Genomic DNA, 71,561 nt, shown 5'->3' with positions numbered 1-71,561 from the left:
TTGAATGAATCAACTTAAAATCCATTGTAGATGTTAAACTGACCCAAGACGTCTGAGGGGGGAAAAAATCTTCCTGGTGTTGAAACACAATCCGATTTGCAGTTTCCATCTTGCACAATGTAAACTGGTAAAACTGATTTCTCTGACAGGACAAAGAAGCATCTGTAAGCATCTGTAAGCATCATTGGAGTGATGGAGTCTGAGGGTTATGGGATGCTCTGCTGGAGCCATGGCCTATATCAGTCAGGGTAACTTGGGTAAATCATACAGAGTTGGGTTGCTACACAGGTGCATATACAGGTATATTTTAAACAATATATTTATTGCTAGTACACGACTCTATTTATAAAATGCCCGTACACATCACGTAAACACACACACACACACACACACACACACACACACACACACACACACACACACACACACACACACACACACACACACACACACACACACACACACACACACACACACACACACACACACACACACATGATATCAAATATCTTTATAATTCATAACAGATTAACAGACAACAGACCTGGGAAAAACTGAATCCATCCTCTTCGGATCAAATAGTAAACTCAGCAAGGCAGATGTCTTCTTGGTTAGAGTGGGTGACAATATTATCACACGAAAAGATGAAATTACCTACCTAGGTTCCATCCTGGAGGCCAATCTTTCCGGTGATAAAATGGCCACCAACGTAATCAAAAAAGTCAATCAAAGAACAAGATTCCTTTACAGGATCTCCTCACTGGTCAGCAAAAACACCTTGAAGACCTTAACAGGAGCCCTCGTACAAGGTTTCTTTGACTATGCATCCACCTCTTGGTACCACAGCACCTCAAAGGCCCTTAAAACAAGGCTCCAGACCTCCCAAAACAAACTGGTCAGGCTCCTACTTGGCCTCACCCTGCCCACTTTGACAGGCTGGGATGGCTTAGGGTCGACGACAGAGTACAGCATCTTGCAATGGGTCTGGTCCACAAGATTCGATACACCACCAAGATACCCATGTACCTGTCTAAATACTTCCTTAATGTAAACGAAGTCCACACCCACAACACCAGAGGGAGTGCAACAAACCATGTACAACCCAGATTCGGCACAAACAAGGGACTAAATTCTTTTCGCTCCTATGCCACCAAAATGTGGAACGCCCTACCAATAGTCATTAAGACATGTGAATCCCTTGACTCCTTCAAAACCACTCTCAAAGGGCACCTACGGATGGCTGCAATTCGAAACTGGCCTCTGTAAAATCTGAATCCCCCCCCCCATTTTCCCTCACTGTATATTGTATCTTTTCCCTTTTTTGCTTCCCATATGATGAATTCCTGTTCTGTACTTTAGCTACATAGAAATGTCTATTTGTATGTCTCTAAATGTCTGTATGTCTTTAAATGTTTTGATGAATTGAACAATGTGGACCCTGTTGTAAACAAGTGTAATGCTTAATTGGGTCGTCCACTCACAGTTGACAGTCTGTTTATTGAGTTTGTGCTTAAAATGTACTGTAAATTCTACAAACTGTTAATAAATATTTTAATCAATCAATCAAAAAACAAACATATAGACTTTCAACTCTCACCAACAGAGGGCGTTAATGCGATTCTATGACTACATGCCGGTTTGAGTACTTCAGCACACAAACAAAGAAGAAAAAGTAAACTGCAACATGGCGACTCCCATGCACAGAATCATAGCTCGGAGGCAGGCGTAAGTCTATTTTAAATAAAGTCTCCGTTTTTAGCCTTGCGGTGATTGTACGATGTTAATTGATTAATCCAGTGTTCAGTGATGATGGCAATTAGCTTGATATGTTATTGTTGTACGAGATATCATTCATTTCAGCAGCGTTAACTAATGCTTACGATGTCTTCACGTTAGCCTCTATTCATACAGTATGAGCTAGCTTAACGTCGGAACATCACGCACTTTAATACCGGTATATATATTTTATTGTATACGACGAAATAATTGTATGATATGGCAAAGTCTGCACTCGAACTAATATAGTCCACACACAAAAATCTGCATGGGCAGAAACGAATTAGTATCAGATTTATCCAGCAGAGAAAGATAAGACATTTTTAAAATATAGATAATAAGCTTGCCAGGTGCAACTAAGCCACTGACTCCAAATTATTGGAATTATCTATATTAAAATGTGGGGCATACAGGGGACCCCGGCCCTCACTCTTTGAGGCCCCATGTTGGATTATTTTAGGGGCCTGGAATGATTTAACCCCTTCTCATTAGGGTAAGATAAAGATGGCGCAGGTAAAAGACAGAGCACAGCAACTTGCAATGAGCCTGGTCTACAAGATACACTACGCCTCATTTATATACATGTAGCTGTCTTAAGTACTTCACACTTCAGCCCCCTGACTGTTTGAGGCCCCATGTTGAATTTTTAGTGCCGCTGAATAGATTGGAAAGTTAAATATGTATTAAAAAAGGTAAGACGTTTAGGGATATAAGGGATAAGGCACTGATGAAAACAGGACTGTTAAAGCCATAGATATTAAAAAATAAATAAATAGATGCCTCATTGGCCGGTGCAGTTCGTTGGAGCCATGTGTGTTAACGGGAGGGTGGGACAATTTACACTCTGGGGCGGAAGTGTTGCCGGAAGTGCGGAAGGCACGCTACGCCCCGCTGCCACTCGAGTGACTAGACTACTTGTTGCCAGTCACAGCGCATCTTTTCCGGGACATCCGTTCTGTGACGCACTCGGAAGCTTCTGTGAAGCACCAACGCTGAAGCTTGACCTCTCTTCTCTTGAGAGCATTCGCCCCAGAGCCGAAAGAGGTGTCTACCTTTCTAAAGTCTATTCATACTCCAGTTTTAGGTGATAAGGTGACCACCGAAACAGAGAGATGTGTTTGGGTGAGCGGTGAGTCACTTACCACCGTGGCGTGGCGCCAAGTTGTAGTTTTCGGTGGTCACCTTATCACCTAAAACTGGAGTATGAAAATGCCTTTAGTCCCAAGCTGTTCCCTAGCATTGGGTCTTCTAAATGTAAATCTTCCAGCAGCTGTCAACATAAAATCTTTTGCATTGATAAAAGTTACATGAAATTACTTTTTTGTATGTGTTACAGAGAGGCCAACAAACAAAATGTGAGGTGCCAGAAGTGTTTGGAATTTGGTCACTGGACCTACGAGTGCACAGGAAAGAGGAAATATCTTCACAGGCCGTCAAGAACAACTGAGATGAAAAAGAGACTCAAAGAAAATGAGAACACACCGAACAATCTGACTGGGTAGGTTGTCTTTTTGAGTCAACCTAAGTATAGTCTCTATAATCAGAGATCTCCACATAATGATACGTTTGGTGAAATCTAACTTCATTCAATGAATTGGATCAAACTGGTGGATTCAGGAATTAAAAACAAAACGACTTCATTGCATACAGAACCAATGCAAAGATTTTGCTACGCTATTTAAAAAAGAAAATAAAGTGTGTCTGTTTGTGTGTGTTCAATTAAATACATTAGACATTATTTAACTTTTGCACCCCTAAGATATCTGAAGTTTTTATTCATTATGCTGCTGGATCTAGCTGTAGTTCAGTAAGACTGCTTGAAATGAAGAATGCCTACATTGATTGAATTGAACGTCTGCAAAAGGAAGGAGTAGTTATTCTTTATCCCTCTAGATGGCGACAATAACATATAACAAATTCACTTCCACCATGAGCGCTTCACTTTACCAGTGTTATTGTGTTGTAAAACTGTTTGTCTCTATTGATCAACAAAAAGTGTAATGAACAGTTTTCTTTGTCTGTTTGCAGACCAGGTACAGAAGGCGCTAGCAGTGAGAAGAAATTAAAGAAGAAGTAAGTAATAAATGCAGTGACCAGGGTGTTTTGACTGTATAGTGATATTTTAGGTAGAGAGATTCTGTTTCTATGGAATAAAACAGTGGGAAATTCTTACATGATGTCATCCAACCCTAAAAGCATCACACAGGTGAGCAGCATTTGGACTGAATAGCCACAGTATCATTTCACGGCTGTCAATGTCATATGTCAGGATATACAGTATCTTACAGGATGTATGTAATGGCAGGAGGAGCATCTTTGAACCGTGCCCGAGTATGATTGCCCCTCCCCCAGTGGTTAGCTAGCACATTAGTTTAGTGCTGTATGGATCTGCTATCTAACATGGCTAGTACGTAGTCACTGTGCCCACTAGGTCACTTCATAACCCACAGTTTTGTGGGTGGGCAAATTTCGGTACTGTTGAGACTTGAGTCAAGACAATTACTGGCCATTATGAGTCCATTCACACGTCGGTGTATTTAGCCATCTGCAGAGTCACCGCGGTTGTCCTCTGTGGACAACACTATTTGAAATAACTGCCCTCACTCCCAGGTCTAAAGAGTCCAGCAGCGGTAGCAGCGACTCAGACAGCTCGTCCTCTGACTCGTCATCTGACAGCAGTGACTCCTCCAGCTCCTCCTCGGATGACAGCAGCAGCGACAGCGAGGACAGTTCCTCTTCCTCCTCGTCCTCATCTTCCTCTTCCTCAGGAAGCTCAGACTCAGGAAGCAGCAGTGACTCTGACGAAGGGCCACCAAAGAAGAAGAAAAAGAAGAAATAGATTAGTAGTGATTTATCTGTGAGGTTTGCCTTTTCATAATTTTTAGGTGTCCACTCCGATACAAGTTTTTGTTAATGGTAACCTTTTAGAGATGTGTGTGGAGCTGTATAAATGGACGGATATAAGATGGTACATTTGCTTTGTTGATAACTGTTGTTTGGCAGGGATAATGCAGTTGCTTCTTATTGGTCAGATTGATCGTTGTATATTTTGTTTTCACATCTCTGGTTTCTCACCTGCATATTAACATGATAGTTTATGCATTTTTTTGGACATCTCTTTTGACCCTTTTCATATTGAATTTGTTCAATTTGTACATTTTTAGCCAAACTTTCTCTGTATAATGGACAGTAAGGCATTAAAAAGAGTTTTTAAGAGATTTTAATTGACATGCATTTCATTCAGGTTATTGTTTAATAATTGTTGTAGTTCAAATGTTTCCCACCAAGGCCCCTGTGTACTTATTTTGTTTTCATACCAAAAGTGAACAGTTTTGTTATTTGTTACATTTTACCAATCGGCACATCAGATTAACCCCCACTGTAGATTAATTTGAAAATAAAGTAGTTATCAGATTTGAGTCTCATGATTTAAGTAGACCACCCTGAAGATTGTATTGTAAGGATCAATATTAATTTAACAGCCAATCAGTTTACCAAAGACAAATTGTTTTTAAGATACCGTAGTCAATATTAGCTTGAACGTCAACCACAACATTGTATCTCTATTTAGTTTCCACATAATGTGATACCACCATATTACAAAGGAAATTGTTCAGGGGATAGGACATATTAGATTTTTATACAATCCATTCCTCAATTTTACCCTTTTAGTGTCCTTTGAAATACATAAAAATGTATTGATTTAGACCTACAGTACATTAGTCAAACATTTATGGGTGGTTAACTTGTACTCATGGGAACACAGAAATTAAGTGGAGATTCTATCTCTTAAATGAATCTGCATCATGCACAATTCAGTCACTGTGCAGTGTGCATACATTTTGGTTTCCTAGGAAAATTAAAGCCCCTGTAGAAGACACAACCAGCCTGCCTTGCATGAACATGTGTTCGGCAGTGAGTTTGCCAGGAATGAGAGTATCACTAAATGACTGGATTGAATTACATTATCACTGCATTAACAAAAATAGATGTAGCCTGTCTGCACTACTCAATATGATTTTCATGGAACATCTTGTGGTTTTAAGCTAATCATCTACAATGATAGCCTACAGGTTGTTTTGAGGTAAAGTCTAGATGGAACGTTTTGAACCCCTGTAAATTATGTTGTTAAAGACTTATATTGTGTAGAGTGTGACATCATGGTTTTCTTGGTTAGCCTTTTCTAATCTTTTTACACTACTACAAAGAACAAATAAGACAAGTTATGTGTTGTGTTATCTTCTTTCCTTTTAATACTACTGTTTTATCTGCACTCTGCAGCTATCTTTAATAGCAGGGCGTCCCTGCACAAATAAAGGTTTGGTTTTTGTATATTAATTGTACAATTGTTTGTAGGCTACCTGCCGCAGGTGTTTCAGTCAAATGTTGTATTCCACAATCGCTTTCCAGTTTTCCAGGATACACATACAAACATATGTATAACGTATTCCTTAATATTACATATTTGTAATCTAACTATTACTAAATTAACCTCTTTAAGAATGTCAGCCTGTGGGGAAGTGTAAAACATTAAGGTATATATATATATATATATATATACATAATTACATATATATATATACCTTAATATATATATATATAAAAAAATACTATATATATATATATATATATATATATATATATATATATATATATATATATATATTATATATATGCGCCACACTACCTGGAAATGGCCTGTGTAACAAGCGCAGAGACTGGATTCTATTTATTTGTAGCAATCGGTGCTCAGATCCGCTCTAGAGCCCTCCTACTATATCCTGCAATTTGCATGCATGCACACACATAAGTGGCACGCACCGTTTCCGTATCCGCTCTGTAGCCATGCAGGCCCGGATCAAGCAACCTGTAAAGCGAAATGAAATGGAAATGAAAAGGCTCAGACGAGATCAGTCCGCTGTGTGTAAATAGCAGATTTACAAGCTCACCTATGGGGCTTCGAGCGCTGCTGCCTCCTGCGGTCGGGTCACGTCACGTGACAGCGTGTTGACGTCACATCTCAGCTGCTCCATCCATCCACCACAGTGTTGTAGTGCTGTGTGGAGAGTGGACCTGCTGCTAGCTAACTATGGCTAGTAGTCTCCCTGCCCACTAGTCACTTCTCTCTTCTTTTAACAAGAACTGGGCTTGGAAGAAAAACAAAAAAATAAAACAACGATGGACAAAAACGACTGCCAGTCTTCCACTCGACGCGCGGTCATATTTACAGAGAGAGGATGACGTGCTTGTGCGCGTGTTCCCGTTGATTTAGACTAGAGCTGGTTGTTATAGCCGTTTCATTGTTGAGGTCTATTTTAGTGTGTCAAAGTGGAACTAGAAAAGACAAAGAGAAAAGGGGCTTTAGAATGCTTTGGGCCTAAAAACAAGACCTCACAGGTAAGACTGGTCGCCCTTTACCTGGAATATAATAATGCTACATGTTTATAAATGTCCAACGTGTGTTTTTGAGGGTGATGTTAAATTTGTATTGTGACTTATTAGTGGGTTTGTTGCTTTGGCTAGCCCGTTAGCCTAGCCAGGTGCTACTACTAGCTGACGTTAACATTGATATACACAGGTTAGCTCTTTAGCTTAGCATATTAGCTCGTCTGCTTGCTCAAACTTGCTGATCGAATAAAAAATAAATACAAATACAAAACGTCAGATGACAGGAGAATGTGTGAAATCGACACTAGAGGTTAAGGATGCGTTCATGTGACATGTTCTTTGTGCCGTGTGTTTTTATGTGTCAGTGTGTAGCATCGTTTATTATCCTACAGCTGGTGACGTCTAATGTTTTGTTCTGGTTCTGTCTGTGATGCTCTCTGGACCAACTAGAAGTTACTGTGTTTAAAAACAACAACAACAACACAGCACAGTCGCTGATCCAGATGCAAAATAAACAAGAGGATAGCCCCCACTACTATGACAAAATAAATAATATCAGCTGAAACATTGTTTTTAAATATCGAGCTGAGTTTAGCTCTATCATGATAGGATTATCTCTGGGCTTGATAACGGTATTAGCCTGTATTTTGGGCTGGATTTTGTTTGTGTGTGTGTGTGTGTGTGTGTGTGTGTGTGTGTGTGTGTGTGTATATATATATATATATATATATATATATATATTGCAGTGTGTGTGTCATGTATGTGTCAATATGTGTGTAAAATATTGACATACAAACAATGAAAGGTGTCAAATTAAATTAAAACAACCAATCTATGGCCCTCTTGTCGCTAAAAAGGCATTACAATGCTATTCCTTACACATTTAAGTCCATTATCCTACAAAGGCCATTTAAGGAATGTTTCCCAATGGCAAACCACAAACTTTCTCGTCCACTATCCTGTTTTCCTGCATGATTTTATTACCTTGCCGTCAGTGCTACGTTTTACTTACTTGGTATTAGACCTCAATACCTAAATACCTGTCCTGAGAAAACCCCTTCCAAAGGAAGAAATGTGATAGCTATAGCTTATGGCAAAAGGGCAGCTAATAAGCTTTTCCAGGAAGCCATTTTACATGTAGCAGGGGGAAGGGCCAATGAATACTAGGCTACATCTGAAGACACAAACCTAACTTATAGAAGTCAAGTAATTTCACAGAGACATGTGATGCTTCCTTCAGCTTTGTCACATGGACAGCATGGTGTTATTATTTATCTGCTGAAGCAGAGTGCCCACAACAACATAGCCTCCGAGCTGGCTGAGAATTTTAGGGTTTTATTCTACACTGCTCACAGCAGAACGTGTGTGTGTGTGTGTGTGTGTGTCAAGTCCTCAACATTTCCTGTTTAGATTTTGCTCTGTTGCTCTGGTCTAACCATTTCCTCTGCAGCCAGACAGGTCACAAAAGAATGTTCTCTCTAGATATGTCAGGAAGACTCTGTGCAGAGGGAGATGTTTGCTTGTCACCTTTTGTCAGTTGGCGCATCATCATCTGTTCTTTGTATGTAGGGGAAGTACAGTATTGTTTTGGCATAAAATGCAGTACGTCAAATTATGACAACAGTCCTAACTGCAAAATATTTGTCACGTTTTCTTTTTTGTGCAGTCCCTGACCTAAGCTGTCTTCGAGCCTGAAATCCTTCTTTGAGACGCAACCTTCATGACAGAAGTGGATTTTAATAAGTGAAATCTGCCACTCAACCTGGTGCATTTCATGGAAGGTACAGCTCCTCTCCTTTTTTTTATACACCGCTATATTACTGCAACCTCGCTTTGTAATAACATTCTTTTCTACCCAGCTCAGGTTTAGTGGTCTCCTTAACTTAAGACTATAAGCTAGGCTAATTGTTCACAATACATCTTGTTTGTGTCATAAAAGAGTGGGTTTGTGACGAGCCAGTAGCTTGAGGTTTCTCCCACAGTCGGCTTAATTAGCTCAAATCTAATCAGACTGCTGTGTCTTGTTATTTCTTCTCCTCCTAGTTTGGTGCTGTTGCTCGCACAGCAGAAAAAAAACATACTACGTACGTGCTGTGTTCTGGCTTCAAACATAACGGTTTGCTTAAAAGCGACGGTGTCATGATTTTCAATCTTATCCCAGTGTATTTGTTGTGTTGCCGATGTTTCATTTGCAGTCACCCATAAAACTGAGGTGGTTCTGTGTGTCTTTGAAATACCACTGTTGTTGCGCTGAAACATTTGACAGATTTGACCACGGTGACATCATTGGAGTAAAATCTGAACGTGACAACTAAAAACCTTACTTCAGCTGCTACCTTTGGTAGCTGTCAGTTGTTGTGACATTGTCCTGGTTTGCTGTGATTATGGCATACATTGTGCTTGATAAAATCAGGTGTATGGAATGGTAGCCATAGACCTTTATGGCATGCTGATGTTTGCACACAAAATACATCATGGCAATTGTAGAAACACTGAGAAAGGCAGAAACAGACCGATAGTCTAATATTCTGTCCATATGGATTCTTGTAAATATTGTTTTTAGGGGTATAACAGTTAACTAATCATTACTAATCAATCCTTCTTTTGGTCATGTCATAAGTGAAAATAACCCATATATAAGCTCAATGAGAGTTTTCTAAATGTTTGCATTACACCGTTGTGTAAGTGTAACCAAGTATATAATAATGTTTATAGATTACTGTGTGTGTGTGTGTGTGTGTATATATATATATATATATATATATAAATAAATAAACGTGATTCATCTAAAAAGTCATCAATATAATAATGGCTACGAAAATAATCGACATGCCCTAATTGTACACTATAATACTATGAATTGGCTACAATGCGATAATGTCCCGTAAGTATCAGCCAACACAAGCTCAAACTATATGATATTAACAACATTACTATTATTATTTAATTTCATATTTTTACGCCCTAGATACTGTAGATATTGCTATGTCACAAGTTCACAACGCCCCTTTGGTAGCAATAACACTGATCCAGCAAGATTAATGGTAATAAACGTTATATTAATAGCACTTCTCAAAACAAAGCATCTACAGGTGATAAAGAAAATTCAAGCCACTAAAAGGCAGATAAAGACGATAGGCACTGCGAGCTTGTGCATCTGCTATTTAAAAAAATATATTATATTAAGAAAGTTGGAGAACTACTGATTTTTAGAATCGGCCTCAGGTCTTAATGGGTCTCTGTACATGAGAAATATACATTTTTGCCGTGTTTGTGCAGATGAAACTTGATAAACTGCTTGGTTATTGGGGTGAGGGGGGTGTATTCAAAGTTCCAGAATAGCAGCCTATAGGTTAGTATGTTTCTTTTTATAGCCTCATGGAGGGCAGCATATTCCACTGATCCCAAATATAGCCCCAACTGTTCGTAACTGAGCAACTATCTTATGACTAATGTATGGAAAATTCTCACCGTACGATACAAAACTCCCATGATGTTGCTAACAGGATTCACATTAGCTTAAAGCTGTCTCATATAGGGTATCATTGTGACTATTTAAAGGCCTGTGTCTAATCAGATTATATGGACAGGGTTATTGCACATAGTGCAGTAGTGCAGAAGAACACAAAACCCTGACTATTATGTACTGTGCTATGATAATGCTAATGTTTATTGGTATACTTACTGTACAGTTGGAATGTGTAATTTAAAATCTTGAGAATATATATTTATGTGTGCATTGAGCCACAGTGGTCGGCTGTGGGCGTATGGTCTTGGTTTGTGTTTCCCACAAATGTTAACCGCGTAGCATTCCTAGTCTGAATAGGTGTACATTCTGCCAAAATAGATGAACAATTGCAGAAAATACGCTTATAGTTTTGGTGTTGTAGGCCAGAGGACCAAGTAGACACCTGTGTTTCAGCATTATTCCTTTGATTCCAACTAACCTGATAAACATTATTTTGTGATTCAAGCAGAAGCCATTATATTTTTTACTTACCGGTAAAGTATAAACAATATTATCTAAATAATATATAATTATCTTATTTTTCAAATACTTATGTTGGGAACATGCATGGCTAATAAACAGATTATGATTGTGTAGTTTATTGTTAATTCAGTAGTTTGCTTCTCTGTAATAGGCGGACATAACTATATTAATTGAGAATAAAGGTTAGGTCTTCAACTCAAATATACACAAGCGACATCTTAGGGATGTAATTTAGTCGTTTTTTGTGACTCTTACTGGAATGTTCTTTTCTGTACAGAAGTTCACACAATCAGAATCACATTTTTCCCAATTTGGTCCCCATTCCCCACAATTCTCCTCTCACTGCCTCGTATGGTTTAGTCTGGGGAGGATGTAGACAACCACATGTCTCCTCCTAGATGTGATGTCGCAAGCCACTTCTTTCCAGCAGACAGTGAATCAACAATCAATTTTGTTGTTACATTACTGGTGTACAGGTGTACAGAAGTGTGTGAGCTGGGAGAATAATATATAACATTAAAGAAGCATGTCAAATAGAACATGAGAAAAAAACATTTAGATATTTACATATACACATAGCAGTGCAGAGTTTCACTGGGAGGAAGCATGCACAGGAACAACATGTGTTCATTACTTCCTTCCCATTTCCGCACTCTGCTGTACCCTGAATAACCTGTAGGAGTTGTTAGTGTAGCGACTAGCGACAGAGATCCCCTCCCCAACAAGCTTCCAGGCCAGTTCTGTTCATTGGATTGCTTGGATTGCCTGAGCGAGTAGGAGGTACCAGTAACCCCTAGTCTCCTCAAAACAGTGGTGGGCAGGAATTCGACCCCATGTCAGATTGTCAGTTAACTCGGAATTGTTCCAACATTTTGCAGGGGAACATGGGCCATTTTCTTTGGAACGTAGCACTAGTCTACAGTGAATTTCAGTCAAGGATTGGTCAAGAACAAACATTCACTTTTCACTTGGAGTAGTTTGTTCCAAATGTCCCATTGGGATTGACATGAATGAATATGTTCTAATAATTGAGGATGGTAGTTCTTGAATTAATTTTAATAACGTGTTACCACATGAAGAACAGGAACCTTATTGGATCCTGATTGGTGGATGTTAACAGTACTCCCCTCTCCTGATTCAGATAATGCAGGCCTGCTGAGTGGAGGCATTCCACAGGGTGTGTTAATTCAAATGCTGCAGCCTTGTCTGAATGGAAGGATTTAAGCAGCTGTCCAGGCAAGGGGGGTCAATCAAGAATACAATCCACTTGTGATATGTTAATAACCAGAGCTCATCTCATGCTAGTTGTAACTGGTGACACCTTGCATTGTGTCTTTGGAAGAATGGAAGCTGAATGGCCCATGATCTCTCTTTGGAGTTGGTCTCGGTTTATTCGTCGTCCTGATTAGAGAAGACATCTGTCCATGAACTCCCCTCTCTCCAAGAAAGGAAGTAAAAAGGGATGAGGTAGAAGTGTGTCAGGAATATTATTGGGGAACAGAAGGAGGAGGGATAAAGACGTTTTTTACCAATGGTTGACTGTATCGTACCCACCAACCCTGGTGACTTCATCAGTTCGGTACCAGCAGCAACCATATTGACACATAATGATATAATACAAGTTAAACATAATATACAAATGACACTGTTGCATTTAAACTCCAATCTAAACAGTTGTGTTGATACTTTTAATCACAAAACTACAATATATATCTATGCTGAATGACGTAAGATAAATAAATTGTTATTGACAAAATAGATAGGATTTCGTCTTTTTATGGAGGAAAAATACAGGGAAAAAAATACATATTGGCCAAAACGTAACGTGCATTTGCTTCATATATATCGGGGGTAGAGCAGCCAGATGGGAACCATGAGGTGTTCCCAATTCGACCATGGGCTCCCCCAGAGTTAGTGTCAAAGTGTCCTTGCGCACTAATGCTTACTTATTACAATACCAATTCTGTCTACAAGCTGTGTCTCAGAGGTGGACTGTGGATGTTTCAAAAATGTTCACGTCTACTGATGACATCAGCTATGGTCGTTTCAACTTTCAAGCAAGACTTTCAACTTTTCTTTTATGTTATTGATGTAATAACAATAAAGGGCTTCTAACAGAGCATTCTAACATTCACCACTCAAAACAAGAGGCAGTAGTGGCTCAGGAGGTAGAGCAGCTTCTTGGGAAGCCGCAGGTTCCTAGTTCGATCCCGGGTTCCCCGGCCTAGTTAGTGTCCTTGGGTCACCAACTTGCATCGTTCCAAGTAGGCCAGTGCCTAACGGGAACCGCTCTCTTTATAAATGCACAATTTAAAAATGTGTTTAATGTTCCTTTAACCATAGCCTTGAAATGGAGCTATGGGAGGATTGAACTATCGGAGGATTGAACTATGGGAGGATTGACATACATATATAGATAAGATCAATCTGGCCTAATGCCTCAGACCAGTACCTGTTCTTTATTGGCATCCCTCCTTGTGCCAACATAAATCATGCAGGTGGTTTTTGAACCAACACAACCTCTGGAATGCCTTCACTCAGCAGCTTTGTATCCTGTGAATCACTGAAGCCAGAGCTGTCCACCAATTAAGGCCTAGTATTGTGGCAGTTTTGCACGCGAGTGCTCATTCTTTAAATTCTTTCAAGAAAATGCCCTCTTAACTCCACTGATTTGAAAACAACACCGTGAAACATAATGTGTAATATGAGTGTAGTTGCCTTACATAAATGTAGTTGCCTTTGTTGCTGATCAGGTTATTTGGGGCATTTCCATGTCCTATTACATTAGCCTGTTACATCAGCCTAGGTTGAGACTTGAGAGTGGAGTGGCTCATGAAAGGAAGGTGTGTTGTCATTTTAACTCAGCATTGGGGTTTTGTTTTCGTTGGGACTTGTCAGATTTCCGCTTGACGATGCAATAGCAGATTATTCTTCTTTAAAATAAAAATGTCTCAGTGTTTTCATTATCAGAGACCGGTACTGCAAAAAGAAAAAGGAAAAAAAAGATATTGGTACTGTATTGGATGATCTTAAGATGTCAAGTGATTTAACCACATGAACCCTAGCGTCCATATTCTGGGGGTGAAAATAGCAGCTCTACAACCACTGCAATGTGTTGTGAACTTGTAGATCTGCATAAGGGGGAAAAAAGGAGATCATGTGAAGAGCCCTGGGGGATCTGGTTAACCAAGTATAAACATTAGTTTTGTGTTTTTTCTTACAGAGAGAACATATTTATTTTGTACTTTATGAAAGTTGACATTTTGAAATTCAGATGGTGTGAAAGGAAGGGGAGACTCCAAGCTAGGAAAGTAATCATATATTTTTTACACGCTTATTCTTTTTAAAGGACCACTTCACCTCTTTTCAACCTATCTTCATATAATAGGTCCTCACTAATAATCAGGATAAAATGGCACAATTTATTTTCTACTCTGTCTGTGTCTCATAGGAGGGCTATGGGCAGTTCAGAAACCCATCCACCAGTGACATCGTTGGGCAGATTTCTTTTAAACAAGATGTTTTTACAAAAAATTTGAATGTTTGTATTATCGTGAGAACAATGGCTTTTCAGGACTAGAAAGCCTGCCGTTTCTATTGGCTTGGATTCCCCATCGATGATGTCACTGGTGGACGGGTTTCTGAACTGCCCACAGCCCACCTATGAGACATAGAGTAGTGGTGGCATTTTATCATGATTATTAGTGAGGACCAATTATATGAAGATAGGTTGAAAAGTGGTGAAGTGGTCCTTTTAAAATAGCCTCTAAACATCCTTAAAAGATGGGTGTTAATTTCTTTTCATTTGCTGCTTCCTTTCGTTTTAGCTATTTTTGACAGGGGCATTCGAGCTAGTGGCTAAATATGTAATTTTGTACGAAATTCTAGGGTAATTTCTTTATTATTATTTACTATATTCCTACTAGACCCCAGGGAATTACATCTGGAAACAAAAGACTGCGGGTCTATTGAATGTGAAGGGAGAGGTGACAATCTGATGATTGAGCCAACAATAAAGAAATCGCCATCGTCATTTTTTGTAAATACATATTTAGCCACTTGTTACCCCCCTGTCAGAAATGGCTAAAATCACTAAAACGAAAGAAAGCAGCAAATGGGGAAAAAAATAAATCTGTTTTACTTTCTCTAATAACCTAAAACATGAACCTTGTTTGAAAAAAAACCTAAAATTGTCCTATAAACAACTTCTATTTAGATGGCACACCCTCCTCAGGCCTATAATGAGCAATCTCTTTGCGGGCCTTTTAAAGTGGAATACAGGCATCTTGCAATAACACATTGTCTGTGTGTGGCATCACATGGCTGATGTAAATGTCTCCTGTTTGTTAACAACCTGTAGTCGTATGTTTCCTCCCATTATTTTGCCCTGTTGGACAATATGTTGCAATGTCTCTTTAAAATACTCCAGTGGTGTTGTGCCCTGTGCTCGGGGCATAGTGGGGGAGGGAGGATGTTGACGGTAAGACCGGCCCTGGTTGGCTGGGCCATCCTGAGGGCAGTGACATCACAAGGAGGAGAGGCTCCACGGTATAAAATAACATCTCCTTTTATGGAATGAGGCGGACCATTCCATTTTTAGTGAGAGGTGATATCGGTTCATCCCGGTCTCTCCCCCCCACCCTCCCCTGTGTAAGCAGCGAGCTGGGGTTTCTCTTTTCCTGAAGACGCTCTCTTTACTGAAGCCTTGTAGAACCCAATTAATCATGAACTCATGAAGTTGTTGGTTGACAGGGAGTTGGTTTAACTTTCTCAGCTGTCCTTTCTTTGTTTTAAAGTTAAATATGCAAGTACTGTAGCAGCCAGATAAAACGTTTGTCATAAAATAATGAGCCGTCATCCTTTTCCTGCTGCAGTGCAGCGCGTTTGTGTTTTGGTCCATCACGCCTTTTGCATAATGAAGGGATGGATGAATTTGCATCCTTGATTAAACAATGAAAGAACATTACTATTTGATTGGGGAACCACATTCAGCCCAGCTTTTTATTATCTTGAAAAAACTACAGGAGCCGGTGAGATTGTGTCACCTGCGCTCCTATTGAAGAGATAAGAACAAGCCAATTTGTTTTCTCTCATCTCTTCATTCAGTCACACTTTTTGCACGTTCAGCCTCACTCTTTTCACCTAGGCTTTACCCCCCACGTACTTATCATCACGCATTCACTCAAATGGAAACAAAAGACTCTGGCTCCTCTGACTTCACCTATTGTACCCCTCCCTGCCTGCAGCAGCCCCCCCCCCCAACACACACACACACACACACACACACACACACACACACACACACACACACACACACACACACACACACACACACCACCCTCTCTCTGTTTGCTGACTTGGTATCTCCCAGAACAAGCAGGCACCTCCCCTTTCTAAGTCAGATTTGTCTCCACTCCAAGGAAATTACACTGTGCCGTCGAAATAGAGTAAAGAAACTGTACTTTTGGAGCTTGGAACTGTAAATCGGCAGCTAGAACAGGGACGGTCTGTTACTGGAGAAGGAGGTTGAGACGCAAAAGCGAGCTGACACAACAGACCATGACGAGAACACTTCCCCGACAGCTACTCTGACCCCCCCCCCCCCCCCCCCCTTCCAATGTTTCACTGGTTGGGGCCATGGCCTCTCAGTCAGGGTAAGAAATGCACAACTAGTTGAGTGCTTCACTTATTTCTCTTTAGCTGTCTCTCCTCCTGTGTGGTGGTTAGTGGTCGACTTAAAAAAAGAAAGAAAAAAGAACAGTGACCAGGCTTTTGCTAACCTAAGTTGTTGTGGGGGGAGGGGGTTTAGATATGCCTGTTGACTTGAAACACTGCCCTGTATTCATGGTGCCAAGATAACCATCAGTTCAGTCTTCCTTCTTTTTGTTCTTTTCCGCTTGGGCTGAAGACGTGGCTTGTTTGTGTTTTTAATTTGTATATATTGTGTGAGCTATAAAGCAGAGACGTTAGCAGATTAGCATAGCTACAGGCAGCGCTGTACTGCCTTTTCAAACTCCACAGACTTTGACCTTTTCCCCCTCCCTGCTAGACTGTAGTGGGAATCATTACTGTAAAACTAAGCAGGGCCTGAAACACACTGACAGCAATGAGTATCATAACATTACTGAATTAGTCTTGTGAAAAGTTGCTAAAGTGAAGACATGGAGGAGGTAAGAGCTGCTTTGGCTAAACATGGCTGGAGTCTGTGTTGGATGGGCTTTGGGGCCTAAAAGAAGCCAAACAGATTGTTTACCAGTTCTGCCTATGCTATTGATTTACCTAATGACTGGTAATGGCTGTTTTGCCAGTTGCCTACTGTTTTTTTATATTTGCATTGTACAAGTGACAATACTGTACTCGTACCTCATTTGAATGAAAGCCATTAGTTCTAGCTCCATGCTATTTGAGGTTGATGACATTACTTAGTAAAAATAACATTAGTCAGGCACAGGACGTTTGATTGGATTAACATTTGTTTTTTATTACTTAGCCTTGCATTCATCTTGTTTCTCAAAATGACTGATTCTGAGTTGGTCAAAGGCCAGATCCTCGATGCCTTCTTAGACCAGTGGTTTTCAACCAGTGGTCCGTGGACCCCCAGTGGTCCTTGAGGGGGTCCCCAGTTAAATGATGGAGAGTTGGTAAACAAATGGACCCTTATAGATCTTTCACTCTTTAAACCTTACGGGTGCATCTCGTTTCATTTTATACTCTTAAGAGTTAAATTATTGTTAAACATGTGCATCTGAGTTAATTCACAAGTCAAGTCTACACAATTAGAATGTAGAATAATTGTTATTTTGATCAACGTTTGCCTGTTATCTCTCCTAATGGTACCAACATCAATACAATTGTGGACAATCTCATCCAACAACAACAAAATATTCTTTAGTTATGGGTCTGAGGCTAATTCTCATCAAATGGTGGTCCGTGGCTCAAATGCAGAATAAATAATGGGCCTTGATTTGAAAACCACAGCCTTTAGAGTAGACCTCTTATGACAGCACAGACGGTCAGCTGTCGGCCAGTTTGAAAGTGTCGGGAGCTTGTCGGCAGGAGACTCCTGACGACAAGCTCCCGTGGCTTGCCGCCCATATCGCCTTCCCCACACGTCGGAACCCGTTGATGAAGAACCGAGCATGTTCGGTCAGTTGCCGATCCTCGGGAGACGACACTATCCATGTTGTAGTGATGAGGGGGTAAATTACCCCATTCTGCTCGTCATATTTCAGGACTGACTACTGGTGTAGTGTGAACTACTACCATATTCTCAATCTCAACTCTCGATTCCTATACCAATCGATCAACTCCAAAGCAAATCTAGCTAAATAAATGCTACCAGTATGTGTGTGGGTTTTATTTTTTTGCGGGATGCAGAGGCGCTCCGGCGTTGCCAGATTCTGTGAGTGAAACAAGCGACCAGGTCTATGAAAACAAGCCCAAAAGAAGCAACCAGTTTCACCACTTGAGCCCTATATTGCTATTTCATCAGCTATTTTCAAAAATAATCGTGAAAGCAAGCCCAAATAAGCAACTACACTTCAGAAATAACTACGCCCAAACTAATGTGCAACTATGAATATTAAGCTATGTTACAAGAAAACTAGCTCAAAGTCGCTTTCTTTTTTATTGTTGATTTGGTTATACCCAGTCCAGACTAACATCTGAGACTAACATCTGTCTCCGAAATAAATCAGGAAAAGTGATTCTGACTTTGATCAAGTACTATGTGCTAACACCATATGCTGAAGTTCCAGTTAAATCAACTGTGTGGTTTCAATGGAACCTCACCTTGCTGAGTTTCCCTGAAACCACAGTTGGAGCAGATGGAAAGCTCTCATCTGACAGCCGTTGTGTCAAGGAGTAACCTCTTGTTCTGCAGTGCAGCTCATTTAAAGTGGAATGAAAGGACGGGAGGAGTGTTTTTACAAAGGAGTGCATTTGATGGTTCAAGGCGCTAACAGCCACCTTTGACATCTACAGTCCCACTCGGGCATGGGGGCTCCTACTAATAGGCTTGTTTGCATCAACAAACACTACAAGAGTAATTAAACCCCTACTGCTTTGTCATCATGCAGGTTCCCATTGTTCGTCTAGATAGAATAATTACGCTTGAGAGCTGTTTCCAGGGCTGCAGAGCGTAGACCAATTTTAATTAGCATCATTTCAAACGAACCCGGATCGCTAAATGATGTGTTATTTGCCAGGGCTGTCCCATCATAATTAATCAGGTGCTTTGGTCTTACTCTGCCATGGCTGTTTTTATGCTAGTATTTCATGCTATTTTTCTACACCTACATCTCTTGTAAACTATATATAACCCTTTAATTCTGCTTTCAGTAGCCAGTAACTGTCATGAAAGCACCACCAACCTGAAAAGGCTGGTGTCTCTGCATGGCGATTAAATTAGTCGTAACGTCCCTGTTGGTCGACTAAGAATGCATTTATTCGAGGTCGATTCCAGTGGGAACTGTCAAAGTGGTGGATAGAGAGGGAGAAATTACTAGTCACCCCCAACGTTACTAGCATGTGCCTGTTTATTACTCACCCTGCTTGTTAACACTCTTAATCCGCCGCCATTAAGTAATGGCGTACTGCCAGGGTTTTATCGTGCGTTACTTTGAAGAGCCAAATATCCGTAATTGCATGTTACAGTGACAAACTGCTGTGTGTGTGGTGTTACATGTTACAGTGACAAACTGCTGTGTGTGTGTGTGTGTGTGTGGTGTCTTGACCGGTCGTTGTTCTCTCGGTCGGTGGTGGAAAAACCCGACCGCGAGTATCACAGTGCCTGCTACAGGCCGCTGAAAACGCTTGTTTGGGCCAGAGAAACGGACCCTCAATGTCGTTTCTGAGATACAGGGCTTTGAATGCAGGGCTTAGAATGGAAGTGGATGCGTGTGCATTTTCAAAATGGCCGCGGCCACTGTCCTACTGGATCTTGTTGTGTTAGAGATCGGTGGCTAACGATACAATCGGATCAAAACATGGATTAAAGAAAGTAAACCCTGAAACACGAGAGTCTCGTGTTTTGCGGGCTAGGTTACTAATTTAACCCTTAAGTAGAAAGCTTGTCAGTAGTAGGCAAATCTTGGTTAGCTGAGGTGAGGTGCGGCGCGGTGGCCTTTTAACTGTTTTCTTTTTCCCTTAATTCTTTCTCTGGTCACTGATCCTTTATTTTATTATACTTAAAAGTTATACGCTACTCTGCAAGGTCCAATATGAGAACCTCCAGAGTCCAGAGATATGTATGCTGCTGCTGCTGATAAACGTTTTTTGTCAAAAAATTGTCACCTCCCCTGTTAAGATAATACAGTATATCACATAAACCTTTATTGATAAGATGTCATAGTAGCAGTATCTATCGCCATTTAATATTGTATGTATTAATATAATATTTGTACAAAATAATAGGGGTAGCTGGATATATGCACAGCCTATTAACAGTTGTGTGTGTGTGTGTGTGTGTGTGTGTGTGTATGTGTGTGTGTGTGTGTGTGTGTGTGTGTGTGTGTGTGTGTGTATATTTATAATATATTTATTTACAATAAACAGATGCAGATAACAGATACAATAAACAGGTGCGTAGCCTATCAACAGTAATTATGGAAATGTATGATTTTATATATATATATATATAATATATATAGATAGCACTACTGACCTTCAACAGTGACTATCTGGATTAATATAACACAGTCTATCAACAGACTATGAGTACAGTCTCTCGACAGTTATCTTGTCTTAGAATGGAGTTAATGGTGGGTCCCAGCTGCCTCACAGGCAGCGGTTATGGCCTCGGTGGCTTCCTGGGGTTTGGCTTTAATGGAGTCCTGCTATAGGATTCAAGCATCACGTCTGTTCCTCAAGGAATGACTCATAGCTGGGGATTGTTGTTGATGTAAAACAGACCATGGGCTAGCCATTGAGAAATGTCTATTTACACTTTGATACGCGTACAGATAGCCAGGCTCAAATTGAAAAGAACTTAGAAACGGTGTGCTTTCTGTGATAGCATTATTTAACTTGGTGAACCAATGTATTCTTGAAAGAAGTTACACACTTACAACATTATAGGCAGATCTGATTGACACACTGGGTACATAACACACCGTTGAGTTGTGCAAGCCAAATCCTTGCCCTGCACATGCTCCGCAGTTTGAGAATGCAGCAAGTCTAGTTTGTCGTTTGTGTCGTTTACAGGCATGTGTTTTTGTTTTGTTTTCTTTGTCTCGAGCCGGGGAAAGACGTACATGTACACGTATACACGTGAGTGAGGAGTTATTTAAAATGAAGGAGGCGGTCGGGTAGGTGCTGCATAATCATACTCTGTCAACAGTCTTTAAATCATTGTTGGACTTTTTTCAGTGCCGGAGGCCTACAAGGCCTAACTGTGAGGCGTCAGGCTGGAGTTCAGTAGGTGATTTTTTCCCCCCTCTTCTTATGTAACTAGCTTCTCCCTGTCTGTTACAATCAAGGACCTCAAGTCCACTCCTTTCATTACTCAAAACAGACAATTTTAACATAGGTGTACTTAGTACTTTTGCAGTTTTTCAAGTGGTTAACTGCATAAGGTTTTTCTTGGAATGTGTCCCATTACTGTCATGACGGTAACAGACTGGTATATTTCCAGTCTGGAAGTAGTACTGGCAGCGTTTAGTCACATGTGACATTGTGTTCTCCATGGGTCGTGAAAATCCACACAGCCCTGCCTGTAACAACAACTAGTGAGAAGAAAGCCATGAATAATGGACATGTTTTTAGTTTTCTGATTGGCCACACAGACAACGAAGGCTTGCTCTGTTTTTTTTTCTTCACACACCTGCAGGTATACCCCTAATTTGTGGTTACATTCTATGATTTGATTGCAGTAGATTTATTAACCACTTTCACCCATTTGCAAAAGAATTGTGATCCAACGGCTCATAACGCATTGCGTGCAACGAATAGAAAAATTGTATGTAGACAAGCCTGGTTTAGTCTACTTTGTCCACAGGTTGTCACTAGGATTCCTCCAGTACAGGTTATGTACAGAGTCTCTGTAAATTATGTTAACGGTCCTGTCAGTAACTGTGACACTTAGCCCTTTGTACCTGAACAATCTTACATAAACAGCCACAGCTGTTTGAGAAAAGTTGTTTTTTAATACTCCTTAGAAACTAGACACCCAACCTTTTTAATGTAGCACCATAAACTGCTGTGATACACGTCGGTCTACCGTTGGAAAACTGGGACATTGCATCAGGAATGGAAACACAAAGCTATTTTTCATTAGGCCTACTTGGAAGCCACACAGCCTGAGGGCTCATTTAATCTATTTCAGATGTCATTTGGTTCAGTTTTGATGGCCGAATGAGTCATCACGGTGTATTCTGCCAATTCACAATTCATTCAGTGTGAATTGTGAACCGCAATTACTTTAGCCTCCCTGTTATTTCCACCTGTAGGATAAAAAGCATTGTGTATGGTGCCTGGTGGCTCATTTGAGCAAAGACTCGCTCTTAATGACAGTAAGACATGTCTCAGTGTGCTCAGTCATTTTTGAGTGGTGCAACCACTCCCTTACGGAGCTGTGTGTGTGTGTGTGTGTGTGTGTGTGTGTGTGTGTGTGTGTGTGTGTGTGTGTGTGTGTGTGTGTGTGTGTGTGTGTGTGTGTGTGTGTGTGTGTGTGTGTGTGGGTGTGTGGGTGTGTGTGTGTGTGTGGGTGTGGGTGTGGGTGTGTTTGGGTGGCTGGGTGGGTGCCTGCCGGGCTGGGTATGAGCACAAAAACAGCATGTTTGTTTGTCACCACCTGTGCGCAACCTAACACACACACAAACACACACGCACATATTAACTGTATATATGATGATTTCGGGTGTGCCAGTACAGTACAGTGACAGTACAGTACAGTAGAGGGTACAGTAGGGCACACGGTAACTCTGTCATTTCTCAACCGCTTCGGACGCAGGGCGGCACGCCGGAACCGGCCCGGCGCCCTGTGCGTGTTCCTGGGGGTCTGGAACCAACGTCTTGTCTTGCATGTCTCTGTCTCTGCACTCTCCTGTCTGAACTGAAGTTTGTAAATGCCAAGGAGAAAGAAAAAGAAGGGAGGGAAGCAGTTTTCTGTATTATTTCTTATTTCCCCCTGTGTTGACTCACGCTTGTGTTTCTTCGTTGTTAGCAACATGAACCGTGAGGACCGGAATGTGCTCCGAATGAAAGAACGAGAGAGGCGAAATCAAGAAATCCAGCAAGGTGGTGGAGAGGCCTTTCCAGCAAACTCACCTCTCTTTCCTGAACCCTACAAAGTTGTAAGTTCACGTTTTGTTTTGTTTTGTTTTGTTTTTATAACGTGGGTGTTCTGAGAAACGATCACAACTTACTGGCTGGATCCTAGTTACTGGTCAATGTAACATGAAGACTTGTAACGCTTAACCTCATGAACCCTAGTGTCCCTATTCTGGGCTTGTCATAATATAGATAGATGAACGTTCTGCGCAAATATAGGCAGACATTCATCTGTAAAAAATAGCAGATGAACAAGCTCACAACACATTGTGACGTGTTGTGTGAGCTTGTACTGTAGATTGGCTATTTTCCCTATTTGACGTACAATGAAGTATATAGCCGTGGTTTTGTTTTGATGGTAAGTCAATCACTCCTGAAGCCAAGGAAGCGTTTGCTTGTGTGTGATTGAGAGTAATGACTGGAAGAGGTCAACACGTCGTAGACCTTTGTTTCTGTGTGAGTTTGTGTCCTTGGTGTTTTTGGCATGACCCCCCCCCCCCCCCACAATCATAGACCCATGTCACACTCTCACCTTTTTTTAAACACATGTCAGCAGAAGCAGTTTGTGGATCTCCACTGTGTTGCCACTTTAGTATTTGTTGAGTTAAACCGCTGCCAGAGAGGAATGCATAACCACAACCGTCAATAGAAGCAGCACCTCTCTCTCTCTGAGTCTCCCCCCCCCCCTCTCTCTCTCTCTCTCTCTCTCAACCTCTCTTTTCTTTGTTTTTGAGGGGCGCTATCCCCTCCTATACACAGGTTTAATCTTTGTCTTTAGTTCAAAGTTTGTTTAGTAAACGCATTGACAATGAAGGGAAAATGTACGTCATAATGTGTCGTTTACGTCATATTGTCTCTTTATTGTTAATGGTGTTTAATGTTTGTGTTGGCACTGTTTGTTTTACATCACCATTACATCACCTAATCAACATGAGTTAGACTTAGACTAGACTAGAATATATTAGCGCCCCTCATTTCACATGGGTGTGATTTTTCATTTCTTGATTGCCGTATTGCTGTCTATTGAGACCTCAAGATGACAAAAATGTGTGTATTAATAAGAGATTATGATTGTTTATAGTCATGACAATCGTTTCCACAGTAAAAGTTGAGTGATTTAGATCAGCCATGCAGTAGCCTACTTCATGTGATGCATAGCCAAGAAAACGAAACAAAAACCTGTCACAAAAGAGGAACTGAAAAAACATGGACAAACTGCAATTTCTATCTCGATATTCAGGGAAAATATCACAGTATAATCTTCTGGCAATATTATTGTACATTTTATGTTTCCAGAGGAAAGATTCTTTTACTGAACTGTGTGGACTTTGTGCCACCTTGGTAGTCATTGGTAAAAGATTGTTTCTGGGTTGTTGTATCGCCCTGCCCTTCTTTTACACATATTGTTTTAGCCACATCCTATTTCTCAGAATTAAGTGAGTAATGCTAATGCTAGTATTGACTCACCGCTCCTTACTATGGCCTTAGGGTAAAGCAGGCCGTCACTGTTCCGTGCTGACGATAAATCCAGAACAAACTGGTGCTATGCAGTTTATAAGACATTCGTTTGACTTGACATGACCCATGCAGCCCTGCTCACTTGCCGTCATCCTGCATTCGTGTCCGCCGTACAGTAAATAAAGGAAGAAAACATGCCGGCCTCTCTCGCTCTCTCTCTCCCCCCTCATTGTCCACCGTGCCTCCCTCGCTTGCCAGAACCCCCCTCCAGAATCATTGTAATTGTAAAAGAGGATTTTCAGTCCTCCATAGTGGTCTAATCTTTGCCGCTAACCAGATTTGAGTAGAGGTAAGTGCCTGCTCTCCTTCAGCCAGAGCCAGCCATCAAAGAGGCGGCACAGAATGTGTCCTGACAGGTTGGGAATGGCAAGGGATCAGAGGTGAGTGTAGAGTGCAGGCCTCGTGTGTTTCTGTGTGTTTAGCCCACAACAAAGTCAAAGGTAAGACATGGACTTTGAAGAGGGAGACGTCCACAGAAAGGCTACAAAACGTGCCGACCATTGCAAAATTCAGGACATTAATGGATGAACTACAATGCCGGACTGCACAATTCGGTATTGTTAGGCACGCCAATTGGTGGTGTTAAGCATAATAATATAAGGCACACCACTGTGCCATGGGCTTCAACGTATTTGAGCTGGTTTAAAAAAAATCACACCAGTGTGAACCGAGTGGTGCAACTCCCGTCTATTGGTTCTCTGTATCATTCCAATTTGTATCGTCCAATTTCTTCTCTGTATCGTTCCAATTTCTTCTCTGTATCTCTGGTGCCCCCTACTAGTATAAATATGTAACATACTCGTGCTCACTTATACATACATACAGGTACACACACACACACACACACACACAGGTACACGGAAGTCTTCTCTGTATCTCTGGTGCCCCCTACTGGTATAAATATGTAACATACTCGTGCTCACTTATACATACATACATACAGGTACACATACAGGTACACACACAGGTACACGGACGTTGCTGGATGTAGGAGTGGTTGCACCACTCAAAAATAATAAGGAAAAATAGGTCATGAGCTGTGAAGATGAAGGTTATTGTTGCAGTGTTTGTTTTGTCTCAGGACTTTTGAGAGGTTAACCTTTTTTAAAGGGGACATGTACAATGAAAAAACGACTAACAAATGAACAGAACTGAAACCCTATCTGTTCCAATACTAATGGTATTATGCCTCTCCTTGTGATGGTTTCCAGATACTTATGTAAGCTTGAGTTGACTCTCTCTCTCTCTGTCTCTCTGTCTCTCTCTGTCTGTCATGCTCCAGACAGTGGAAGTTTACTGTGTTCTGCTGTAAAGGTCTGTGCTGTGTGCACACAGCTGCAGCTGTACTTAAACAGATGTAGAGCAGCAGAGTAATAACTTTTTTCCCGTCTTTATAGCATGAGATACATACAGATGTACCACAGACAGACACACACACACACACACACAGACACACACACACACACACACACACACACACAAAGACAACCGTTTTCATCTACGGGAAATTACATCAAAGCTTGTCCTTTCTTCACGTGACATTTGAGAGCCTGATGGAGACGTTGAAACCTACGTAAATAATAAGAGCTACGTTCTTGAAACCCGCGCCCGCCGTGACACCAACCTGAGAAGGCACTCAGATATGAGGTGCTAGCTAGACCTTTAGTGCTCCCCCTGCCACACGTGCGCGCCAGACCTGGCAACGCTGGCAGGGGGGAGTCGCAGCAGGGCGTGTTACTGCTCAACCAAGTTACATTTCCTGCTACAGATAACGGCTTGTGTTTCCTCCTCACTCCCCTCGGTGTCTCCGTCTGTCAAACAGGGTCGGGGTCTGGGGGTGGTGGGGGGGCTTTGTGAAACTAGATCGCTTTCCTCAGCCGGTGGTTTACCTCTTGTCACGGACTAGTAGCCAACAGGTCGCCCGGTGCTCCTGGCCTCAAAGTGATTGATTAACCTCTTGGATGGAAAGGCCTTTATCTTCTTTAGCAGATGGGGAGGCGAAGGCTGGCAGAGTTTGAATGAGCCAATCGTCTCTGTGCCGAGTTGATACTATAAGTTCATATGTGGTATGTTTTAACTGCAACTCACGTGACAGGAGAAATGGGGAGATGTTGTTTCACCTTCAATGTTTTATTCAATCTCACATGGAGAACATGGCGGCTCGTTTTTGCTTATTTTCCATGACTGTCGCCGTTGACGGTGTCGGCCTTGTCTCCATCTCAATGTGTGCTTTTGATGGAATGCAATTAACCTATGAGGTTGACTCATGCTCCCAATGTGACTCATGTTTCATCTTTGTCTCTCTTTTCCCTTTATACCCCCCCCCCCCCTCTCTCTCTCTCTAGTCCAAGGAAGACAAACTATCGAGCCGTATCCAGAGCATGCTGGGCAACTACGACGAAATGAAAGAACCAATCGGAGGGGAGACCATTCCCAAACTAACCGGTAAACCTTCCAGCAGCTCATCGTCCGCCGAGGACAAGTCGGGCCAGTCATTGTTCAGCGGGGACCAGCGTGGCAGCGGGGGCGGCCAGAGCAGCAAGTGGACGCCCGTAGGGCCCGCAGCTGGCACCTCCACCTCTTCCTCGTCCTCCTCCCAGTCCCAGAAGCGGTCGGGCCTCGGCGGCCAGCGAGCCGGCGGCGCCGGCGGCAGCCAAAGACACGGAGGTGAGGTGCGGGAGAAGAAGTCGAGTAAACACGGTGGAAGTTCTGAGCACTCCAAGTCCCACAACTCCAGCCCGGCCAAAGGCTCCCTGAGCTCATCGGCATCCCGCGCTTCTCTGGGCACTGAGACGCACCACGGGAAGGAGCAGCGTTACCGATCCAAGTCTCCCAGGGATCGAGAGGCCAACTGGGACTCACCCTCACGTGTCCACACATCCTTCCCCACCGGGCAACACTCTAGCCAGGCCTTTCCGCCTTCGCTCATGTCCAAGCCCAGCTCCATGCTGCAGAAGCCGACCGCCTATGTGCGGCCTATGGATGGTCAGGAGACAGCGGAGCCCAAGAGCTCGCAGGCGGAAAGCTACAGTGGCCAATCTCACAGCGGCACCATGGGAGAGATGAAGGCGAATGGCAAGGCCTCACTCTCCAAGCTCAAGATCCCCTCTGCACCAGTAGAGGTGAGACATGACAATGTTGCATACAGATGGCCTCACTAACAAAGCCAGCGGTCTCTGTTTACACCTCTAAGCATTGCAGAGTTCATTCATTGCAACAAAGGCAAACACAAAATAGTGCTGTTGAGTGTTGAAGATGACTTGGTGTTCTACATACACTCTTAAAGAGTTAGGGTTATAGATTAAATATATAATTTGAACATGTTTGCTAACATTAGCAACATAAACAACCTATTTTTCAACCGCAAAATACAGTTTGAAAATTATAATCTGTTAGTCCTGGAATGGAATGCTGAGTCATTCACTTCCTAAAGAATAAAAACAAGTCTCTATGACTGTTTTATTTTTGTTGGGGTTTCCCAATTGTTTGGGTCACTGAATGGGCCTTTTAAGGGTAAATGAGTCATGCTTTGGGACTTTAAGTGTAACGGAGGAATCATATTATCCACCCCCCCCCCCCCCCCTTTGTTTAAAGCAACAGCACAGGTTTTAATGCGTAGAGCATGTCTTGAAATGATGTCATTGCTGTGATATCACTGGTGCTCCGGATCAGCAATAAGGTTCTGTGGGCTGTGACCCCAACATCATAAAGCCCATATAGAAATGACTCACAGAAGTCATCTCTCACACTGGAGACAACGTTGCGTTCGAACACATGTGCTAAGTGTAATGTTTGTGTGTCTCTAGGGTCCCGGCGACGCCAACTGTGTCGATGAGATTCTAAAGGTCGGTACATTCACATTGCTGCCATTTTGGGGTTTTCCTAAAGACTCCCGCTTTCAGCATATTGGAAAGATGATTATTCCATGAGCAATTCACTCTCTGTCCAGTCAGTGACGGTGTTTCTTAAACATTTTGTGAGAGTTACAACTGTTGAATTCTTTCCCCGGTCTCTCAGGAAATGACTCAGTCATGGCCCCCTCCATTGACAGCAATCCACACCCCCTGCAAGACAGAGCCCTCCAAGTTTCCATTCCCCACTAAGGTCAGCAGCAGTCACTGTTTACATGCATTCTATAGTAATAACACATCACAGCATTGACTTGATCTATATTTAGTTGCGTGCTGGTGTCTCGTACCGAAAATGGCCGCTTGTAGGTCGGCTGTTTTCGGTGTGTGTGCGGCGCCATGCGCAAAAAACGGACCTCTCATATTGTATAAGTCATCTTTTCATTGTTTAGTAATAGCCAACTTTTTAATATTCTTTTTAGGACTCTCAGCACTCAGGTTTTCCAGGTGGACATAGTGAGTATATGGCACATACTGCACTTTGCAACACACAACATGCATTGCAACCTGATGAGGATGACATGGCAGTGGTCTCATTGCTCGCGTATTATGTGTGTTCACAGAGAGGGGAAGTTCTACCAAGTCCTCCAGCAGAGACCAGTCCAAGACCTGTGACGATCAGCCCAAGTGAGTGCCTCCCTGCCCCGCCCAGTTACAGCCTGGCTGGCGTTTAAAGCCAGTTCCGCCGCCGCCACCATTCATTTAGTGTAATTAGTTCTTGCGTTTTTTCATACAAGAGGAAAGGGCAATGTTGGTTAGACATTAAATAGTTAGAAAAGGTCCAGAGATTTTCAGGTCAGGAGCTAAATAGCACAACAGATTTCACAAGGTGAAATGGGCACAAAGCAGGTTGTAAATGGAGTGCAACAGTTTGATGTCCTAAACTCGTGGGTTCCCTCGCCAAATGTCACCTTGGTGTATTCAAATGATGCACAACATAAGGTCTGTGTGGTTAACGAGAGTTTTACGTTTTGTTCTATAACATGAACTACACCCGTTAACGTCTCCCATATATGGAAATAAAAGGTCACTGGCAGCTAGACAGACATTTCCGTAATTATAGTTAAAGAAAATTGCCAGTGTGCTTCCAAAATAGAATAAAAAGCCTGCAGATTTGTGGAAATTACATTGGAACAAAACGTGTTACTATCATAAGCCCACGCTTGCTAAAGTGCTTAAACCCGACTCATACTTTGGGCGTATGACCGTGTCATGTGCCGAAAATGGCAGATATACAAGCTCCAGTCACAATACATCACGCATAGCGCTGGGAGTTTGCAGATCGGCTATTTCCGGTGCATGGCACGGCATGGCATCATAATACTTGGGATTTCTTAATTGATCCAAAACCCCAACGCAAAAAACTCTGATTGTAAATGGGCACCGGGAACCCACTAGGGCAGAGATAACTTCCAGATAGGCCTACAACAGTGGTTCTCAATAGTGGGGTCCAGCAGGCACCCCCAGGGATTCTTGAGGGGGCTCCAAGCCAAATATTTGTCTGTAACTCTGAGAGTGTACAAATTTAACCAAATGGACCCTTACCTGTCCATTTGGTTATGACTGGTAAGGGGGTGGAGGGGGGGGGGGGTCCTTGAAATTAAAACGTTTGAGAACCACTGGCCTACAAAGACGTAGTTCCTGTAGCACTCTACTTGCATAGCTGTGAGGGTGTGACTAGCTTTTACTGTGTTTCAGTATGCTGGAGGATGACTTGAAGCTTAGCAGTGATGAGGACAGTGATGGAGGAGAACAGGACTCAGCCAAGAACGCATCCAGGAACACCTCAGCAAGGTATAAGTGGTGCTTATATTAAAGCGTAGTGAAACACCAACGCATTATTATGCCTTTATGTGTGGTAGTATGTGTCCTTCCTAGTCAAGATTTAATCTTTTCCGAGAAGATATCATAAAACCAAAAATACAGGCATAGGTGTCACGATTTTCACCCTCTGAGCCGCCCTCTTGCCTTGCATAATGACATGACATCAGATTGTACTCTTGGAGGTTGTGATGTCTCTCCTGTCCCAATGCATAGCTAGCTACACGAGTGGGAGGGCTATTGTTGAGTCGGACTAGCCAATCACAGACAGCCCTCACTTCCTCCAACCCACTTTGGTTGATCATTGAATGTGTGTAGTAGGCAGGGACAGGCTGAAAGCGTGTGTTTCATTACTCTTTAATCACTGGCTGGACCACATGGTGTAGAAAAACAGGTTTATTTGTCAACCCGTGCTGCGTATCAAACACACAATGTCAGCCACTTGACCAGGCGCTCGTTTGAAGCCTCCATAGAAAGGTTGTGTATAGGAAAATAGCAACGTGTGTGACAGACACCCTAATTGCCTTTTTTACTCCCATGATTTATGAAGCTGTATAAAATGTATTCACTTCAAAGATCTTTTGAACAAGTGTCCAGTGTTGACTGTGGTCCTATAGTCACAATAACACAATCACAAATGATGCAACCAGTGAGTAATGCACCAAAAGAATCCTCTAGTTTTATGGGGGATGTGTGCATGTTTACGGTTGTTGCAAATGGCTGCATGCACGATACAAAAAGAAAACACGGGTGAAATAACACTGGCGTCATGCAAGGCGCGCAAGCATATTCAGTCTAGCGGCTGGCCCTGTCTAATATAATAAGTGGTCTGTCTCCCCAGTAATAACAGTAATAACAGTGAGGTAGCGGACCATTCACGGGACGACTCCAGCAGCCACAGCGGCTCCGAGAGCAGCTCGGGGTCCGACAGCGAGAGCGAAAGCAGCTCGACGGACAGCGAGGCCAATGAACCCCCGCGACCCGCCTCTCCTGAAGTAATGATTGAACGACTTCCTCCATGAACCTTTTGTTTTACGTCATGCCATAATGTCACACGACGTTAACCAGTATAAGTTCCATCCAATGTGCAGTTCACCGTAACCCATTCTGACCCGAGAACAGATTCTAAAAATGTCTTCTACATCCTGACAGTTTTCTGAAAAAGCTATGTTTCTATGTCAGTCGTTCTTTGATTTTTCAAAAATAGCAGACCTACAAGCTTGTCGCGTTCCACTCGGTGGCGCGCTATGAGCTTGTAGATCTGCTATTTTTCAATAGCTAAAGCATAGCCAAAGGGGTTAAGTGGTACAAATGGTCACCTTTACTTCTGGAAAAAAGAATGTGTGGAAAAAGAATGTGTTCCAAATGTAGTTATTCATCAGTATTTATAAAACTCACAGAAGCTCACAACCTGTCACATTGCAACGCGTTTGAGCTTATAGATAAGCTATCTTTGCTACATTTGTGTGACATTGTAGTATGACTTAAGTAGGGCATTACTTCCTGAAAAAACCAAGTTGAAATAGGAAGATAGAGAAGGTTTCTGGTCGGTAACGAAATGTACAAATTTCCAATGCAAGTTTTTGTTCTCGCATCTGTCAGCCATCTGAACCAACCAACAAGTGGCAGCTGGACAACTGGTTGAAGAAGCAAGACAAGCAGTTCTCCCCGGCTTCCCCGGTGGACAACAGCAGCAGCGTTCCCACCAAGCACAAGAAGGACAGTCGGGACAATGGCTCGGGGCGGAGCTATGGTGGCCAGGGAGGCGGTTCCAAGGACTCAGGGGCACCGACCCCGAGCAGGGACCTCCGGGCAGCACAGAAGGGAGACGCGAGCGGTCGTGGGCGGCAAAGGTCCCCCGCCCAAAGCGATGGCGGCACGAGCCAGCGAAGGACTGTGGGTAAGAAACAGCCCAAAAAATCAGAGAAGCCCCCGGTGGTGGAGGAGCCCAAGGGTGGGCTGAGGGTGGAGAGCGAGCCGGCCCCAGAGCCGGCCCCTCCCCGACCCAAGGCCGCCACCAAGGGCTCCCGTAAACCCAACATTAAGCCCAAGTCCTCCCCGAGACCCACTGCGGCTGCCGTGGCCACGGCGGGCAAACGGAAAACCAATGCGCCCACCAAGACTTCCCAGAAGTCTCGGGAGTTCGTCGACACGGACTCCTCCTCATCCGATTCGGAGGAGAATGACAGCATTCCATCCTCGTCGCAGACGCCAAAGTACCCGGAGAGCATCCGGACACCCGTATGCGTGTTCTCTCCCATGGAAGAGAAGGAGCTGTTGTCGCCGCTCAGCGACCCAGAGGAGCGGTACCCCGCTAGGCAGCCACTCCAGGTTCTCCTGGTTAAGATAGGTCAGTTTGTTTTTCTGTCAAGCCGTTTCAAGTGTTGAAATACTGTGCTCATTATCCATACTGTGTTCCTGTCTACTCTCCGTTATACACACACACATATATTCTGTACATATCATATTCATATCATATACATTAAACAATATACTTCACTTCAGACCTAAGTCTGCTGTCTAGGATCCCTGGGAGGCCCTACAAGGAGACAGTGGAGATCAAAGTGGAGAGGGAGGACTCGCTCGACAGAGACGGAAAGGAGTTCAACAAGCAAAGCTCTGAGAAGACCTCCAGCAAGGGCAAAAGGAAACGGGATAAGGTATGAGACCTAACGGCGACACGTTTCTACTTCCTCCTTTGTTGTTACAGGAATCGCAAATCCTGTCAACTGCTGTTGTGTTTATCCTCTTCAGGGAGAGCAAAACACAAATAGAATCCTGCTTGTTACATGGGCTAATCCGGTTCCCAACTCTGCACAGTGCAACAGTGTCTGGCTTTAAGGGATAATTTGACTTTGGGATTGAATTAGGGATTCGTGAAGTGGTGCTTGAAGTGGTTTGTTTTTAAGGCTGGTTGGTTTGCATGAGCATACGGCACTTGGTGAATGATCATTCTGTGTCATTTCATTCTGTCGCACTTCAAATTACTTTTAACCGCTTTAGCTTCAGGTGGATTTTGGTACACCTTCACATTTTAACATTAGCGTTTTTACTAATCTTTCAAGACAAACAGAATATTTTGGCGATGTAAACACCAAATATCGGGGGTTTTCAATGGGGGGGACATAAGTGTGTCTTGTTCCGTTCTTTAGTTTTTGGGAGTTGAATATCGCTTGTTTTCACCAAAACATTAGACCGGAGATCTAGTTTGTGTTATTTCTCTGTGTAGTGTGAACTCTTCTTTAGAAGTCAAAACATCATACTGAAATTGATTGAAATGATAAATATATTGGTCAATGGCAGTCAAATTAAGAGTGCCTTTTGCTTTGTTCCTAAGACAGGTGTTAGAAGTTCAAACGTTGACCACAGTTCCATCGAGTTGGGTGGAATGTAACATAAGAACATACACCACATGGCCATTAACATTCAGGCTTTCTCTTCTCTGTTTTTGTACGTTAAGAATGATGATGACGGTGCCAAACCTGACAGTAAGAGGTCCAAGCAAGAAGACAAGTCTCTGCATCACAAGAACAGCAGCAAAGAGTAAGCCACTTACTTTTCGGATGCCTAGAAAACTGCCATGGTCTGAAATTGGCACTTCCAACTTCACAGGGCCAAACAAATGGAGAAAGATTTTTCATTTGGCATATTCGTTTCAAAAGCGAACCAACACTTTGGCAGGTGACTATAAATCTGATAGTGGTTCAACGTTGGTGGTTCAAATATCAGCCATGGTGGCGCATGGCACTGCCAACATTTTTTAAATGAAATATTCAGCATTGGTGGCTCAGCATCAGCAAGATTTGTACACAAAAAGGCTGTGTATATACATTGGTAGTATTTGTATGTGATGTATTCCCATGCTTTTTTTGTTCTTGCTTAATGTAAGTCGCTCTGGATTAAGAGCGTCTGCTAAATGCCTAAATTGTAAATTAGTAGGTCGGGTAGAATTAGTCATATACCAGATATTTGGCCGGTTAGCTAAAAAGTAACATTTCAGATGTATAGACATAATTGATCAGATAGTGTCCCTCTAATTGTGTGAGGGGCGGAAAAAGGAATATGTTGTAAGGAATCCTCTCTCACCAGGTCAAAGCGGTCTTTGGAGAAGAAGGAGGAGCCGGTCCCCTCTCCCTCCATGTCCCTCCAGCGGACGCCCAAGGCAGAGCACCAGAGTCGCAAGAGGACAGTGAGCCAGTCTTCCACCTCGTTGTCCAGTGGAGCGGGCAGTGGGAAGGAGGGAGGTCACAGCACTAAGGGCAACTCTACCTCCAAACACAGGAAGGGAGAAGACAAGGGACGCAGCACCCGAGAAGGAAAGGTGAGGGTAGTACAGTGGTGTCTCCAACGTCCGGCCCGCGGGCCAATTGCCTCAAAAGTCTCGCATCTAACAAGCTTTAAACTGAGCAGATTTGACCTTCCGTTCCGTAGATAATGGCCAAAACATGGGTGGGGGGAGGATTTGAGAACTCTAGTTTAATGTTCACTCAATCATAAATGACTGTCATTGGAATGCAATGGACGAGAGATGTACTGTAGCTCTCTACTTATGTATCATCAATGTTAACCACAGACAGAAAGACCATGCACATCTGTTTACTGATTTGGTAATGTTAAAAAAGTAGGGCTGACCTCGATTTGTCGAATAATCGATCGGAATGGGTCTTAGTCGACTACCAATCTCTTAGTCGATTTGTCAGTGTTTTGTTTTTTTAGATATTGGCCTAATTTGTTATATTAATTAACATATATATATATATTTCTTTTTTAAATAGGTTATATATATCATGATTTATCGGGAGAAACCAAGCAAGTATTATGTTAAATCAGACATCAAGCACCCCCACAGCCCAAATGGAATGATTCTCTGTTGCCTTGAATATGATGAAATATGATTAAGGATCACTGTGATTATGGTGAACTAAGCTCACATTTAATACCGCACACACCATACCTGTAACTCCTAGTTGACTATAAAAATCTAATCCTTAGTTGGGGACAGCCTGCCGAAAAAGGCAGTTATTTGTGTTTTATTCACAGCACACCTGACAAAAGACCTTTGATATTGCTGAAATGCAGTACATTTGTATGTGACTTTAATATGGTCCGAAAGTACATTATGATAGGTAGGAGATGCAGTAGGCCCTTGGGTGTTTTCATATTTTCTAATTTGGCCCCCTTTGAAAAAAAGTTTGGACACCCCTGGCATAGTAGAAAGGTCAACTCTTCGTGTGGCATCGGCTTCGCTGCGGTGACGCTAAAGCTGCTTTGTGCAATACTTTTTACCATTGAGAGTGACATAACTCTACTTATTAGCCATTCTAAAGCATGTTATTGAAAGCAAACCCAGCTCTAGCCACCTCCTCAGATCTGTTGAAAAAGCTTTGCACCTCCCTTATAAAGCCCTGTTGTACTTTTGTTGCGCAACACGTACACACAACTCTGTATAAATCATGCTCCACTGCTCACCCCCCTGGCAAACCCATGCTTCCCGATATGACAGAGCAAGATGACTGGTAGTAGCTACATTTGTTCGCTTTGGCACTGTCCACATAGGGATGTTTTTCTAAGCAGATAGTACTATATTGATCAGGGTCCCACAGGGGAGTATACGTTGTTACTTCTCCTTCTTTCCCTCTACACCAATTGTCTTCGCCGAGAATAGCCAATCTACAACCTTGCAAAAGGAAAATCTGTTCATATGACCTTTGTTTGACAAAATGTCACTGCAATGTAAAAGCATGCCAGGGCAGATAGGACATTCAGCCTGTGTTGTGACTCATTCCTTAAAGGAGCATTCAGTGATTGGGGTGATTTTGAAAACCCCCCGGTCAGCCCCGGTAACAAGATGTGCACATGCACACACTCTACAGTGGGGCGACGTGCAACAGGCGAACGGCACGTGCACCAAGGCCAGCCCCCACTCGATCATGATTGGAGGAAGGCCTCTGTCATCCTGATTGGATGAAGGCTGGGCCCGCTAGCCAAAAACGAAACCTAAGGTTTTTTGACCGTGGTTAACTGGGGACAGAGAGGAACTTCTTATATGGTCAGCACACTCTATAGTAGGGAGGATTATCACTGAATATACCTTTAACTTATTCCTTATCAATAGTTATTTTATACTCCTACAAAAGTAGAATCACAGAAAAACAAACTCTATGGCAAGCCAGAAAGTAAATTGTGATTGTGTGTGGACAGACAAGTTAATATATGAAACGTTGGATTTCCTACACTTGTAATTAGACCTAGCAGTGCTAACCCAATGTAAATAAAACAGCATGTTGTTGTTTCAGGTGCATGCTCATCATTACACAAAGCAACAATGAGCAATCTTCACTTTAGAATATTTTTCTTTCTCTCCATATTGGTAATTTGATAGTAACAGCATTTGTGTGTTGATGAGAGTGACAAACATAAAGGAAAATGTTTATTTAGCAAAATGTCTGTATACTGTACACCATGTACGGGTGGACAGGGTCATGGTCTGGAGCGCGTATGAAGTGGAGATGGAGAGCTTGTGTTGACAACACACCGCGGCATCTTGTCGTTCACCTTGTTTATCGGTAGTGGACAGCTGGATGGGAAAAAGCTGAAGGGAAACGTCTGTTGGGAACTGTGAGCATGATTGCCCAGCTCTATTTTTCATGGCTGCTAGCTAGCTATGCACTGTGTTTTCACTAGGGACCTTAAAAATACCAGCCAACAGAATGGGTGGGAGGGGCCATGGCGTTTTCAGCTAACACCTCAGGCTCCTAGGGTTACAGTCTGTTGAGAAGCCAAATAAAAGGCAGGTGTTGACACATTTACTCCCATACAGAGTTGACCAGTGGAGAAGATTTTATAGAAAAATAGTGGTTTGTTAGTACAATGTAAGCGCCATGTTTGTTTCAGGCAGTGCTACAGCTCTGGCAGTTGACTAATCCCTCTGTAGGTAACAGTCCAATCTGCCCACGGCCACTAAATGCAAGCCTGACAGGTCTCTCTCAGGTCTCCTTCACTCTCACCTTCCTCGCCGTCTCCCCATCTCCATTTCACCCGTCGCTTCGAACACACTGGCCTCTTTTTCACTGAAACTTTATTCCTTTTCCTTCACTGCAGGAGAAATCCTCAAAGGGCTGTGATAACCAGCTGGCCGTGGCGCCACTCTCCACGGACGGCTCCAAATCTCAGAGATCCAAGCTGCTGTTTGAGGAAAGGTAAGAGAAGCCTGTTCCACTGTGGATAACCCCCTCGGCAGGCTAAACGGCCAGAGCTGCCGCTGGGGATCTAGGGTTGATGCTGTAAAACTCCAGGAGACCTGCGAGGCCAGGCAAGGATGCGTCAGAGCAGAGTGCACAGGATGTAAATTTTAACTTTAGGGGGGGGGGGGGAAGCCATGTCCCTGTCATGCTGTGACAAAGAAACATCTTAGCATTGCTAGTTATTGCTTTACATGCAATTCAGAGGAAGTCAATGTAATGGCTGAATTGTGTTTTCAAATGACATTTAAACATTGTCAAAAATATTTATATATTTTAAAGTTGAAAGGAAACATTTGGATGGTTCAGAGGTGAATAGAAATAACGGTGATGGGTCGCACACACCGAAGAACTGCTTCCGTTTTTATTCTTGCATAATGAATAATAGACAAACGTTTCGGCTATCCAGCCTTCATCAGTGTGGTTGGTTCAGAGGAGGATTCTGCTTGGTGTTAACTTTTAATATCCGTCTTTCAGGGTCCATTCTGCTGATCACTATCTACAGGAAGCCAAGAAACTGAAACACAATGCAGATGCACTGGTAAGAGTGGTAAGCTATTCTCCTGTGAAACCACGAATATTCAAGATACCAAGAACATGAAGTGACGGCAGGTTGCATGCAAAGCAGTGAGAAAACCGCTCCAATTCTACCTCTAGATAGACAAATAATAATGTGATTTTTTTTTTTGCATGGAGTTCATTGATTGATCCAGGAGACCACTGGCATTACCTAAACAAGACATGTACAAAATGATGCTGTAAAACTTTCCTCCCAATTTGTCTCAATTCAATCCCGCTTGTCAGGAATGCTGTCCAGTAATGTTGTCCGGTAATGTTGCACAAACATTTGGTGGTAATATTATTATTTTACTATCACTTATTACTACACATTCTCATCCCAAGGTGCTACCTTTGACCAAGCCAACCGTCATTAATAAAACATAAAGAAACATTGAGAATAAGGCAGGCGCATCTTCAGAAGCAGGCATGAGCCGCACAACATGCACCCAAGGGAGTTTCTGTGCCGAATGGTGTGACACCTGCTTCTGTGGACTCGCCACCGCTCAAGTTGCACACCAATACGCAGGGAGAATAGTAAATGACTGCTTCCTCTCCATACTTTGACTAAGCAGCGAAGTATGATTTCTTGGGAGTAGGAATGCCCTGTCTATCACAGTCTTAGAATGACAGGACACTCCATGAACTGTGGCCTGAAATGGAGGAAAAAAAAACCTGGTCCCCAAGTCACTGTAAGATAAGCAGGTAGCAGTAGCAGAGCTATAATTTGACTCGTATCAATTTACCCTGGGGGTTATCAGATAGAATTTCCTCTGCCTCGTACTACTTGTACTTACTTCAGGAAGACTTCACGCCAACCAGTTTGTTCCTTTCCCCTTTCTGAAGAGGCCACTTGAAAGAAATGGCCTTCCAGTAAATGGTCAAATTCACAGTTTTGCATCAGACTTTGTTGAAATGTTTCATTGAGGCCCACAGGTCTGTTGATTTAGGAATGAGTCACTATTAACCAATGAGGTTGTTTTCATATAGCCATGTCATGTCTTGACACAGTTGGACCGGTTTGAGAAGGCAGTTTACTACCTGGATGCTGTGGTGTCTTTTATCGAATGTGGCAACGCCCTGGAAAGAAGCGCCCAGGAGGCCAAATCTCCATTCCCCATGTATGCAGAAACTGTGGAGCTCATCAAGTAAGGATAAAAAAGAAAAACCCTAGTGCATGGTTTTATGGTTCTCAACCATTTACATACACACACACACACACACACACACACACACACACACACACCTACCTGAATCACTTGTGAGGAACCCTTTTTTTAAATTTATCCTGTGCAAAAGTGTTTATCTTAAAGTGTAGGTTTGTGTATTTACAAAATACAGTGAAGAGTCTAGTCATTTGCAATGATGTTTGAACGTGGTCTACTGAATCCTCAGTCCATGTGGACGAATTAAGCATGAGCTTACCCTGAGCAAAGACCACTAGTCTTAAGCATAGAATTGATAGGCATACACATCACAGACACATTCACATGGTCACTCAACAACGAGTACATCCTCAAGAAGGCGCAACAGCGACTGTACTTTCTGAGGCGCCTTAAAAGATTCGGCTTAAGTACAAAAGGACTAGTGAACTTTTATCGCTGTATAATTGAAAGTGTCTTAACTGGCTGTATCACAGCGTGGTACGGTAACACGACCACTCAGGACTGCAACAGGTTGCAGAGGACCGTTAAAACAGCAGCTAAAATCATCGGCAGCACACGAAAAAATGAAAAAAGCCCACAACATCATGGAAGACACCAGCCATCCCGCAAATACCCTGTTCAAACTACTCCCTTCCAAAAAACACTACCAGAGCATCAAATCTCGTACCACCCGTCTCAGTAACAGTTTCTACCCTCAGGCAGTCAGGCTGCTGAACAGCTGACCTTGAACTGTATTGCACTGTTTTGTCACTTCACTTGTTTTTTTGTCTTTTTCTTGCACTATAGATGTTTGTTTATGTCCTGTGTATGTAAGACTGAGAGTGCTCTGAGCAAAATAATTTTCATTGTATTTATACTCTGTATCTATACACATGACAAATAAACCTGAACCTGAACCTGATAGCCCACTTAACCTTACAGAAAACAATAGCCTTATTTTATTTTTTTAACCCTGAGCAAAAAACTATTTTCAGTAAGTCATGACAATACTTTTCAAGGCTTTTTGCTTGGCACAAGCTGGTATAATATGACTAATTGTTTTGTTTAGTTTTTCAAAGACCCCCATATTAATATATATTTGGCTGCAGACCCCCATTTCGAAAATATTCGGAACCCTCATACAACATTTGTGTAGTTAACATGTTTGTTTTTTTAATATTTTTTTGAACATAGGATAAGTCACATCGTGCCGCGTTGTGAGCTTGTAGATCAGCTTTTTGCAAATGCAGATACCCCTGGAACCCCCTCAAGGTGGAGTCCCCAGACTACACTTTAAGAACCACTGCTCTACTGTCAACATAATAGTATCGAGCTTGTACTTGTCCTATATACTTTGTTGACCATCTGGGGTCCCCCTGGGGTCTATACACGGGCACCCCCCTACCTTTTTAAGTGGTGCAACCACTTCCTTAAGTGATTATGTGTGTGGGTGCCTGCCTGGCTGGCTGGGTAGGTAGGTATGAGCACGAAAACAGCATGGTTGTTTTTCACCACCTGTGCGTAACCTAACACACACGCACATATTAACTGTATATATGGTGATTTTGGGTGTGCCAGTACTGTACAGTACAGTAGAGGGACCCCCACACGGTAACTGTCATTTCTCAACCGTTTCGGACGCAGGGCGGCTCGCCGGAATCAAAGCATTATGGGAATTGTAGTCTAGGAAAAATGTAGTCAAAAAAACGAAAAATCGTGAAAATGTGACACAAATCTTTGAATATATTCTTTCAGAGCGAACGTTTTTAACTCAAATCTTTGCTTCTGGAAGGGTCCCTGGAACAACATATTTTCAGATGGGGGTCGGCGGCCAAATGCAGATAATTCTTGTGGTCCTTGACATGAAAGCATTTGAGCACAACTGAGGTTTTTCTGAAAACTGTCATGATTTAGAAGACATTTGTAGAATCAGTTCTCGGGTCTAAATGGGTACATGCCTAGAAATGTAAAAACAAAAACATATTTTTACATAGAGCTCGTCAATGACTGTCTGATAAATGGTCAGTGTTATACACTGGATGTATGAGTCGGGTAAACAATAACATCGATTTTTGTCTTGACTTTCAGATACACTATGAAATTAAAAAGCTACATGGCCCCTGATGCTACTTCAGCAGACAAGCGGCTAGCAGTACTGTGGTGAGTATGCTAACTGACATGCCCAGCGAATCGTGCTGTCACCTTACCCATAATCTTTTAAAACTGTGGTTCTCAAACTTATTTAAGTAAAAATAATCAGTTACAGAACCCCCCCCCCGGAAACATGCTTTGAGTAAAAGTACACACATGTCCCGAAGGCAGTCAAAATCTGCACGTACAGTACATGACCATCTGTTTTTTGTTTTTTTTCTGTCTCCACACAAAATAAAGGCTATTTTTTTCCCTCCCTCTCTCTCTCTCTTAAAAAATATAATAACAATGAATCATTTCCCTTCTTCAGCCTGCGATGCCAGTCCCTTCTCTATCTACGGTTGTTCAAACTAAGGAAAGAGAGTGCGCTGAAATACTCCAAAACACTCACTGAACATTTAAAGGTATGCCAAATTGTTGTTTGAAGAAATTCTCTTTTTGTTTGTACACTTGACTGTAAAACATCTGCGAAGCTAGTTTTGCATTAATGAAAGTATATGCGATTCTCTGCCTTTTCACACTCTTATTTTTGTTTGTGTAGAATTCTCTGAGTAACACCCAGGCTCCCTCTCCTGGATTGGGAAAGTAAGTCGCTTAAATTGCTGGCATGAGTATTTCAAAAGATGTTTGTGTGTTATTGTAGAGTATTATTTTAGCATATTATATTATGCAACTATCTCTGAATATTAAAGGGGAATTTACAAAAGTGTAAAAAGACGGCCTTAGTACATTGTGATGTACGTTATTAAATACGGTATACAGTAACTGATATGGTATCCCCGTCTCTCCATCTATTTAATAAACAGAAAATTATTTTTCAAGTCTGTTGCCTATTTCAGCCAATCAGGACAGAATACACATGTATCACCATACCAGAGCCAATTTGTTCTGAGAGATTACCTTTGACAAGATCTTCATGTTGCAATAGAAGAGCAGGGAGACTAAATTCAACCATCCTAATTGTATAAGTTGTATTAACATACTTTACCATACAGATTACATTTCATTCATAAAATAAAAGTTACATAGTGAGGCTTTAAAAGAAATGCTATCTATATTGCTCTGTTGTCTCTAATCCCTAGACAACTGAATTGACCCTGGTTGTTGACAAAATATTATCAGTATTTAAGGTCATTACACACTGGCGAATTAGCGACGCGATGCGAATAAGCGATCTGATAATGCGAAATATTGCATGTTGCAGTTCGCCTGCGAATCTCTGCAAAATACGACACCAGAGCGAACAAATAAAAGCGAAAACGGTCGCATTTTCGCACATTCGCACATTCGCCACTGATGTGGAAGCTTGCATGGACTTCAATTGGTTTTTTTTAAATGCGAATTATTCGCACGAATATATCGCGTCGCTAATTCGCCAGTGTGTAATGACCTTTACTCTCGCACTTGCACTTTGTAAGTCGCTTTTGTAAGACAAATAAAATGTCTAAATTGTAACTGTAACCCTGTCCTGCCAAGCATGTACCCAAACAAACGGTCACATAATGAACCATGTGTGTGTGTCATTGTGTGAACGCAGTAAGGCAGCCAGCATGCCTTCCCCGGTGTCCCCCAAGCTGTCACCTGGCACCGCCGGCGGCTACTCGTCGGGCAGCAGCAGCAGTAGCGGCAGCTCATCGGTTACCATACCTCAACGGATTCACCAGATGGCCGCCAGCTACGTCCAGGTCACCTCCAACTTCCTGTATGCCACCGAAGTCTGGGACCAGGCCGAACAGCTGGCCAAGGAGCAGAAAGGTGAGCGAACGTCCCGTTTGACAACCGGCCGTCTTCATTCCGGACGGGGAGTTTGTGGAATAGCTCACGATGTCTTCTGTCCTGTTCTATCGGCGATTCAGCCACCTTTCCCTTTTGCATCTACACAGTATTTAGTTTTTTTGTTCCTTTTCCTCTGTGTCGCTATTACGAGTTTTCACGCAACGTTGCAGCGTGACTCGAGTTAGCCATTAAATCCTAAAGTTCAAAGTTGAACCATTTCAAAAGGATTCGTGTATGTCTTAAGTTTGTCTTAAGAAACTGAATGCTATTTCTACTTCACTTGTGAGGAACCCTTTTTTAATTTTTATCTTGAGCAATTCATCATCGGCAGCACAGAATTACCCAGTCTCCATAACATCTACACCACTCGAAAAAATGAAAAAAGCCCACAACATCACAGCCATCCCGCAAATACCCTGTTCAAACTACTACCACCCGTCTCAGTAACAGTTTCTACCCTCAGGCAGACAGGCTGCTGAACAGCTGACCTTGAACTGTATTGCACTGTTTTGTCACTTCACTTGCACTTTTTTTCTGGGTTTTTTTTCTGCTATTTCTACTCTAAAACATTTACTTGTATCGCCAATGTCTTCCACAGTGGTCAGTATATCGTTTTGTAAAATGTGACGCTCCCCACATAAGTTAGAACTTATGTGTGTAAGTAATGTGTGTAAGCGTGTAGTGCAGGGGGGGGTCCCAGATATAAATGGCATTAAATGGGGATCAGTAGCCTATGCATGTCAAACTGGGTATCCTTTTCAAATGGGGTCTTGCCCTGAAAATGAATTTCCAGGCAAGACCTCGACCTCGCACGTGCAGACTCGGCCCCCAGCCTGGTACCCTAGTCAAAATATGGCCCTTGAGGAAAATGTATTGGGGAACCCTGGCCTACATAAATCTTTGTGTTGAACACAAAATGCATTTGTAGAACCCCAAAAATGCCATGCTTCGCTCGCACGCTGTGCGGCCCTCCACACACACAATCATTCTACAGTTGTGGCCCCCGACCTAATCTAGTTGAATACCCCTGGTGTAGCGTGTAAGACTAATAAGCAGGCGGTTGTGGTGGTTTGACCTGTAAGTGATGAATTGCGTTTGCCCTGCCCCCTTGCCACAGTGAACAATGTCTAAATGGATGACCTTTTGACATGTGTGTGTTTGGCCTTTTTTCTCTCCTCCAGAGTTCTTTTTGGAGTTGGACAAGATGATGGGTCCTCTGATCTTCAACACCAGCAGCATGACGGAACTGGTGCGATACACACGGCAGGGCCTTCACTGGCTGCGCTTGGACGCAAAGCATATTCCCTAGCGAGGACTCTCTTTATAGAGGCTTGCTTCCACACGTGTCGTACACATACAAACACACACAAACGGTGGTCATTTGCGTATAACGGCACATGCCCGAACCCATGCTTGTGAGCATAGGCGCATGCACCCTCATGCAGACAATGCACAGACACAAACCTATACACGCATACAAAACCTATACACGCATACATACAAAATCAACTTCTGGTCCTCCATACATGCTTGTGACGAACCTCTCAGAGCATATCTGCAACACTGTGTCCATTTCCTACACCAGCTTGCCAAAACACTGAGCAATTTGGAGCATCTTCTACACACCTCCTGCGTGGCGTCGTCATCATCACACAGGGTGAAGCATCTTAACTGTGACACAGAAACAAAAGAAGCTCATTCCCATGCTACATGTACCGGTGTCCTGGCGCTTATCCACGGCTAGAAACTGACGGCGACATTTGTTTCCACCTGGCATTAAAGCTCGCTGGGAGTTATTTATGAAATACACTAAATGTGTTTTTGGTTTAAAGGCTACAAGCACATTTTCGCTTAATTTGGCTTCGGACTTCTTTCTTTTCACTTTACCGCTTTTTGTTTCTTCTTTTTTTTTTTTTTTACCAAAGTACCTCCCGTAAACACCAAAGGTGCTTTAAAACGAAGGTTTTTCTCTATCTTTTTTGTGCCTTGTATGTGATCTACAGGAAAGAGAATCAGTACCATTACTTTGAAATGCATTTTGCATTTTTCTTTATTCCTTTTTTTTAAATGGCTTTTATTACTACAGCATACACTTTGGCATTTAAACACTGTTTAGAATAGCTACGGGAAGCTGGCAATGGTTTGTGTTTCTACAAGTCTTTTTGTACATGGTAGCAATCGCTGTACAGGTACAACAAATATGCAGTTTCCTCAGTCTTTGCCTCCTCTATGGCAAAGCTGATGTACACCATCTGGTTCAAAAATGCACATGTTCCCTGTAAGCGAGTCTGTTGGAGCCCAAGATTTGTCTTGGAATGGACCTCTGTGGTTTTACTTGTAGAGGGACTTCTTGTACTTGTACAGGGTACCAACCATGAATTTCTAAATGGTGGTTCTGTTCTACGAGTTATTGAATTGATCAAAAAGTTAGCTTTTGAGCAGTGTGGGCTTTGAGTTTGTTTGGACAAAGGATATCCCCCCCCCCCCCCCCACCCACACACACACACACATACATACCACATCTCCCCCACCAATGATCTTAAGAGATTCCTTATTTCTCTGCAGTTGCAGAATATTTTAGTTTGTACCTAAGAGACAGTGTACTGTAGCTGCGTTGTTCCTTGAGAACATGGTGTTATTGTTCTACTGAGCTGTTCTTGTTGTGTACATCACAAGGGGTTGTGTAAAGTAGCGGTGGTTTCCAAACGGTGTGCCGAGGCACACTGGTGTTGACAAGACCAGGTGTGCCTTGGAAGTTTGTGTCAACCACTTATTATTGCAATTTATACAATTTTACAAACGGCTATGAATTATATTTCGATTTACTATATCAGTATTTTGGGCACACTTATTTCCCCAATACGGAGACAAATTCTATACTCTAAAAACATGTGGAGTTTGCTTTCAAGTTGCCCAAACTGCAAGTGCACATTTGAGTGAGGAGTCTGCTATAAACACAACACGAGATGTATAGCTAGATAGCTATAAACACAACACGAGATCACAACACTGGTATCGGTATCGGCTAACATAGAAATTATGGTATTGGGATCGGGAACGAAAAAAGTGTATCGGGACATCTCTAATATATATATAGATATATATATATTTTAATCGCTTTCAACCTGGTGTCCCTATTTTTGGCATGTCAGGGGATAATTTTCACAAATTTCAAAACATATAGAGGCCACGGCAGATCTACAAGCTCACAGCACACATTATTTTATTTTAATGTATTTATTCCCCCCCGCAAATTGTCACACATTGTGTAAATGGCAGATCTACAAGCTCACAATGTGTCGCATTTGTGATTCATTGTGAGACTGTGGATTGGCTACTTTCTTTCTGTGAATACAGGTGTGCCTTGAGAATTTGACTTTCCCATTGGTGTGCCTTGCACACAAAACGTTTGGAAACCACTGGCGTATAGTGTATTTTTCTATGGAACATCAGGGTGTGTCCAAGTATTGAGAAATTGTATCCATTTCTATGAAGCAGTTATTTACAATGCAGTTCTTACAAACTGGTCCAGTGCAAAAGTAGAGCAGGACAAAATTATTTTGGGCTTTTATGAAATCAAATTTAGCATAATGTAAAGATGCAGCTAAATGTTTTGTAGAATACCATCAGTGGCACCAATTAGCAGTATTGCATTTCTAGAACAAAGAATTTAAGATCTATGGTTATATATTCCAGTCATGAAGTAAGGTGGCCAAAATAGATTTTTATTTATGTATGTACCAGTTTATTTTTTTTTCTTTTATTTTTTTCTGGAACTTTTCAAGAGCATAGGCTTAAAGCGGGTTGAACAGGGCTTATGAAATGCAAAGTATTTGTATATGGTTGTTATTTAAATGTAATTAATTTAGCTATTTGATGCTCCACCTAGTGTAATAGTCTTACTCATTAAATATATATAACACACATGCCACCTAATTGTCTGTATTTATGGTACAGCAGGCAGGTTAATTAAAGACGACTCAGAACAACGGTGCCGGTTGACCTGATGTTGATTTTAGTTCCAATTGGATCAATTTAATTCAGTTTGTCATAAAGGCAAAACTGCATGGCATGTGAATGCCATTGCTTTGGAACCAAGAACTTGACACTGAATGGAAGTTCAGGCTCATGGCTGTCTTTTTTTTTTAGCCCAGTTTCTACAAAGAACACATGCTGGAAACATTAATACCAGACCTGGTCCAAATACCATCCACAAATACTGTATATCTCAAGTTTTGTTGAGGCTTCATAGGGATTTCCCTTGGAAGACAATACACTAAAAGTTCCAGTAAGTACAGACTGTCAATGTAAAGTATGGATCATTAATCCATTGTACTTTTCTTTGACAAACTTACCTGATGCGTAACCCGATACCATCTTAATGGTATTTATATGGAACTGCTATTTTGACCACGTCTGAGTATATTTTACACATTGGCTCCCTGGTCTATTTTGTAGGGGAGTTATTGTTCTTTCCTCTTCTACTTGAAAGAGTGACAGACAAAAGTGGTATTGAAATCTATGCAGGATTTTTACACACACACACACACACAATCAGGATTGGTTCCTGGGAAAGTCTGTATTTAATTTTTACACCTGGGATTTTATTTTTTCTCCCCTGCTGGTTTTTGTCTTGTTTTTATTTTATTTTTGTAGTAGTCTTTATTTTTTTTCCTGTCTCAGAAAGACACTTGTTTGAATGACTCAAATGTCCAATGCCTTTAGCTTTTGCAACTTTGTGTACTGGTTTAGTATGGGTATGTGTGTATATATATAGGTTTAGTATGGGTATGTGTGTATATATATATAGGTTTTTTATAACCAAACAAGGATTTTGTACTTAACGCTGGAGGGCACTTTTCTCTTAGGAATTCCTCCTGGGCGTGTAGTTTTGTCAGCCCACCCACTCAATGTCTTCATACACTGGTACACATTGTAAATACAGGTCCGAGGCTGTTGTTCCTTACACTAATAGTCAAATGTACAAATTTAGCCTTAGCAGAAAATTTTAACACTTCTCATTTATTTATTTTTTATGCCCCTTTGCTGATTGTCTTTTTTGTTTCACTCCCTCTTTTTCGATTTAAAAAAAAAACATTTCTTTTCATTGAATTCATGAAATAGGAAGACGTTAATGGAGGTTGCTCACGATGAGATTTCAGTGTAATAAGTAATTAATATTAATTAAAACTTGGAAGAATCCAGGGTAAAGTTTCTTCTTTTCACATAGTAGAAAGATGTTAACACTTGCATGTTTCTATTTAAAAGCAAATGTACAAATTGTAAATAGGACATTTCTTTAAGGGTGAATTTCTACAGCAGGTTGACATTTTTATTGAAATTTAAAAACATTGTACATATATTTGTGACATTATATGCACATTTTTCTTCCTTTTTCTCTGTGAGCCTTCGTGTTTGCTTCCTCTTAAAAGTTATTAGATGCCACCCTAGTCTCATAACGCTGTATATCAAGTTGTTTTATCAATCATTTTGTTAACTGTACTCGATCGTATGCCCTCCCCCGCCTCTTGTCAATATCACAGTCCGAGTCGCCACATAATCAGCTGTGTCTTTAGATCCAAGTGCTAATATTTTCTCTTCTCTGTATTAAATATGGAGAGTTGTAAAGTCATGAAATGTACGTATATTGTGGATCACATTGAATGGGTGGTGCGGATGGATGGATGGATGCATGCATGGATGAATGGGTGGTGTGCGAATGGGTGGGTAATGTGGACGTTTGGGTGGTGCGGATGGGTGCATGTTGCGCGGACAGATATGCGAATGGATGGATTCTACGGCCAAGGCATGTCATTATGTAAAAGAAAATCTATCTCTTCGTCTGTTCCTCACATCAAAGTCGTACTTTACTACGCTTCCCCTTTTGAAATTTTTGACCTGAGATGTCTTTTTTTGAAAACAGAGGTATTTCCGTACGCGACGAGCAGTTGTAGGACTTTCTACAGCATGTTGTGCTACTTCTTTTTCTAAAACCTTGTCTCAAAAAGCAAGACCCGGGAGCTTACACATAAAGTACAATAGTCTAAATTGGGTTAGTTTTAAGAGAACTGACAATAGAGATGCTATATATTATGGATGCAATATGAATAAGGTACTCATTGAGTTTGGTCTTCAAACTTGGGCTATCATGTAATTAAAAAACATTCTTGTGAAGTGAGTATTAATTGTTACTAATGGGAGTCTGTCCTGAATATTCTTTGTATTTTGCCGTATTGAGAATAAAATATATATGGTTATGTTTAATCAAGCTCTGCTGTCTTACATTTATTTAATGTTTCCATATTGCAAAAGGTCAGAGGTGCTGGTCATGTGTACAAATTTAGCAGTAGGAAACTTCACTGCCAGTAAAAAAATCACTGAAATATATACATTGCAGTTCATCTACTGCAGGTATTTTTAACCGCACACAACACAGGTATGTGGTCCTAATGGAAGATTATGGAACTCAGAAGATTGCAATGATAGCTACCCATATAACATTTGCCCAAGTAAATGTTATTGCTCAAGTATTGAATACTTACTGCTGTAATCTAGTAAGTAAACTTTCCCTGTGCTTGCCTTATTCTGTAATATGCATAACCATAGTATAGGCTGCACAGTACAGCTGTATAAAATTGCTTCAGTGCAGCAGCTCCACACACACACACACACCTGCTTCATTTACTGTACTCAATCACTTTCTTTTTTTTCTTTTTAAAGATTTGTTTTTGGCTTTTCTGCCTTTATTGATGGATACAAGTGAAGATTGGCAGGAAAGAGGGAGAGAGAGACAGGTGGAGACTTGCAGCAAAGGTTGTCATGAACGGGACTCGAACACGCTGTCAGGCCAGAGCCTGTATAGGCGGCGTGTGCCTGGACCACTAGGCCAGCAGGCGCCCCTACTCGATTACTTTCAACCTGGCTTCCTTTTTTGGGGCAAGTTTTACATGTTGAAAACGAAAAGCCAATCAGTTATGTGTTCGTTGCATGAGCATGACACCGTTTTGGAATATATAGAAATGTTAGCCTCAAAATGGAAAGACTGCGTGCTTCTGTGATCTTTGGTGGGGCCCATGCAGACCCCAGGTTGGGAAACACTAAACTTTAGGAAGCAGCCCCTTGCCTGTATTTCCTGAGCACTGTTAATTAGGACCCTTCAAACTGCCAATCTGCAGTTTCATTAAGGCCCATTGAGGCCTTAATGAAACTGTGTCTGTCTTTATTGATCCCACCCTCACCCACACTCCAACAACCCCAACCGTGATCTGGGAGATAATTTAGTGTGTCTGCCTTGCTGCCTGGGTATCGAGGCTATGCTGCCTGCAGCACTGTGTGCGGATTGCTCTCTGACTGGGCATGAGTTGCCACCATGTGGACATGGGTTGTAATGCCACTGTCATACTGTCTGTTCAAATACATATTGGGTTGTTATTGTTGTAAAATCTGTGTCAATAGCAAACAAAATACCAGTTCGGGGGCACTTTTGTGTTTAGAAGTTCTGTTGACATTTCTTTAATCTTGTTTTTTTTCTTTTTTTTTTCTTAAGCTTTCATTTTGACCACTTCATAGTTTGTGATAAAAAGTTCATGATAAAATCACAATCTTTCCTACTTTCTACTCTGTCTGTGTCTCATAGGAGGTAACCTCGCCTCACCAGGCTTGGTCTCTGTTTCAAAAGTCCGTATGATCCTGTCGGGAGCGGATGATATCGTTACGTCATGTTGTAGAATTGTTTTGTAGTCGACAGGCAGGAACAACAGGCGGCGGCAACTTCCTTTACCCTCTCAATAAAAGCTCTCGTAGCCTGTAGCTTTTATTGAGACAAATCGGTCTGAGGGAAAAGGAAGCTGCCGCCTGTTGTTCCTGCCTGTCGTCTACAAAACAATACTACAACATGACGTACCGATATCATCCACTCCCGACAGGATCATATACCCTAAATGAAATGGAGCCCAGGCTACATAGGAGGGCTGTGGGCAGTTCAGAAACCTGTCCACCAGTAACATCATCGTTTATTTTCTTTATTTTCTTTGAAAAATATTTACATTTTTATTATCGTAAGAACGATAGAGGTCCTTGAGGTCCTCTGTGAACACTGTGATCACAGTCACAATTAAATAAAAATAATCACACTTGTGTGATGTGAGGGGCGCCCACTGTGGCTGCCATATGACATCACGGGGGGCATTCATTCATTTGTACGTTACGAGACATGAATGCAGTGTGTTATTATTGAATAAAACGAAACCAGTCACAAGATGTATTTATATTGGCCACATGACGGTCTCACGTCATCATTTAGTGCCCTATACAAAGGGCACTACAATTAAAAGTCCATAGACGTGGCTGCCATATGACGTAATTTCGACGCATATTCAAGTAAGTTCCTGTTTTGTCTCACTCCCAGCTAAGCAGTGTCTCCTGGACGGTTTACAGAGTTGAGTTGAGTTGAGAATGTTTTTTGAGGGGTGCTAGAGGTGCTAGCTCCTCCAATGCATGGATTTTGAAGATTATGTCATATGACAAGCCAAGTCTATGCTGGACTTCTTGGTTTAGAGCACTTACTGCATGACATACATCATTTGTCTTGTCACCCAAGACTTTTACTGTTTGTTTAGAGCCTAATTAAAAAGAACTGGTCGCCAGCCAAGTCTGTGGACTTTAATGTTTGTTTGGGGCAGTAAATGACAACGTAAGACATCATCTTGCTGATATAAATGCTGTCCTCGCTGCGCCCCTCACTTCACACAAGTGTGATTTTTGTCTCCAGTGTGGATATGCAGGTGCGACTTCAGGTTACGTAACTCATTGAAGGTCTTGGCACACTGTTTATAGTGGAAGGGTCTTTCTCCAGTGTGAATTCGCAGGTGTGACTTCAGGTTACTTAAACGACTGAAACTCTTTTCGTACTGTTTGCAGATGCAATATTTTTTCTCGTGTAAGACATCTGATTGGTCATTACTTCTGGTTGTGTTAAAGTCTTGGTAAACTGTTGATGGCTGTAAGATGTTGGTTTGTGCCCGTTTCCATGTTTCTGGCTGGTTACACAGCTGGTGGTGATTTGCTGACAGGCTGCTGAGCGGACCTGTCCAGTCATTGTGTTGCGGTAGAGCTCGTGACTCCTCTTCGTGTGTTTAAAGAAAGTTGCCAAGGAAGATGTCCACTTTAGAACAAGAGAACTGAGTTGGGCAAGTGTTCAGATTCGTTCCTTCCAGAGTAGTGGTGTATCGTAAAAAGTTTCTGCTATGGACTGTGATGAAGTTGGTTGGTTGGTTCTGCTGGGGCTGGCAAATGTGTATCTCCTTATATGTTCTTTTTCTCTCAGGACGAATTTGGTCTCATTGGGATGAATTGGAAGCCTAAGTACATCTTTATCCTTTTGCCTCTCGATGAGGGTCCTAACTCCTAACTAGGTACCTGTTAATTAACCTTTGGCCTGAATGGGATGAAGAGGAAGTCTTCAGTATATCACAGGTATACAGTACAGGCCAAGCAGAGCTGAATGGGATGAAGAGGAAGTCTTCAGTATATTACAGGTAGGCCTACAGTACAAATAATAATAATAATAAACTTTATTTATATAGCACCTTTCATACATAAATGTAGCTCAAAGTGCTTTACAGGGCAGAAAAGATAATAAAAACAAAAGCAAAACAAAACAGCATTAAAACAGGCATGCAGTTAAAATACAATAGCGCAGTGTCAAATCAGGAGAAGGCAGTGGTACAAAGATAAGAACAGATAAAGCAAGGCAACGACATTAAAAGAAACAAGCAGTAATAAAATACAGTGAGAACATGAATAATAAAAAATAAATAAAAGATCACTTAAAAGCAATGTTGTAGAGGTGGGTCTTGAGCTGAGCTTTAAAAATGTCTACAGAGGCTGCCTGACGAAGGTACAGTGGGAGCTTGTTCCATGCCGACGGCCCGTAGAAGCAAAAGGCTGCTTCCCCGTATTTTTTAGTTGCCTTTGTTTTAGGCAAAGCGAGCAGGCCAGCAGTGGAAGACCTTAGGGGCCGGTTTGGGACATATTTAGGCAGGCAGTCATGTAGGTAGGAAGGTGCGAGACCATTGAGAGCTTTATAGACAAGTAAAATAATTACAGTACAGGCCAAGCAGAGCTGAATGGGATGAAGAGGAAGTCTTCAGCATATCACAGGTATACAGTACAGGCCAAGCAGAGCTGAATGGGATGAAGAGGAAGTCTTCAGTATATTACAGGTACAGTACAGGCCAAGCAGAGCTGAATGGGATGAAGAGGAAGTCTTCAGTATATTACAGGTATACAATACAGGCCAAGCAGAGCTGTGCTCTTATACCTCACTCACAACAAAAACTGTTGCCATGCATGCGCTTAAACAACACCCATGTATGCAAGCCGCCACCTTACCATATTTGGGCAAATATCAAGAGATCAATGGAAACAATGCCATTATTAGACTTTTTGGACAAAAAGGACAAAGATATGTATATAGGAGGGGCTAGCACCCCTCAAAAATCACACCTGTGTGAAGTGAGGGACGCTCTTATCATCGTACATCATCACATTTCGTGCTTAGCCAATCAAATCATCACATTCCATGCTACGGACATACAGACACACAAAACTGCATAGGAGGGACTAACGCATCGCAAAAAGTAAAGTTTTTCAGTAAAAGTGCTTGTTTGTTTATGTGTGCCTCGACTGCGCGGCCGCCGGGCGGGAGAGTATCTGCTATCTTCATGGCGGTTATGGGCAGGTCTGGGACAAACTTTTGACCCAGTCCAGCCCTGTCCACAACTATACAGACAATGGCCTTACAGCCTTTTAAGCGCAGAGTTCATAGACATCTCCTGACTGTTGAGCTGCAGTGAACCGTACTTGGTCAATGGATATATTATCTGACTTGACATTTGTTCACAATTGCATGAAATAAATATATAGGTAAATACAATGGTAAATGATATAGAAAACGATATAGTTATTTAGTTATCCTTATAGTTCTACTAGTGCTCAATGTGAACGGCCCTGCTGTAAACAGCAGCTGTGTTTGCAGGCAGGTGCGCTTGGAGCCATTGGCCTTGGGCTGTGAGTCTGACAGTCTCTCGGTCCTATTGGTGCTGCAGTCGCCTTGGCCCAGGCTGGGACGGCCAGCAGAGAGCGGAGCCGGGACAGAACATTCTGAGTCAATCAGTACTCATGTCCAACTCTCTGATGTACCTTGAATTGCTCCTAATGCAGCCTGACAGAGCATTGCGGTTTGCAGGTTTGAGTCCCGTTCCTGATTATCTTGGCTGTATGTCACTCGACTCACTCCCCATCTCTCTCCCCTCGTTTCCTCTCTGTCTCCACTTTCCACTATCAAGAAAGGCAAAAAGCAACAAAAAAAACAGTGCTATAAAAGTCAAGTGCAAAGAAATGTTAGGGTTAAAGTATAGAGATCTTATACAAGGTGCAGCTGATGCTCCTAACTGAATGCAACCTATTCTTCGTAGACATCACCAGATTGATATAGGCTATATCTCCCTATTCACAACTTCATATAGTCGATATTAAGTGATACAGGATACACGTCACTGAGTCACAAATCAATCAATCAATCAATCAAACATGTTCTGTTGTAATTGTTTTATGTATATTAATCATGACAGTACGAGCATCATGAACCATGGAGTATAGGCCTAGTTCTTTTGTGTGATAACTTGTACGTATAATCTAGCTCCTTTATTGTGAATAGATTCCTAATTTTCCTAATAATAGATTAATTACTTTCTGTAACAGTAGCCTACTACTTTCCCAATGAATTCAGGCTGAGCTTCGGCATTTGGGGTTTCCAACTCCAAACAACAATGAGGAGGCACCACAACAGGAGCTAATCAGTCAATCAATCAATTAATTAATCAATCAATTAATTAATTAATTAACAAACAAAACACAGGACATGCAAAATTGCAAATACATTATGTTTGTATTATAATTAATCTATTTGTAAATTGATTAATTAAAATTAATCTATTTGGCCTATTTAAAAACAAAAGTCAACTTGTTTGACTGAAATGATGTATTTCCCCCCATTGATCTCATGTGGACACTCACCCAAGACCACTTTTTGATGTCACAGATTGACACTAATTAGTGCATGGACCCCCATTAGAAAAGATACGCCAGGGACCCCCATACGAGAAGATTTTCACGGCTCTAGCAGTGATTCTCAACCTGTTTAATTTCAATGACCCCCAGTTTGACATGCATTTAGTCTACGGGGCCTACAGGCCCCCATTTAATGGCATTTCTATCTATTTATATTGTAAAATCAATGTTAATTTAACTCTGATACCCATTTGGTTACAAACTATCATTTAGCTGGGGACCCCCTGGAACTCCCTCAAGGACCCCTGGGGGTCTCCGGACCCCACTTTGGGAACCACTGATCTACCACACAGGCACAAAATGACAACAGAACATACTATGGCACATCCTGACTGTTTGAACGGTATACAATGCTCTTAACACAAGTACAAATGTTATTATATAACCCTAATTTTAATCGCACTGTGGACTTTACTGCATGATGTGGAAAAAAGTGCTGAATGAAGTGTTGAGAATAAAGTCCCTAAAAGCAAACAAGTGCAACTCCACCAGCAGCACCATTGGTTCTCCGGTTACCATGGCCCGCCCGCTCCGCAGCTGATTGGTGGACTCTCCAATCTGTTACCTTTCATCCGCTTGTACAGGACCAAGGTAGCTGGCAGGAAAGGGAAAGCGTATTATTGCTTCCAGTAGGCTCCGTGCTTCTAGGATCGCCCGCCGGGTCAACAGACTGCCAATTGAATTCCAAATGTGAAGAAAGAAAGGTATTCGGGTTGAGAGATCTACATGAGAGACTAAACGGGCGGCGGACTGGACTTTAGAGTTTGTTCTGCAAACAGGAGGGACGCACAATAAAGCAGGTATGTGTGAAGTCTAGTTTGTCAGCAACAGGTGTAATGGTTTCGCTGTGCAGTTTCGGCCACCAACGGTCTGTCTGTCTGCCTGTGGGCTGGAATGGAAGCGATAATCTTTTTAATTTTACATTAATGGTTCACTTTATGTAAACATTAATGTGGCGTTTCCAAAGGAGTGGAAATAATAAGTTTACCCTACCGACGCGTAAGATGCATTGTGGCTCTCTGTGAGGCTACAATATTTATTAATTTATGTAGAATTCCAGCTATTAACAACAATAGGCATACATACATTCGTGATTGTGAAAGGTATGGCGAGACATTTATTTTTCTCTTAAATCTGTCACGTGTTAATAGCTTGATTTGTTTTGTCTCATTCCCACCAGAGGATTAGCTCCTGCATTGTACTATATAGAGAAGTACACATAGATCAATTAACGTTAACAGCTAATTATTTTTAATGGTAATTGTTATACAGTAAAAAAATAGCATTGAATGTTCCTCTACTGTGTTACACACAGAACATCATGTCTTACACTGTAACGACGTGGTATTGTGTAGTTGTGTACACAGTAACACAGTCACACAGTGGCTTTAACATACAGTTGTGGATTTTTCCTTACACTGTCATGATGCAATGATGTTGTCCGTTGACATTGTACAAAGAACAGTGTTGCATTTCCCTGCCTTGTCTCAGATGAACCTGTCACTGAATAATGCACTGTGGGGCCTTTCTGCTTAATGACTTGACGATGTTTTATTTAAAGTGGGAACAAAAGGCCTCCACCATTGCGGCAGCGGGGCTGTTTTGTGGGGTAACCGGACACTGGTGTTTTGTCCAGGGGGCTGAAACTGAAGCACTCATGCGGCATGCTGGTTTAAGATGGTTTTGGAGCAGGAGCACACTGCCCTTCTCTGTGTGATGTTGAAGCTGCACAGTGAAGCTCAGCAGTGGTGGGCCACTCAGTCCTGTCCTGGCTCAGGAGGTAGAGCAGGTCGTCCAATGATCCCTGGGTCGGCGGTTCGAATCCCGGCTCCTCCTGTCCACAACTCCACATGTCAAAGTATCCTTGGGCAAGACACTGAACCCTACATTGCCTCCAATGAGTTGGTCGGTGTGTGAATGTGGGAAGTGAGGACGCTGGCGTCGACTGTTTGCCGCTTCACCTCCCAAATGTATGAATGAATGAACCATTGTAAAGCGCTTTGAGCACTTGGAAAAGCGCTATAAAAATGCAATTCATTAGGTTAGCAAAGACAAGGTCAGAGACAAATTATGAGCAGTTAACACAGACACCTCATGCATGTGCATGATGACACGTGCACACAGACAGGAAAGTGAGGGCATGGGGGTGGGATGACATGCAACACAGGTCCTGGGGCGGCAGGAATCGGACCCAGGACAATGCAGATAAACTAGTTGAGCTACACTGTGTGTGTGTGTGTGTGTGTGTGTGTGTGTGTGGGTACTAGGTAGGTGCATGCATGCCATGGTGCAGCCAGAGGCTGAGCTTCATCTGATGTTGTCTTTTTGATGTTCTCCATTAGCTTGGATGCATTTGAGACCTATCTCCACAACATGCATTGATGCATGCACAGTGCACACGCAATCACGCATGCACGGTGCACACACAAAAGGCCATATGCATATTACAGTAAGATATGTTGCAGAGATCATAATGCATGTTTGGTGCTGGTGGTGTTGTTGGGTTTGTCTGTTCTCTCCTAGAAACAGAGGAGGGGGTATGTAGGAGTTAGTGCAGTGCCACAAAGCTGTGGGCTGTACAGGTAAACTGACCCTGAGTGTTGAAACGTGATCGCTCTCTCGCTTGCTTTCTCCCTCCAAACCTACCTGGAAACTAGAGACTGTATAATAATAGGAGTGTGATGCAGTCCGTGGCCAAATACATATACTTTATCTGTCTTAATGGGTTAAAAAGGAGAAGCCACCGATATGTTTGCAAACCCCCGAGTCGAGTCACCCTGGGAGGTCCGAGTGAGTGAATGTCTCGGGTCAGATGAGACTGAGACAAAAATAAAGGTGAAGAAAGTAATAGCCTGGAGGTTGAGACCAAACATGTTGCCGATACTTACATAGTCCAACAGCAACAGCATTATAACTACTTTACAGGAAGACGTATCACCTATACGATACTTACATAGTCCAACAGCAACAGCATTATAACTACTTTACAGGAAGACGTATCACCTATACGATACTTACATAACAGCAACAGCATTATAACTACTTTACAGGAAGACGTGTCACCTTAAGGAAGCCTTCCATTAAACAAAACAGCAACAAGGAAATACTGTTGTTTTCCAGTACATAACATGATGCCTTACTGCCATGCATCAGGGTGTGACAGTGACACACATACCCTGATGATGGCAGAGAGGCCCAAACATGATGGTGATACTTACATAGCCCACTAAGTACTTTTTGGGGGGGGAGCATCGCTATTTTAGCCATGTCATCATTCATTATAGGTGAATTTGATCTAAAAAATAAAATAAAAAAGTAATTTGATCTGCTTGTAGACAGTCTATTTTTGTATTGTTTTTTTTACATATACATATTTTATACATATGAATTTGTTTCATATTATTAAAAGTTCCCATAGTTCCCAAAAATGCCAGACGCGTTGTAAGCTTGTAGATTGCTGTTTTGGTAACTAGTGGTGGTAGTAGTAGGATGATGTAAGTTGTTAACTGCAAGAGAAATGCGTGTGGTCTTCAGTTCACATTCACATAACTTCAAAGTCTTCCATTGGCATTGTCAGTCTCAAGAAGGCAAGTAACCCACAGTGAAGAAGCTAGACTAATTCCAGTTGTTGGAGGAATGCGTTTTTTTGACCTTTCATTTATTTATCATTTAATGGTCAAATGGACCCCCCCCCCCCCCCAGCAATATAGTTCTGAAAGATTTTCATTGGCTTTATAATAATGATCTGAGGAAACAGCATAAACTGTCATTGTCCATCATACACTATAGGGTTTCTTCATGGGAATTACAGACCAACAGGTTTCCCTGTGTCAGCATGGCTGACTGGATTCAATCATGAAGGTGTAGAGCTAAATACTTATGCCGTACTGTTATGATACAGGTAAATACTTGTCTGTCTGAAGTCCAGCTGTCTGGCTTTTATCAGGATTTTAATAGATATAGGTTATTTGATCTTACAGTAGATAAGGCTGCGACAGACAAAGGGACATTATGTCATGCACACATGTATGGAACCGTGTGGAAGGGAACACTGTCTGGTCCTTCTAAAAACAGCAACTCACCGGAGTAAATGGATTCGGAAATACTGACAACTCTTTTAGAGTCCAGGTTGATTCATGCAAAGCTGTGGCCTAAATAATGCCCATCGATCTGGAGCTCCTTGAAATGAAAAAAGCGGAGAATCTCCGGTGTAAAGTAAAGGACCCTTTGTTCCCATATGAATCTTACAGTATGATCACGCCACATGCTGTGTCATCAGGGACAAATGTTGATAAGAAGGTAAAGACATTGCAGAGCACATGAATGTCAGGTAAAGCTTTCAGCGAGTTGCATAACGTCCTGTAATCACCACCGCCGACTACAGCCCTGGAAAGCAACGATGAACGTTATAGATGAGATCATGGGAGCTTGTTCGGTTAGATGAAACGGATGAGGTAATGGGAGCAGGTTTTAGGCTTTGAAGATGTATTTATGAAGTATGTAGGGCAGCCAAGCCATAGCTGAATGGGTAGGGAGGCCACCTGGGAAACACATGGCCCCAAGTTTGATCCACGGCCCCGGCTGTGTGCTGAGGTGTCCATGAGCAAGACACTTAACCCTTAACTGCTCCCCCCTGAGCGCTCAACATGATCCCTGAGCAGCCAATGGCCGGGTGAAGCTGGAATAGTCAATAAATAAGTGTGATTTTGAACTGAAGACAGAACGTGCACCAATTCACAATTACGTTACAATAAATAAATGGGTCAAGACTCAAGTATGGAATTGAGGTGTTTTCCATTGGAGGTTATGAGTATTCCATCAGTGGGAGGAGTAGAGCAGGTACTGTACTCAATTGGATAAGATGGAGATAAATAGAAAGATATCCCTGCTGTTCCGTTAAGATAATAGGGACGTTAGTGGCATTACATTTATTCCTTCCTTTAGGTTTGAGTGTAATGAGAGCCAAAGTGAAGGATATGAGGAAAGTGAGTTCCCAGACATTGGATGGAGAGAGACTCCGCAGTCCTGACTGACACGGGGAGGAAGTAGAAAATGAAATGTTCCACAATCCACAGTGCTATGTATGTATCTTGGAAGATGTGAAAGTGGGGATGGACGATTGCTCACGGCATCCACTCTGACATTCCATGCATTGTGGGTCTCTCCTTAGAAAGATAGCGAAGCCACCTACGGTTATCTCAGGAAGCACACGGCCGGGCAGCAGTGAAAAGGCCCTGTGTTTGAGGAGCGCGAGCACGCACGTGCGCGCGCATAAGCACGGGCGCACACACAAACACACACACACACACACACACACACACACACACACACACACACACACACACACACACACACACACACACACGCACACACCCACACACACAGAGAGAGAAGCTCTCCAAATCCCTTTCCCCACCTTTAATCTAGTCTCCTCCCTGCGGCAGTGCTGTGTACGGGCCACAGGACCCCCCTCCGGACGGCTGCTCCATTGTATCTGAGCTTGGCCATCGGTCAGTGGCTGTTGAGTTATTGTCAGTTCAAGGTGCGTGTGTGTGGATGAGACGGGGGGACAGGGGGGAGTGACAGAAAGGCCTCCTCGGGTCCTATAGGACAGAAGGACACAAGGACAACAAAATGGTTCCCTATCAGAGCCACCATTATGGCTTGTTAATATGAGACCTGGGTGGGGAGGGAAGGGAAGGTGTGTCAAGCATTCTGGTTATCTGTCAGGGCCACACCCACCCCCACACCATTGTATGGGCGATAGGTCTGTTCAAATGATACCCCTGGGTCATATGTCATGGCTATGCAGGAGTGTGTGTGTGTGTGTGTGTGTGTGCGTGCGTGTGCGTGTGCGTGTGCGTGTGTGTGTGTGTGTGTGTGTGTGTGTGTGTGTGTGTGTGTGTGTGTGTGTGTGTGTGTGCGCGCGCGCGCGCGTGTGCTTGTGCGTGTCCAGTGTGTGGCTTCGTGCAATGCCGTGCATACATGTTTGTTTGTCAGTGTTTGTGTCAGCGCACCTTGAACTGGGGATGGTCACAAGTTGTTTAAAAAAAACATCCTAGATCCTTACCATAATGACTTTGTCATCTTATACAACAACATACAACACTTTGTTTTATTTTTTTATTCTGCCCGAGTAAAACCGGATATATGCTTTGTCGACAAAGTGTAGTTTATGTTATTTATTTATTTTTAAGGTGAAGAAAGAAAGACTCCACGGTTGCCTGTATGTAACATCCCAGCGTGGGGCAGCTAAGCACTCTTCTGCATCAAAGTGGGAATATAAGACCCCCTTTCCTGTAACACACAAAAACAGAAGAAGAAAAGAAACATACATTGTTGATTTTTAAACGGCTGCGGGGACTACAAAGACCTTCCCCCCTCAGTGTTTGGGAGGCTGAGAGAATAACAGGGCCAGAGAGGGTCTTTAGGGCTATATATGAGCGTGTACGTACGAGGTATCTCCATCCTCTCTGTGCCAGGCAGCAGCAGGTGTGGTACCGGGCAGTCTAGGGTTTCATGGTCCCTGATGAAAAGGTGTGTGTGAGGCCTTGTCACCGAGACTTTACATGGTGGTAATATTGCTGTCGTATTAGCTTATAAAAGAGGCATTTACAGCAGTCTGACATGCGAGAAGAGCAGGAAGTGGAAGCTTGATGTGTGTGCGTGTGCGCGTGTGCGTGTGTGTGTGTGTGTGTGTGTGTGTGTGTGTGTGTGTGTGTAGAGCTCCTGATATATCAGTAATATGCTTTGGGTGATAAACCAATTATACGCCATCATTGTAATAATGTTATGAAATATTATAAATATTGCGAGAGGGGTTAATTGCCACAGCATTCACGGAAATGTCCTTCAGGCACTTTTTTATGTATTTAGATTTTAAAGGACTTTTCTAGTCCATGCACCTGGTAAATAATTACTAGGAGAAACTTGAGTAGCGCTCACATTCTTTTTATATGTCAAATATTGCCCTTTGATAAGGTGTGGTTTAACAATGGACTGTTCTGTTTATTACATTTTACATCCCTCTGATTATCTTTAAATCATGCTTGGGTGTATTAACAACTTCAAATGAAATTAAACTAGGTAAATAAATATATTGCTTGGGTTTCAAGGAGAAAGTAATCTAGATGTATTATCTCAAAATATATTTATTTGATAGCTGCAATAGATTGTTTCTGACCGGTGTTCACTCCACCGTAGGTTTGTCATTGACACACTCTTCCTACAACAACCGCATTCTTCGTCCATTGCAAACACCATTCCACACACAGAACACCACATTTGCATCTTGCTCTCCCTCTCTCTCATCACTTCTTTCTAGGTTACAAAGTGCAGGGAGCTGTTTTCTGGTGAAGTCTAATCTCTGTGATTTATTTTTTGAAGTCTATCCTCCTCCTTCTCCCTCTCATTCCAGCCTTGCTTTCTGTCTCCTGCTAATCCCTGCCCTGAGGCAGATAAACCTTTGAGGGATAAAAAAAAAAATCAACAATAACAACAACCAAAAAGTAGACATTGTGACTCGCTCCCCTGTTCCCATCTAAATTAACCATACTAATCACTTGACTCCTGAACGTGGTGATTATTATAACTGTTATAGGTTACCCCATGTGGATTTCAAAAGCCGACCTGCATTTAATCGTAGCCGTAAGAAGTTCGTCTCATTGTCGTTGTGCCAAAGCTGGCATTCGCAGGCGATGTTAAAATGAGATACAAATGAGATGATAACCGTGAAGACTGGAGTCTGTAGCCTCCAGGCGTGGGTGGGACTGTAATTATAAAGACACTGGAACTGTCTCTGGAGCCGTATAGTGTGACTTCAACACTCCTTTGTTGGCGTCACCAGGTGAGAGGTTATTTTCCAAAACACTGATCCATTGCCGTTGCCTGGTTGGTGCCACATTTGAGGCAGTTTGCTTCACCCCCTTGAGGTCTGAATGGTGTTGTTCAAACGTTCATCATTAGAGTTGTTGGAAAAGCTGCCGATACTGGCTAAAATGCTGTTATCGGTATCCGCGAGTATGCCAGTCTATGCCACGCCAATACCACGTAATATATCACATGATCATAATATGTCATTTACAGTAAACAATTATTTAGCATTTTGAATGCTTCAGTTGATGTTGCGTCTGATTGTTTTATACTCTTACTGAACTATTATTCTCATTATTATTTGACTTTACTATAACTTGTAGTCAGTCTAGTCACAGCCTTATGTTCCACCGGGAATGAACGGGATTAAGTAACTAAGTGATTTGGGATGAAATATTGTGATATGGCATAAGTGTCCTGGTTTTAAAAGCTGTTCTAGCTGTTTTGTTATTTGCCTTTACTCACTTAGTTGTAGTCATAACTGATAATAATTTGTCAAAAATCTCATTATGTAAATATATAACAGTATTCACATCAAGCTATAATTTGGTAAATAATTCAGATATTCGATTTAGTCTATATTGCCTAGCCGTAACCTTAAAGGACAACTTCAGCCATTTTCAACCTATCCTCATGTAGATTCTCTGTAATGCTCATGATAAAATGTTGCCATTATTTTCACTTCGTGGTCTGTGTCTCATAGGATGGCCTTGGGAACGTCAGAAAAAGCCTACCAGTGACATCATCGTACGCAGGTTTTTCTTTTTCTAACTAGAACGGCACGCAAGAACAATATTTCTATATTAGCTTGGATTCCCCATCGATGATGTCATATCACACTGGTAGTTGCCTTTCTGAATTGTCCACAGCCCTCCACTGAGATACAAATATATATAATGGTGCCATTTTATATAATGAGCATTCATGAGGACCAATTATATGAAGATAAGTCGTCCTTTATACATAGCTACTATAAGGTAATATTGCCTGATAATTCTAGTCTGTAGGTATATCTGTACATTAAGCTGCTTCATTCTGAAGAAAATCAAACATTACATAGTGTCCTTCCTACTTAAAGGGAATTGTACAGTGTAAAAGGGGCGGGCGGCAGTGGCTCAGGGGTAGAGTGGCCGATTGGGAACTGGAAGGGGATCCAGGATCAAACGTTCGATCCCGTGTCCACATTGCTCCCGATGAGCAGGTTGGTGCCTTGCATGGTTTTCTCCGCCATATTATCGGCGTATGAATGCGTGTTTGAATGGGTGTTCTATTTAAAGCGCCTTGGATAAATGTTCTATATATGCACCATTTACCATTTATAACTATCAATTAAGAGGTAAAGATAGTACTTTATTGATCCTGCATTTTTTCTTATTTAAAAGGTGATTTTACGATTGTGGAAAAGGTCTAGTCTGTAGTCTAGTCTGTCAGGCAGTTTTGCTGGAGGAGGAGAGCATATTTACTCTGTTCACCCTGTTATTATTGGACTAGATTTAAACCCATGTTTGTAGTTCCTATGCACGGTTCTGTGGCAATACTGACTCACTCACTCACAACACTGGGTCAAGGGTCATCCAGTATAATGACCTATCTTCTTGGTAGATATATTGGTCAGAATTTGCTAATGTTTACTACTGCACATTTTAAAAGTGTGTTATTCCAATATTTGGTTAGCCAATCGTGCCCAAAATGTCTCAAGGAATGCACATGGTTATACTTGGTGTTTACTTTTCATCTACTCTGACTTTGACAACTGTGTTGCACTCCAGACAGTTTTTAAGTTGTTTTATTTCATTCAGTATTTAGATATCATCCTATACAAACTCATTGTAACTTCAAACTTAACAAAATGTATTGAAAACACACATCCTTCTGGTTCTGCTGACTGATATTGTTTTTATACGTGAGGAGGCTGTGTTCTTTCAATACTTTGAAAGAACACACATACTTTGAAGCTCAACTGGTGACCTCAAACTTGTTTTAAGTAGCCGTGGTAGTGGTTCCTTTGTGACAGTTAAACCTGTTGTTTGTAGGAAAGAGTTTAGGTTGGTTAGATTTGATTGAATGCAGACTCTTGTCTGGATGTTCTGATTGAGCATGATTGAATGTCTTTGTTTAACATTTTGAAGCTTTTGGAAGATGTGACTGACAACAATGTTAATATGAATGAATATCCAGCTGTTGGACTGACAGCATTTGTAAAGGAAACCATATTCATCCATTGGCTGCTCAGATTGCTGAACTCCCTCCAGATGTCCTTCCTTATTACCCTTAGTTACACTAAGACCATGCCTAAACCTACATACTGGTGGTACTGGTATCTAACCTTTACAAAACCAGCTGTAAGCTATGGTCATTTAACTCATAGCATAGAACATAGAGGGTCTGACAGTTGAATATCTAATATTCATACTATTAGCAGATCTTCCATTGACCCCCAAAATATCCCTGGTTCTTTGGCACTTCTATAAGTCTGAGAACCACTTGTACATGATATAAATATAAATGTAATACTAACAAAAGGCCAGAGTTGAACGATGACCTGGGAATCAATGGAGACATATGACTGCATGTGAACCAGCCTTATGTGAAACCATGCTAACTATGCAAGCAAATATCTCCGGGAATTAAGGTTAATAGGAATTTCCCTAGTGTTTAATTCTGTAAGGAATTCACTGCAAAGTCCACCCACGGATAGAATCGCAGGTGATTTCCCTCTGAAAGAAAGTCAGACCATACAACACGCTATTTTGTAACCATTATTCTATGTCCAGCAGGAATGAGTGGGAGGAGGACCAGGGAGAGAAGAAAAGGGTAATTTGTTCCTGGCATAAGGAATAAATTACTCTCAGATGCTTATACCATCACGGAGTATAGAAGGCAAGGCAGGATTCAGAATCTAGGTCATGTACAATGTGAGCCCCACACGGCCTCACTATCTTATCACCGTCTTTCCAGTGGTCACTTCAGTGGAGAGTGAATGCAGCGGGTGTCGGTGTACAGTAAACGTCTTTCAGAGACGATCGTTATTGCTAGCACAGCGGCGGCCATCTTGGGGTCGACGGGGAGAGGTAGAAGTGGACCGTATTGTGTCCACCAACCGTCTCTCTCTCTGTGTGTTTTGCAATGCAAATCTGGCACAACCCCAGGACGCTGTTTCCTGTCTCAGGGACAGGGTCCTTGTCGTTGCCGCCCGCTGCAGTTCACAGGCCAGCGTATCGGGTATCGCAGCGCTCCTTTTGTTGTCGCTGTTGTGAAGGCTTCATATCAGGTATTACAGACGCGATTATTGTCATTCTGTGGACATCCTCTAGGCCCCTTTCATCATGCCATATTAGTGGATAATGGTGACCTACTTTCCTCTCGTGGATTTATTTTTTAAGGTCTCATGTGTCTCTTTTTTTCTCTCTCTCTTTCTCTCTCTTTTCTCTCTGACCACCAGACATGATGTCACGCGTATGGCCAGAGAGCAACAGGTGCTGTATGCCTGAATGAGCACCTCTGTCATCCATTCACTTCCTCAGAGGTCAGTAACTCTGTAGAATGTACAGTATGTGCGTACGTACGTGTGTGTGTGTGTGTGTGTGTGTGTGTGTGTGTGTGTGTGTGTGTGTGTGTGTGTGTGTGTGTGTGTGTGTGTGTGTGTGTCTAACTCCGTCCAATATGAGGTAATATAGAGGTGTGTTCCCCAGACATGAGCCATAGAGGAGATCTGTCAGTCAATGGGTGATATCGGTGATAATGATCTCAGGGGAGTGTGCATGCCACGTACACACATTTATACCTTTGTGTGAGTCAGTACTGTTCTCCACAGCTCGGCTGAAGGCATAATGATGATGTACAAACGGTCAAATTCGGCTGCTGAGGGAGTATTTGCTTTCTTGACTGCAGAAAAGTGATTTTTGCTTTATTGGGATTTCTGAAGTTTTCACGTGTGAATTCCTCCACATTTTAAATTGGTTCCATACGATTGCAAGTTAACCCATTTTAGGCGAGAACCCATTTTGGTGTTAGCATGTCGTGCTTTAGCTATTGAAAAATAGCAGATCCACAAGCTCATAGCGCGCCACAGAGTGGCGTGCTACGAGATTGTAGGTCTGCTATTTTTGAAAAATCGAAGAGCGACTGACATAGAAGACATTTTTAGAATCTGATCTCAGGTCAGAATGGCTGAGCAATTGGGGTTTACGGGGTTTGGCCGTATGTCTGTCACCACACCAGCCGATACACAGCCAGCCTGTAGCTCATAGTGTAGTGTGGCTTTTCCACTGAATGCACATCGTTGCATTAGATAGATCAACCTTTTTTGATCCCTCTGGATAAATTCAGTCGCCACATTGATTGATATGTGTGTGATTTGTGTCAGCTTTGTTCACAAACTGCACACATAGGAACTAACATTTCAGTTTTATTATTGCATCGAGGAGAGTGAGCAGGAGAGACATTGATGGAGAGTGAGCAGGAGAGACATTGATGGAGAGTGAGCAGGAGAGACATTGATGGAGAGTGAGCAGGAGAGACATTGATGGAGAGTGGTCGCAGAGAGTGGGTGTGAGACAGAAAAGACACACGGAGAGAAGGATTTGTGTGTGTGTGTGTGTGTGTGTGTGTGTGTGTGTGTGTGTGTGTGTGTGTGTGTGTTTATGTTGAAATGGTGTGACTGGTGTCAACTCATTCCACAGACATTGAGTTATGCTTTAGCCAATACATTCCATACTCCAAATGTGCCCCCTATTGTGAAATGGCTTAAAAAGTTTTTTTTACAATAACAATGACATGCCAAAAATAGGGCATGTCAATTCACAATAATCTTATGAATTGAATTTGAATTTAAATTAATTTTGATTCAAAATGTTCAAATTACCCCCAAATGGTGCCCCCTGGGGCATGTGGCCCCCCTGGCCCCCAGTTTGAAAACCTATGGTCTGATCTATCCATCGACTGATAGATTGCCGAATGAGTTGACGAGAGATGGAGGCAAACCCACTCATAATTGCCTTGGTTCGAGTGTCTCAAAGCGAGCAGGAGAGTGTGTTGATGGTAAAGACTGAGCATTTCGTGTGGATTTGAGGTTTCTGTGTCTGTCACATGAAGGGGCCATTGTGTGCTAGGTGTACACCACAAGGCTATAACCGTAGCCCTTACTACAATGACATCTGTTTTTGAGTAACCTGAGAGACAATTGACCATATTCACACAGCGGCCATTTTACTCTTAGGTCATACTTAAGCCCCCCCCAAGGGCTAGTGGAAATAAACCTGTGTCACAGAGTGCAACAGGTAAATAAATGCATTCAGGTTCCGTGTCTTCCTGTGTGAAATCAAATCACACATTGGTAAAATATTCCAGCAAAGACGTGCCAAGTGAAGTTGACCTGCCAAACTATGTGATAGAAACAAAACAATGTTGCGCAATCAAGGATCGAATGTCAAATACAAATAATGTCGTTCAATTGGCCTAACTGAAATTTTAATAATTGTGCCAGATCACTTACATTCTCAAATTCGGTCACCTATTGGTCCTTTATCCACCAATGTTAGGGCTGTTGGCAAAAACCTTAGTGTCCTATTTAGATCCCAGCCCATACTTTGATAGCCACGTTAACATAGTTGTTCTGACATGTTTTTATCACATGTCAGCTTCAGATCAATTTTGAGTTATAAAGACATGAAAGCATCTTACATTATTTTCATTTCTTCATTTTAACATGCTCCACATTGTGCACAACACAGCTGCTAGACTTAACTATAACCAGCAGAAGATAACATATTTCCATACTCTGGTTGCCTGTCTGCTTTAGGGGTGAAATTAAGAACACATTCATTCATTTCGAGTTTATATTCCAATTCCAATTTTGTCTGCTGCTGTTTTTGGTTCATTACTCCCAATTAACCTTGTTTTATTTCTGCTTAAAGACCTGGCTGAGACGGCCTGTTGTTGAGCAAACAGTCTATACATCAATTATTACTGTGGGAATATAGAGCTATTTAACACTTATTTCCTGGGGACGAATTTCCCTGTGCGGTTCAATGAAGTGTAACTTAACTTATATATAAACTCCTGGACAGGAAAGGACCCTGTGACATGTGGTTTGTGTTTGGTCTGAATGTAACCCTTCTGCAACCTTGTCTACTTATCAAGCACATCAGTTCTACTCAATCAATAGCGGTGCCACAGAGCAGAATGATAGGAAATATTGCTGCATATGTGTGTGTGTGTGTGTGTGTGTGTGTGTGTGTGTGTGTGTGTGTGTGTGTGTGTGTGTGTGCATGTGCGTGTGCGTGTGCGTGCGCGTGTGCGCGTGCACATGTGTTTCCAACCATAGCACTATACTGTATGTACCAGTGCATGTTTGCATAATGTCTATACATTTAGTTTGTTCAACAGGGCAATAAATAATCAGTGACATCCCGCTGCAGATAAATAGATAAGTTGATAACTGATATTTGAATAGTTGCTTCTACAAAATCAATTCTAATGTGTGTGAAGTAACTAATATTTGAAGACATGTTGTGATTTTGTTTCATTTGTTTCTATAACCAAACCAACCAAGTTGGTAGACGTGAGGACTCATTTTGCACACTTCTCCCCAATTCCCTGGATGTTTTTGTTTCCGACCAGGATACTCATTTTATAAATGGTAAAACAAATGGTGCATTAAAGAGTGCCTTTATCCAAGGCGCTTTACATAGATTGTACATTACATTAACCCATTCACACACAAAAAGTCATACACTAATGGTGGAGGATAACATTTGAGTGATTTAACCATTTCTTTTTAACCACTTTCATTCAACCTGGCATCCCTATTTTGGGCATGGTTATAGGCTAAATTGATTTAAAAAAAATCTATATTTTGAAATTAGTAGATCTACAAGCTCACAACACAATTCTCAATATTTTCACAAAAGATGATAAAACTGTGATTCTTTTGAACATGTAGTGGTTAAGTGGATAGTTGTCAGGGGACTAGTACGACGTGTACAGAGAGCTGTTTGCGTTACCTCAGCTAACTTTGCTTATCATGCACATTCCTATCCTTGTCTCACTGCCAATCACCTAAAGCTATGTAACTGTCCATGATAAGAGGACAAGGGGACAGAGTGCCCCGCTTGGCACATGATGCACTGTCAGGTGTGTAACCTCAAGAGTCTTATGGCCACTTGGCACGCGCTTCTTTTATTGGCTATCGGTCTCCTCCATATTCTCACCAGGAACAAACAGGTCACAGACAGGCATGCTCTCAAGGGTGTTCTCTGTGTCTCTTTTCCTGGAAAACATCTCGTTGGGTAAAGACGAGAGAGGCTGAACTACTTGGCCGTGTATTGTTCCTGTAACTCCTGTCCAGGATGTCGCCTTCCTTTTCCTAGAGAAGGTTACGCTAGAGAGGGAGAGCGTGTAATTATTATGCTGAATGTCGTAATAGACCGGCTGAGATAATTAAATGGAACTAATATGGCTGATTATACAACAGGTAGTTTTCCCACAGCACCTTGCGATTGGCCAAGAGGCTTTCGGAGACATGCCAATACACCAAGCACAATACACCAGAACGGGTGAATCACGGGTCAAAGTATCACTTTGTGATGCGTTGTGGAACGGACCAGCTGGCATTTAGCCAATAAGGAACTAGCCAATAAGGAACTATTTTTGATTGTGGAGGGCTGAATGCAACCAGTTGATCCCTAGTGGCATCCCTATTCTGAATCTGGGGCTAACATTTGGGGAAAATAGCAGATGTGAGCTCGTAGATTTTCACTTGGAAGTCCGCCTGGGCCGTAGATTTCCCTTTTATTGTCACACATACGTATTATGGAGGTGCCAGAACCCGGCGCTGACTACAAAGAATTCCTTCTCCCCATCTTGGTAGTAGTTGTGGTCCCACAACAGAGACGGGATTTCTTGGTTGGAATGCCCGGTGGGACCTGTCAATCAAGAAGTCCATCCATACTATGAGGACCCCCCTCTAAAACGAGATGACGCATCTCAAGGTGCTATCCTTTATCCCATTCAG

At 42.2% G+C, this 71,561-nt stretch overlaps 2 protein-coding genes across 2 annotated transcripts; both read left to right on the top strand.

The window, feature by feature from the left end:
* The first annotated feature begins 1,669 nt into the window (after positions 1-1,669).
* zcchc10 (zinc finger, CCHC domain containing 10) lies at positions 1,670-5,180 on the top strand. The gene is made up of 4 exons (XM_083788700.1): positions 1,670-1,725; positions 3,113-3,274; positions 3,805-3,849; positions 4,387-5,180. The coding sequence occupies exons 1-4, from the start codon at positions 1,685-1,687 to the stop codon at positions 4,613-4,615; spliced, it is 477 nt and encodes a 158-aa protein (XP_083644826.1). The 5' UTR covers positions 1,670-1,684; the 3' UTR covers positions 4,616-5,180.
* Positions 5,181-16,602: 11,422 nt separating this feature from the next.
* aff4 (AF4/FMR2 family, member 4) lies at positions 16,603-49,807 on the top strand. The gene is made up of 21 exons (XM_083774594.1): positions 16,603-16,809; positions 23,319-23,448; positions 27,289-28,065; positions 28,750-28,788; positions 28,961-29,047; positions 29,274-29,307; positions 29,415-29,478; positions 30,550-30,645; positions 31,514-31,667; positions 32,275-33,022; positions 33,178-33,332; positions 34,133-34,215; positions 34,762-34,993; positions 37,774-37,871; positions 38,391-38,454; positions 39,483-39,619; positions 41,705-41,776; positions 42,078-42,171; positions 42,309-42,352; positions 43,305-43,522; positions 44,725-49,807. The coding sequence occupies exons 1-21, from the start codon at positions 16,793-16,795 to the stop codon at positions 44,850-44,852; spliced, it is 3,471 nt and encodes a 1,156-aa protein (XP_083630720.1). The 5' UTR covers positions 16,603-16,792; the 3' UTR covers positions 44,853-49,807.
* The last annotated feature ends 21,754 nt before the right edge of the window (positions 49,808-71,561 follow it).

The sequence above is a fragment of the Protomyctophum parallelum genome (assembly GCF_964188405.1).
Source record: "Protomyctophum parallelum genome assembly, chromosome: 1".
In the NCBI taxonomy this organism is placed as follows: Eukaryota; Metazoa; Chordata; class Actinopteri; order Myctophiformes; family Myctophidae; genus Protomyctophum; species Protomyctophum parallelum.
This window is presented reverse-complemented; position numbering and strand designations above follow the sequence as displayed.

Bases quoted from the DNA above. Each gene is read 5' to 3' on its own strand.
- zcchc10 (XM_083788700.1), top strand. From the start codon at position 1,685: ATGGCGACTCCCATGCACAGAATCATAGCTCGGAGGCAGGC. The intron at 1,726-3,112 runs GTAAGTCTATTT...TATGTGTTACAG, and splicing joins ATCATAGCTCGGAGGCAGGC to AGAGGCCAACAAACAAAATG. The intron at 3,850-4,386 runs GTAAGTAATAAA...CCTCACTCCCAG, and splicing joins GAGAAGAAATTAAAGAAGAA to GTCTAAAGAGTCCAGCAGCG.
- aff4 (XM_083774594.1), top strand. The intron at 29,479-30,549 runs GTGAGTGCCTCC...ACTGTGTTTCAG, and splicing joins ACCTGTGACGATCAGCCCAA to TATGCTGGAGGATGACTTGA. The intron at 30,646-31,513 runs GTATAAGTGGTG...CTGTCTCCCCAG, and splicing joins TCCAGGAACACCTCAGCAAG to TAATAACAGTAATAACAGTG.